At 40.1% G+C, this 71885-nt stretch overlaps 2 protein-coding genes across 15 annotated transcripts; one reads left to right on the top strand and one right to left on the bottom strand.

The window, feature by feature from the left end:
* The first annotated feature begins 12703 nt into the window (after nt 1-12703).
* On the top strand, nt 12704-22168 carry RBM12B (RNA binding motif protein 12B). 6 transcript variants are annotated; one of them, XM_033203603.1, is made up of 4 exons: nt 12704-12866; nt 13051-13118; nt 16359-16407; nt 17274-22168. In XM_033203603.1, the coding sequence occupies exon 4, from the start codon at nt 17302-17304 to the stop codon at nt 20278-20280; it is 2979 nt and encodes a 992-aa protein (XP_033059494.1). In that variant the 5' UTR covers nt 12704-12866; nt 13051-13118; nt 16359-16407; nt 17274-17301; the 3' UTR covers nt 20281-22168. The 6 variants fall into 6 exon arrangements, with proteins under 6 accessions (XP_033059494.1, XP_033059495.1, XP_033059492.1 ...); XM_033203604.1 differs by having other exon boundaries at nt 13051-14896; XM_033203601.1 differs by lacking the exon at nt 13051-13118.
* Nucleotides 22169-24929: 2761 nt separating this feature from the next.
* CIBAR1 (CBY1 interacting BAR domain containing 1) lies at nt 24930-56674 on the bottom strand. 9 transcript variants are annotated; one of them, XR_004435504.1, is made up of 10 exons: nt 55835-56674; nt 55038-55272; nt 52174-52242; nt 50849-50950; nt 47215-47220; nt 44745-44849; nt 35745-35858; nt 29629-29714; nt 27740-27859; nt 24930-25746 (listed from the first exon to the last, which is right to left on the bottom strand). XR_004435504.1 is itself a non-coding variant. In XM_033203609.1 (9 exons), the coding sequence occupies exons 1-9, from the start codon at nt 55858-55860 to the stop codon at nt 25654-25656; spliced, it is 870 nt and encodes a 289-aa protein (XP_033059500.1). In that variant the 5' UTR covers nt 55861-56674; the 3' UTR covers nt 24930-25653. The 9 variants fall into 9 exon arrangements, 4 of the variants coding, with proteins under 4 accessions (XP_033059500.1, XP_033059499.1, XP_033059501.1 ...); XR_004435503.1 differs by lacking the exon at nt 29629-29714 and adding an exon at nt 27016-27128 and having other exon boundaries at nt 55835-55995; XR_004435502.1 differs by lacking the exon at nt 55835-56674 and adding an exon at nt 55391-55814.
* Between the last annotated feature and the right edge of the window lie 15211 nt (nt 56675-71885).

The raw sequence follows: 71885 nt of genomic DNA, 5'->3' as shown, positions 1-71885 counted from the left end.
AGCAAGGATATAGGAGTGCATTCAAATCTGTCTCCCTGATTTGGCGTCTGGGGTAAACTCACGGGCTTGGAAAGCCAAGGGAAAGGATTTACGAATGTGTCCTGGCAGGCTGATTGGAGGACTTAAAATTTGACCATTTAGAAAAAGGTACGTAGAGGCCGATTTTAGGCCCGATCCTCCAGTCAAATGAACCCATCACTTTTGAAAGAGTTCCAAGTTCAGGTTCCAGTCATGTCCTGGTCTTCTTGGTTCCAAGGAAAGGATTCATTGGTTTTGGGTGTTGTTAGAGGTCCAAGCTTTTTCTATTGTACATGCCTGGGCTACATGACTTGCAGTTTTTGGCTCTATTATATCTAAAAGGTAACACGATATTTTGTTATCAACAGAGTAGGCCCAGTTTGGGCTAGTCCCATGGAGACACTTTTAATGTGTCTGGTATTACAATATCTCATTTGATCCTAAATTGGGACTGTTATCATCACCTTTAATTTACATGAAATAACCAAGGCTTGGAAAGTATAAGTGACTCTAAGGTCACACTTAATTCATGATTCTAACCCTGTTAATTTGACACCAGAGCCCATACTTTTCTTCGGTTTGTTGTTGTTGCTGTTGTTTTAAACTTTAATTTAGGTTCAGAGGTACATGTGCAGGTTTGTTATATAGGTAAATTGAGTGTCTCGGGGGCTTGGGGTACAGATTATTTCCTTACCCATGTGATAAGCATAGTACCCAATAGGTAGTTTTTTGATCTGTACTCTCCTTTCACCCTGCACCCTCAAGTAGCACCCAGTATCTATTGTTCCCTTCTTTGTGTCCATCTGTACCCAATGTTTAGCTCCAACTTACAAGTGAGAACACACAGTATTTTATTTTCTTTCCTGTGTTAGTTTGAGATAGGAGGTTGGCAGGACCGATTTCACAGGATAAGGTCATAAAGACCTGGCTGATAAAACAGGATAGGTAAAGAAGAGGACTGAAACCTGCTAAAACCAAGATGGTGACCAAAGCTACCTCTGGTCATCCTCACTGTTCATTATATGCTAATCATAATGGATTAGCATGGTAAAAGACACTCCCACCAGCACCATGACAGTTTGCCCATGCCATGCCCACTTAGAGAAGTTACCCTATATGGTCTAACAAGGGAGGACACTCTGTTCCAGGAACTCCCCACCTTTTTCCTGGAAAACTCATGAATAATCCACCCCTTGTTTAGCATATGATCAAGGAATAACCATAAATATACTCAGTCTAGCAGGCCATGCCATTGCTCTGCCTATGAAATAGCCACTCTTTATTCCTTTACTTTCTTAACAAACTTGCTTTCACTTTATTCTGTCAGATTGCTCTTGAATTCCTTCCTGCATGAAGCTGAGAACCTACATGGCCACTCAGGCTGAACCCTAATTTTGAGGTTTGTTCTGTGACAAGTTCGCTTTGGATAATGCAGAGCCCACACTCTTAAGCCCTGTTTTTTATTGTTGCCTTTGAATCTCTGGATGTGCTTTTCTGGGCAGGAATAAAGAAAAGCTAAAGGCAAGTAAGTTCAAGACAAGATTAATGAATTAAAATATTACAAAGAAGGTGAAAAACAGAAGTGGAGGTTGTGCAGAAAGGGGAATTAGTGAGGTTCAGATCTTACAGCTGGGGTACTTTGTGTGGTGAACCCTGTGCTTATTCCCAATCTCCAGACACTTAGTGCCCTTTTGATTTGTTAACCTTTTGTGTGTAACTTGTTTTTTACTCACTTGAAGTCTTCAGGATGTTCCTCTCTGTGCCCCACCTTCTCATTTTTCTTAATTTTACAGTGATACATCTGGGCATGTTTCATTGTCATCTTTTGTGTGGAACACATGTTGTAACGTTGCAATCCAGCAAAGAAATTCATGACCTTTAACACTGGGAAATGATTTCTTCTATTAACTATTCCTTTGAAGACTTTCTCTCTATTTTTTTTTTTGCCTTCTGGACACCCTGTTTTTCAGATACTAGACCTCATGGACTGTTCCTCTAATTTTCTCAGATTATTTTTCCATTTTTCTTTTTTCTTTTCTTTATTTCGAGACGGAGTCTCGCTCTGTTGCCCAGGCTGGAGTGCAGTGGCATGATCTTGGCTCACTGCAAGCTCTGCCTCCTGGGTTCATACCATTCTTCTGCCTCAGCCTCCCGAGTAGCTGGGACTACAGGCACCTGTCACCACGCCCAGCTAATTTTCTTCTTTTTTTTTTTTTTGTATTTTTAGTAGAGATGGGGTTTCACCGTATTAGCCAGATGGTCTCGATCTCCTGACCTCGTGATCTGCCCGCCTCGGCCTCCCAAAGTGCTGGGATTACAGGCGTGAGCCACTGCACCCAGCCTCTGTGTGTGTGTGTGTGTGTATGTGTGTGTGTGTGTGAGAGAGAGAGAGAGACGGAGTTTTTTTGCACTTGTTGCCCAGGCTGGAGTGCAATGGCACCATCTCGGCTCACCACAACCTCCGCCTCCTGGGTTCAAGTGATTCTCCTGCCTCAGCCTCCCGAGTAGCCGAGATTACAAGCATGTGCCACCATGCCTGGCTAATTTTGTTATTTTTAGTAGACACAGAGTTTCTCCATGTTTGTCAGGCTGGTCTCGAACTCCTGACCTCTGGTGATCCGCCCACTTCGGCCTCCCAAAGTGCAGGGATTACAGGCTTGAGCCACCAACCTCAGGCTTCATTTTTCATTTTATTTTGTTTGATTCTACTTTCTGGAAGATTTTCATGAGCTTATCTGTCAAACATTGCATTGAACTTTTCATTTCTTCTATTATAAATTTAATTTCTAAGCGCTCTCATTTGTTTTCTGGCTATATCTTAATTATGGTATTTTTAAATTCTTCCATGCTGCAATATTTTATTTCCTAGAGTACATTACAAGTAGTGTTTTAAAGTTTTCCTCTGTTGCATAATCTGTTTCTTCGAAGTTATGTTTTGTATAAAAGGCTGTCCTCCTAAATCTGGTGATCTTTTGCCATTTACACACATACAAAAGTGGGTGGCCAGGCGCGGTGGCTCATGCCTGTAATCCAGCACTTTGGGAGGCTGAAGCAGGTGGATCATCTGAGGTCAGGAGTTCGAGACCAGCCTGGCCAAAATGGTGAAACTCCATCTTTACTAAAAATACGAAAATTAGCTGGGCGTGGTGGTGCATGCCTTTAATTCCAGCTACTCAGCTCAGAAGGCTGAGGAAGGAGAATTGCTTGAACCCAGGAGGTGAGGGTCGCAGTGAGCTGAGGCTGTGCCATTGCACTCCAGAACGGGCAACAAGAGCAAAACTTTGTCTCAAAAAAAAAAAAAAAAAAAAAGTAAGTACACTGACAAGCTAATTAGAAGCTCTACAAAGATAGGAAGGGCTTGTTGACCAGGCAACAATCTGTAGAGTGACTTGCCTGGGTTGTTTCTTAGGGCACTCCCTCATTCTTCCTGTCTCCTTTCCCTATCCTATTGAGATTATCAAATTTCTCAGAAAGATTCTTCTCCTTGGAGATTTTAATCCTGGGTGTAATATTTAGAGGGTGTGAGTTTCATCGTTCACATGATGCCTTTCTTTTTACATATATTAAATAGAATCCCTGTTTGCAAATGCACTGAGAATAAACTTTCAATCTTTTGTTGGAGTGGGACAGAGACAGGTTTCTAGGTATTGGAAGGAAAGTGCTTTGAAAGTTGATGTTCAATCACTTCTGTTTTCACTCCCCTCCATAAACAGAAGATATTATTGTCTCCTAAGCCTTTGAGGACTTCTCTGGTGCATATAAGATTGCTTCTTAGCTCTTCCCACTGTTAATTTAGGATTCAGCTCTCTTGGATCCACAGAAGAAATTATCACCTATCCACTTGCTTCCTGCTTGCAAAGTTTTATTGCTGTTCCTCTTACCCTATTCTCTTTATTCTTGTTAGTTTTTGTCTTTTCAAAAGTTTCTTCTCTGTTATTTATTAGAATTTCCAGAAGGAGTGGAGATAAATACCTGTGTTTAAACTGTCACATTAAACTGGAAGCCAAAATAACCTGTTAACCTGTCTTCATGAACATACTCTTACCACTCTCTAATCTATTCTCCATACCTCAGCTGGAGTACTCTTTTGAAATGCAAGTCCTAATATATCAGCTGCCTGCTGTTTTTCCGATGGAAAGATCAAAGTCCTTAACATGAACCCTAACCCTCAGCATGGTCTGACTTCTTCTTGCAGCCCTGCATTGTCCTGTGTGCTCCTGTGCTCTGTACCTGCACTGGCCTTCTTTTCCTTCCCTGGATGCTGCCAAGCCTTTTCGCTTCTCTGCCTGGACCACTCCCTCCCCTTCCCAGCAATTTCCTTTTATTTTTTTAACTCCTCCTTTCCAAGCAGCTCATTCATTACTTCCTCGGGGAACATCTCCCACCCTTCCTGACCAGGCCAGGCTCTCCTGTGAAATTCTTTCAGAGTACCATGGACTTCTCATCCATAGCACTTATCACTGTAGTAAATTCACATTTAGTTGGGTAATTCTTTCATTAGTTTTACTTTTCAGAACTGCAGGCTTTGTGAAAGCAAGGATCGTGTGTGTGTGTGTGTGTGTGTGTGTGTATGTGTGTATGTGTGTGTTTTGGTCACCACTGCCTCCTTAGCATAGCACTGTGCTTGGCATATTGTAAGCATTTATTTCTGTCATTATTTTATTTTTATTTATTTTTGTATTTATTTTGAGAAAGGGTCTCTGTCACTCAGGCTGGAGTGCAGTGGCATGGACACAGTTCACTGTAGCCTCCGCCCCCTGGGCTCAAGCAATCCTCCCACTTTAGTCACTCAGGCTGGAGTGCAGTGTCATGGACACAGCTCACTGTAGCCTCGGCCCCCTGGGCTCAAGAAATCCTCCCACTTCAGTCTCCTGGGTAGCTGAGACCACAGACAGGCAGTAGCATGCCCACCTAATTTGTGTATTGTTTGTAGAGATGAGGTTTTGGCACATTGCCTAGGCCTCAAACTCCTGGACTCAAGTGATCCTCCTACCTCAGCCTCCCAAAGTGCTGGGATTACAAATGTGAGCCACCACCCCTGGCCAATTTTATTTTGTTTTCCTATTTTTTCTTAGAGATTGGGTCTCAGGCTGTCACCCCGGATGGAGTACAGTGGTGCCGTCATAGCCTACTGAAGCCTTGAACATCTGGGCTCAAGCAATCTTCCTGCCCCAGCCTCCCAAGTAGTTGAGACTACATGTGTGTACCACCACACCTGGCTATTTTATTTTTAAAATTTTTTGAGAAGCAGGGTTGGGGGTGTCTCACTATGTTGCCCAGGGCTCACCTGAAACTCTTGGACTCAAACGAACCTCCTGCCTTAGCCTCCTAAGTAGTTGGGATTATTGGTGCGAGCCATCACACCTGTTTTACATTGTAAGCATTTAATACACATTTTTTGTAGTGGAAAAAATAAAACGTGTCTCATTTCTTTCCTTTAGTTTATTGTCGACTTCCAAACTGTGAGGGGAACTTGATGTTTTCTTCTCTCATTTCATCACAAGGAAGAGGATAGAGGGCCAATATGGGTTTGGGTCCAGGACAACAGAGCCTCTGAAACTGCCTTTGCAAAGATCATGACAGTGAGAGAAATCTAACGTGGCTTCACCCCATCTTGCTTCTAGCCTCACAGGCTGGGGGTGCTCATTCCTGGGTGAAGGCCAAGCTAACTATGGGAGGAATTTAGTTTCTAGTTTAACTTGAAAGCAAGGATGATAATAGCCCTTTCCTAAAACTAACCCCTCTTGCTCAGGGCCCAAAAATTGCCCTTGTGAAACTAATGAAAGGGCACAAGATTAAGATTATGGGAGGGCCTGAAATTTGCTAAACTGTAGATGCAGTTTCTATAATCCCTTATTGCTCAGGAGTCATGTGGCCAGAGGTCACAAGATTTGTGACTTCCTCAATTGCTCCCATAGAAAACACCACTATTGTAAAACCTATGATTGGTCTTTTGAGATATTTTTCAGACTGACCCCACCTGGATTCATGACTCATGACTCAATTGGTCCTATGCCTGCCCCCGCAACCCGTCCCCCACATAGAGGTGTACTCAGTGCAAGAGGATTGTTTTCCAGTCCTCTATGATTTCATCCCCAACCAATCAGCTGCACCCATTCCCTAATCCCCTGTCCACCAAACTATCCTTGAAAAACCCTAACCTCCAAACCTTTGGGGTGACTGATTTGAATAATAACTCCATCTCCCACATGGCCAGTCTTGCATAATAAACTCTTTCTGTACTGCAATCCCATGGTGTCAGTGAATTGGTTTCATCTGTGCAGTGGGCAGTAGAAACTTCTCAGGCGACCACATCTCTGACCACTGTCCTAAAGGACAGAAGATTTTTTGTGTCCATATGACATGGTCTTTGTCAGACAGAGTAGGAACAGGGCACAGTTTCAGCTCACTGTCACTTAGAGTACTCTTTCATGCATTCCCACTGATCATAAAATCCATACCACTATCACACTGCTAAGAGTCCTTTTACTTAAAGAATTCTAGGAACTGGCCTTAGGAGGTAAGCAAGGTTGTGGAGTGCCCTACCTTGGGAAGGAATATTAAACAAATTATTTATAGCCTTGTTGCCTCAGGCCAATCCACCAGGTGGCCCATTACTCAAGATAAGCACTGCAACCAGTAATGCTGACCTGCATACGCTAATCCTGATGACAATTCCCATGCTTTGCCTAATAAAAAAGCCCAACTGACTCTTTTCTTTGGAGAGTCAGTCAAGGAATTCTCTCCCTCTTATGCCTTGGCATAAGCTCCAATGAAACCTTGCCTGGGAAAACTTTTTTGGCCTCGTATCAATCTCTATTGCATTGAGAGCCCAAGAACCTATTGCTGTTAACATTTGAGTTTACACTTTTTGGTTTTCTCCTTAAATTCTCTCTCTCTGTAGAGTTTGTTTTTAGAGCTTTAGGTCTTCCTCTTGCTGCTCTCTTCTGTTTCATACACCTGGGATTGGATGGTACCCAGGGGGAAAGGAAGGCTAAGCAGAAGGACATCCTGTTTTACATGGGGTCTTGCCCCATTCACTAAATGGATTCACCTGAGATTTGTGATCCAAAGCTGCAGCAGTAAACCAAGAGATTTTATCCAGTATCCTTTCTACATACCTCCTTTCTGAACCTATAACATTGATAGAGTGTCAGTCAAGACCCCAGAGACAAGACTCCCATTTAACTCAGGCAAAAAATTACCCAAGTTGGAAGTTGGAGGTCCTGTTCAGTTCTATCTACCACAAATCATTTGTTAATTCTGTTGAGTCTCTTGAATCTAACTTCTGTCACACACAACTGACCAGACCAAGCTCCTTTATTTGATCAGCAGTGTCCAAATCATGCTCCAATAATCCCTAGGAGTTTTGTAGTTGCATCTCTGAGGACCACTGCGGGAGACAAGTTGGCAAAGAGCATGAGGGACATCAGAGAAACATGCTATGTGACTTTCTTGGTGCTTTACTACGTGTCTTGCTTAATGTTTATATGTATATGTGTGGGTGTGTGTATATGTGTGTATGTATGTGTATACTAATTTTATCTACACAACAACCCTATTATTATCATCTTCCTTTGATACATGAAGAAATTAAGGCACAGAGAGATTCAGCAACTAAAGTGATATAGGTGACAAGTAGCAGAGTTAGGCTTGGAACTATGATATTCTGATTTCTGAGCCAGCTTTCTTGATTTCTACTTTATACTGGAGTTTACTGTGTGCTGAGGATTGTGCTGAATGTTAATGATTTCATTCATTTTTCATGACTGCCCTATACAGTGGGTACTATTATCTTTACTCTTTCTCTTTTTGCTTTTTTTGTTTTTGTTTTTGAGACAGAGTCTTGCTCTGTCACCCAGGCTGGAGTGCAGTGGCACGATCTCAGCTCACTGCAATCTCTGCCTCCCGGGTTCAAGCGATTCTCCTGCCTCAGCCTCCTGAGTAGCTGGGACTGCAGACATGTGCCACCATGCCCGGCTAATTTTTTGTATTTTTAGTAGAGACTGGGTTTCACCATATTAGCCAGGATGGTCTTCATCTCCTGACCTCATGATTCGCCCGCCTTGGCCTCCCAAAGTGCTGGGATTACAGGCATGAACCACTGAGCCTGGCCTTATCTTTACTCTTTCAATGAAGAAATATAAGGAATTTGTTCACAGTCATGGAGTGGCAGAGCTGTGTTCACACTTGGGTCTGCCTGCCCTGAGAGCCCACTGACTTAATCCCATTACACACACATCTTCCTGTGTGTAATGACTAGTGGATTGTGTGTGCTTTCTCCTCTGCTAGAATGTGAGCTTTTTGAGGAAAGAGGACAATACCTTTTTTATCTTTGTCTTTCAGGAGCCTTAGCAAGGTTCTTCTTCTTCTATCTTTGTCTTTCAGGAGCCTTAGCAAGGTTCTTCTTCTATCTTTGTCTTTCAGGAGCCTTAGCAAGGTGGCGGTTGTTTTTGTTGCTCTTTCTTCTTCTCCTTCTCCTTCTTCCTCTCCTTCTCCCTCTTCCCCTCCCCCTCCTTATTCTCTTCTTTTCCTCCTCCTTCTTCTTCCTCTCCTCCTCCTCCTCCTCCTCTTCCTCCGCTGCTGCTGCTGCTGCCGCCTCTGCTGCTGCTTCTTCTCCTTCTCCTTCTCCTTCTCCTTCTTCTTCTTCTGGAACTGTGGTACAGAGGACTTAGCAAGGTTCTTGACTCATACTCAATGATGCTTAATAAATGCTAGATTTGTTACCTACACAGTGGGTGGATTTGTTAGCTTGGAAGGTGACAGTCCAATGACCACAACCAAGGAGGATTTAACGAGGGGATTTCATTACTTGCAACAAGTAAAGAGGACACTGGGGATAGTTCCTAAAGCAGTGCTTCTCCGAGCAACACTGAAAACAGTGCTTTTATTGGGCTGGTTAGCTCAGTCATTGTATGTACAGGTGGAGTAAAGGCAGCAAAGACACAATTGTCGATCATGCTTCTACATAAGTTGCATGTATAGAAAATGGTGAATAAGCTCTTCCCTGGGCGGGGATTTTAGCAGGGTAGTAAAGGGAGTTCACCAAAGTTCATCTTCAACTCAGGCATTTCTGGATCCGAACGGTTTTTGTTTTTGTTTTTCTGGGGCTGAGCTTCTTCCTAGAACTTTTTTGAAACAACAAGAATGCAAGGTGAAACAGTTATAAGTGGGTACTTTTTCACAGTGCATACTCAAAACCCAGGACCTTGGGTTACAAATTGACTGGAAGTCAAGGAATGGAGGCTCTCAGAGTAGAAATCAAGGAATGAGTTGTGAAGATAAAGGTCCCAGAAGTTGAGAAGATTAAGGAACTCTGAGACCAAGTGATAAAAGGCTCTTCGTATGGATGCTAAAGACCGAGGAAGGGCAGCTGAAAACTCTCTGACACCAAAATTGTCCATGAAGGGTGGGTGGTGGTGCAGTGTGGCGAAACACCCGGAAGGCTAATTATCCAAGCAGAGTCACAGAATGGCCACAGCTCAGTGTGGTCACCAGGTTTAGGGTCTAGTCTGCTGTTTCTCCATTTGAGAAACTTCATTTTCTCTTGATTTCCCAAAATGATTAGGTTTTCATGCTGACACACCAAAGGCATAAGAAACTGTTCAATAACCAGAATATCATGTGATTATGCTCAAATTACCTTGACCAGAATTTTCTTGTTCTGATTATAATGGTATGATCATCTAAGAAAGGCAAGGGGCAGACTAGAAAAGGCATTCAGGCGGGGCGTGGTGGCTCACGCCTATAATCCCAGCATTTTGGGAGACAGAGGCAGGCAGATCACTTGAAGTCAGGAGTTCAAGACCAGCCTGGGCTACATGGCGAAACCTCATCTCTACTGAAAATAGAGAAAAACTTAGCCAGACATGGTGGCACATGCCTGTAATCTCAGATACTAATGAAGCTGAGGCACGAGAATCCTTTGAACCCAGTGTGCCAGGATTGTACCATTGTACTCCAGCCTGGGTGACAGAGTGAGGCTCTGTCTCAAAAACACCCAAAATGGACAGACATTCAATACAGTGTCCTCGCTGGAGAAAGTCTGTGTGAATAGAAGGAGGGTGGTCAGCCCAGAACAATGAAGGAGGACATGGGAGGCTGGCAATGCCTGTCAGAGCTTGCTCAGGGGACAGGGTCTGATCTGAGCACACTTGGTCAGGTGAGTCCTATAGTAAGTGGTCATTAAATGACAGCTGTTATTTTTGTTAAGATGAGTGAGGATGTCTCCAGGGAGCCTTAACTGAGAATCACCTTTTGAGATTAGGTAACTCTTGTTCTATTTCTTAGAGTATTGCTTCTGTATTCTTGTTTGAAGAATCTGCCTCTGAGGACAGAGTCCTCTTTCTGTGCAATACAGAGTAATGGCTTCTGCAGGGAAACAAGTAGGGTTCAATTTTGCCTGGCTTTTTGTGCAATCTATGTAATCCTCCATGCCTCAGTTTCCCTTATCTGTAAAATAGGAATAATAATAGTACCTACCTCCAAAAGTAGTTGTAAAAATAAATTGAGATCATGCATATGTCCTGGCACATAATAAATTCTCAATAAATGTTAACTTTTTTTTCTTTTCTTTTCTTTTTTTTTGAGACAGAGCTTTGCTCTTGTCACCCAGGCTGAAGTGCAGTGGCATGGTCTCGGCTCACTGCAACCTCCTCCTCCTGGGTTCAAGAGATTCTCCTTCCTCAGCCTCCTGAGTAGCTGGGATTACAGGTGCCTGCCACCACACCCAGCTAATTTTTGTAATGTTACTAGAGACAGGGTTTCACCATGTTGGCCAGGCTGGTCTTGAACTCCTGAACTCAGGTGATTCGCCCACCTCTGCCTCCCAAAATGCCGGGATTACAGGCGTGAGTCACCATGCCTGGCCAATAAATGTTAACTTTTAAGGTCATGTTCCTGAGACTGCAAGGCCAGGACCAAACTATGGATTACCAAGGTAAATGATATCTAGTCAATGAGCCTAGCTCTTCAGAATGACATCCTCTGCTTCTCTCTCTCTTTTTTTTTTTTTTTTTTGAGACGGAGTCTCGCTGTGTCGCCCAGGCTGGAGTGCAGTGGCCGGATCTCAGCTCACTGCAAGCTCCGCCTCCCGGGTTCCCGCCATTCTCCCGCCTCAGCCTCTGAGTAGCTGGGACTACAGGCGCCCGCCACCGCGCCCGGCTAGTTTTTTGTATTTTTAGTAGAGACGGGGTTTCACTGTGTTAGCCAGGAGGGTCTTGATCTCCTGACCTCGTGATCCGCCCGCCTCGGCCTCCCAAAGTGCTGGGATTACAGGCTTGAGCCACCGCGCCCGGCCCATCCTCTGCTTCTCTATAGATCATCTTGACATTTCAAACAAGTCACAAATACTTATAATAGTCTCACTTATTTACATATATCTGAGACATACATATTTATTGAACGTTTCCCACAACCCTACTAGTAGTATCCCCATTTTACAGATGAGGAAACTGAGGCACAGAGAGGATAATTTGTCCAGTGAGTAAAAGATGGCTCTCATTTGTGTTAACCATCTTTTTATTTACTTATTAAACTACCTCTTCTTTCTTATAATCTTATCATTCAAGAATGGGTATTTTGCAGTGAGAAAGGGATCCACAACTCACTTTTTGTGTCATCTGTAACAATGTTTTTAAAATGTACTTTCTGCTTAACGAGCTTTGAATCCATCCACAAACGCATCAAGTAGCTATATAACGTGGTGGACAACTTTGTTATTTGCAAATGATAAAACCAAACACAAGGTTGTTCACCAGCTATTATGTAGCAGGCATCACACAGTATACCTGTAATAGTGATTTTTCATTACTTAAATTTCAGTACTGGCTCATCTGTTCTCTTGTTTCAAAAATTCAGAAGATGGGAACAAATTTATAAAGACACTTTACAAGGTTATTAATACCTATAAAACCGACTAAGCATGCATTTATTAAGCCCCCAGGTGTTGGGATTGTACTTGGTGAACATCTAAGGCAGTAAAATTACCTTTTCTGTGGTATTCTATGGTCTACAGGAGCTTTTTTATTTTTATGTTTTGAGATGGAGTCTCACGCTTTTGACCAGGCTGGAGTGCAGCGGTGCGATCTCGGCTCACTGCAGCCTCCATTTCTCGGGTTCAAGCGATTCTCCTGCCTCAGCCTCCCGAGCAGCTGGGATTACAGGCGCCCGCCACCATGCCAGGCTAATTTTTTTTTTTTTTTTTTTTTTGTATTTTTAGTAGAGACAGGGGTTTCGCCCTATTGGCCAGGCTGGTCTCGAACTACGACCGCAAATGATCCGCCCGCTTCGGCCTCCCAAAGTGCTGGGATTACGGACGTGAGCCACCGCGCCCGGCCACAGGAGCTTTTTAGAAGATGCTTTACGCCACACAGTAATGCAACACTGAAAAGACAAGTAGCCTTTTCTCTGCTTCTGCATCTCTTTCCTTAACTTCTGGAAATCTTGAAAGTTTGTGCGCTGTACTTCCACAGTTGTCTACCGAAGAGTCTCAGTACATCTACCATGTGAGCCTTGACTGTGTCTCCGAATTTCTCCTGTTGCAAATCGAGGTCCCTGGACTGGGCACAATCTGGGCATGCGCAGAAGCTCAGCCAACTCGGGGCTCCGCCTCCTCTCCTCTAGCGAGGGGAAGCGGGTGAGCGGCAGCGCGCGTGCGCAAGCGTGGTGGTGGGTTACGCCTGGAGAGCGCATGGGCAGAGAAATCTTACGTCCGTTTGTCCGGACCGGAGGGGCAGTGGGCGCCATCTTCTTCTAGGCTCACTGAGGGCTCTACGTGTTCTGGGGAGGCTGCTGCGACGAGGAGTGCCCTCAGCCTCCGGCCTTGTGTGTCCGACTCGGCAGCAGTGGTGTGTGTTTATTGCCAAGTGCGAAGCAGTTCCCCTCGGGGCGCCGGGGGCGGGGAGGGCTGGGCGACCAAGTCGGAAGAACGGGGAAAGGCGGGACCGGCGGCCGCGCCAGTATCTAGCGTAGCTCCTGCCGTTAGGGCACCCTCTTTTTTTGCTAAAACACCGACTCTCCCTTTCCCGTCAGCTTCCATGTGGTGGTGTATGTGCGCTTCCCAGGGATCTTGAGAGTGAAGATCTCGAAGGATTTCATAGGTATTTTTTTTCTTTGCTATGTCATCGTAGTTTGTAGTGGCAGAAAAGCGCTGCAGGCCTGGCTCGTTAGGCTTGAGAAGGGCAAGTGTTTTCAGTTAGATTTGGGGGCAATTCACCCTCTGGCGAGTTAGGGTGGAATGTTTGCCCTTGAGACGGCGTGACGGAAAGGCACAGAGGTTGGGCGGTCCAGGTTAATTTGAAGGCTGATTTTGGCTGAAAGTCTGGCAACAACGTCGGATCCCACGTAGCAACTTTGGCCTGGCGCGAAAGAAGGAAGCTCTGACCCCTGGGAGTTGTGGACAAAGGCTTTGGGCTGTAGAATCGATGCCTTCGGATGATTCCCGTTTGAGGATGTTGGGAGAAATCCTGTGCCGTGTGGATTCGTCTTCATTTACAGTTCTTCTTAGGGACTGTGGCTCTCATTGGTCATTCCTTTGGTTTTTATTTTAAACATCTACATTATAAAAGGTGGATCATCATAAAGAATAATTGTGGGTTGGTGTAGATTATTTTCTCCAGGGGAAACTCACGTTTAGAGTGTGAATATGCTACATCATGACTTTGGGCTTTACGAATTAGTCGCAAAGAGTTAAAAAAAATTCTCTCTCTCACCATATCTGCAAAGTGACTTTTTCTTCGCTAGTTAAAAATCAAATGGATCTAATGAGATATTACTTATTCAAATTCTGCCTCCCTCCCGTTTCCCTCTCCGTATCCCGTTAAATCTTGATTAGAAGATACACATTACATATTGTTTAGCTATAATGGTGATTAAGTGGGATGAATCGTTGTATAAAAATAGAAGTTATTTAAAATGCGCTTTAATTTCACTGACTTAAGTGACCTTTTAGGGACCCACTTTCTTATTTTCATAGAAATTTTAACAGATTATTGTCTTCAAATGAACACAAAGGCACGATAATACTTTTTGCATTCATAACTAGAAAAATGCAAAATTTTAATTGCAGACTAGGGTAATTTTCGTGTTTTGCTTTTGTGTAATTTCGTGTGTTAAGAGCTGAATTTCTGGAGAATTTGCTTAAGGAAATAGCATGTTGGAACCACAGAAGTGCCCATTTTGAGAGCTGGTCTTTTATAGTTGGTCTCCAACGTGTGTTACTGTGGAGGCATAAATGGTACATTACCCTACTGTCTCAAGGGCAGAGAGGTTTAAGCATTAGTTGTGTTTAACTGTGGCAAATGAGAGTAAGCTTTTTAAATAGTCTGCTTGAATTGGAATTCATGAGATTTGTGCTCATGAAACTACTTAGTTAAAAGATCTTACTAGAGATTTTTTTGAATTTGAAATATAATTATTCCTTGAAATGTCTCTAATTTCTCTTGTAGATGAATTTATGTTCCCAGGGTAAATCCCTTTAAATTTTTAAAAAAAGCTTAGGAGAGACAAGAATATGTATATCTTACGGTGCTTTCTAAAATACCTTAACAGTAAAAGAGTAGCTAAGCCAATTTGCATAGGAAGGAGTCTTGGGACTTTAATATGGATAAGCATTCCAGAAGCCATTTATAGTTTTTGTTGAAGTGTTTGTATGGATACTGGTTTGTTGAAGAAAATAGGCTTTTTTTTGGTTGTCATTGTGCAAATACTTGAATAGCAAACCTCATTAATATTTTTCAGATGTAGAATGTGCGAAGTAATTTGATGTCTTTGCTAGTTTAGCTTCTAGTTAATCTATGGACCCTTTTTAAAGGAAAACAAACAGACCTCAGTGAATATATCTTCAGACCCCCACTTTGGGGAACAGTGGTACTTAAGTGTAAGTACTGGATTCTCGATTAACGTAACATTTATTTGTACATTGAAAACATAAATTACGCCAGGCGCAGTGGAGCATACCTGTAAATCCTATCACTGTGGGAGGCTGAGGCGAGCTAATTGCTTGAGCCCGTGAGTTCCCTACCAGCCTGGGCAACATGGTGAAACCCTGGCTCTACAAAAAATACAAAAATTAGCTCGGTGTGGTGGTGCACACCTGTAGTCCCAGCTACTTGAGAGGCTGAGGTGGGAGGATTGCCTGAGCCTGGGTAAGTCTAGGCTGTAGTGAGCCAAGATCGCACCACTGCACTCCAGCCTGGGTAGCAGAGCGAGAGAGACCCTGTCTCCTCCACCAAAAAAAGTGAGTGTAAATTATAATTATTATTTTGACAAGTCTTCGTGAAATAGTTTGGGTATCCCTGAAAGTATTAAACACAAACTTCTTTAAAAAAAAAAATACATTGAGATTTTCAGTAAACTGGTAATCCCAGTATTCCAGGTTAATTTTTACTTTTACTTTCTACATCATCATTTGGGTTTCCTTAGTAGAGTGCAGAATAGTTGTTTGAAATGGAAATCTGCTATTGGCATTACTAATAAGATAAATAGCATTTTCTGTTTGGCTGAGAAGAATTTTACCAGTTAATATTTTTGCAGTATAAGGAGTGCTATTGAGATTTTTAACTTTAGGGATATTGTAGTATTTGCCTTAATTATACTGGTATTATGAAATTTGGTTCTATGCTCAGACATGTGAGCTGTTTAGGTAGACCTTTAAATTGTATCCAAACAGTAGCCCATAGGTTTGGATTTATTGTTTTAAAAATTGATTTTTGAATTTCAGGCTTTGCTGTTTTATTCATTTATTGTGTAATTTTGAATGGTTGCCTTAATTTGATTTGGTCTTATGTTTTGAAAGGGAGGAGAACAGCACGAGAGTTGGATATAAATATGTACTAGGTTTTTGAATTTTCATGTGGCAAAATGATTGAAGGTCTTTTTTTTTTTTTTAACTTTTGGTATTGAGATTTTACTTGTAGAACAGTTTTTTGAAGTAGATGTAAAACTTGTGTACAGCAAAATGTATAGACCGCAAGGATAGAATTCAGTAAACCTTGATAAATTTATACACCCGTGTAACTACTACTACATTCAAAATATGTAACATTTCAGTCACTCCTTTTTTCATGCTACTTCCAATCAAGGAGCAGTTGTTCAATTTTCAGCAAGTTTTAAATTTTTAAATAATTTTTATATGTCTATTTGGATATTGTATCTCCTTTTTGCAGGAGGATGATTAATTTCCCCTTGGAACAAAATACCATTTTGTAACACCTGTAATTGTGGTTCCTTATACTGCTTCACATTTGATAGGTAATTCTGAAATGGATATCCTAATCTGGCATTGTTTAAGATAAATTACAGGGTTCGAGGATTAATTATATTTCATTTTCTTTCCACAGTTAAGTTGCTTTTACAGAATTAACAGGTCTCCAAGAAATTGTAAAAAAGGTAAGATATCCAGAGTTTAAGGCTTTTTACAGAGGCTTGACAAAAAACATGTGAAATAGAATAGTACATCTAGGTACCCATGGCTTCTGTTCCCTTTTTTTTTTTAAAGACAGGGCCTCACTCTGTCACCCAGGCTGGAGTGCAGTGGCACAGTTGCAACCCATTGTATCCTGAAAATTTCAAATTGGGCTCAGGCAGTCTTCCTGCCTCAGCCTCCTGAGTAGCTGGGACTACAGGTGCATGCCACCCTGCCTGGCTAATTTTTTCTTTTTAGAGACAGGCTCTCGCTCTGTTGCCGAGGCTGGTCTTGAACTCCTGGCCTCAAGCAATCCTCTTGCCTTGGCCTTCCAAAGCCTGGAATTATAGGCGTGAGCTATCATGCTGGCCCTGGCTTTTGTTCTCTGTGTCTGGCCAGTGGTAGGCAATTTATTATCATGAGCAGAAATTACATACTAACCATAGATGACTTTTCTAAATATGTAAAATTCATTGCAGTTGATAAAATAATCTACAAAGCTGTCATGTTTCAGTAGAAGATAAGATTCTAAATGAGTCTGAAAGTAGTTTGGTCTTCTTGTGAAGCAGCATTTGGCAGACCTACAAAGGAAGATTTGATATTTTTGATGTTCCTATTGTATAGAATAGGTGATACGAAATGTTTCTTCAAGGTAGTTGGTTTATTTGTATTTTTAGATGGGAGAAAGTTTTCTTTAATAATTAGATATGATCAGTATTTTTGTGAACTTGTATCTTGTTTTCATTTATAAATGTTGAAGGAAGCAGGAACCAGGTAATTATTAAGCTTAGTTTGGGCTAAGGTACTTCAAAAATAAGACTTGCTATTATGTGTACCTTTTTGTCTGCAGGTCATTATTGCTGTGGTTTGAACTCAGCATGGCTGTAGTCATCCGTTTACTGGGGCTTCCTTTTATTGCGGGGCCTGTGGATATTCGTCACTTCTTCACGGGATTGACTATTCCTGATGGAGGAGTGCATATAATTGGAGGGGAAATTGGGGAGGCTTTTATTATTTTTGCAACAGATGAAGATGCAAGACGTGCCATAAGTCGTTCAGGAGGGTTTATCAAGGATTCATCTGTAGAGCTCTTTCTTAGTAGCAAGGCAGAAATGCAGAAGACTATAGAAATGAAAAGGACTGATCGTGTAGGAAGAGGGCGTCCAGGATCTGGGACTTCAGGGGTTGGCAGCCTGTCTAATTTTATTGAGTCTGTTAAGGAAGAAGCAAGTAATTCCGGATATGGCTCTTCAATTAATCAAGATGCTGGGTTTCATACTAATGGTACAGGACATGGTAATTTAAGGCCAAGAAAGACAAGGCCATTGAAGGCCGAGAATCCTTTCTTGTTTCTACGAGGTTTGCCTTACCTAGTAAATGAAGATGATGTACGTGTCTTTTTCTCTGGTTTGTGCGTGGATGGAGTAATTTTCTTAAAACATCATGATGGCCGAAATAATGGTGATGCCATAGTAAAATTTGCTTCATGTGTTGATGCTTCAGGAGGTCTTAAATGTCATAGAAGTTTTATGGGTTCAAGATTTATAGAAGTAATGCAAGGATCAGAACAACAGTGGATTGAGTTTGGTGGTAATGCAGTTAAGGAGGATGACGTTCTTAGGAGATCTGAAGAACATTCTCCACCAAGAGGAATTAATGATAGACATTTTCGAAAACGGTCTCATTCAAAATCTCCCAGAAGAACACGTTCTCGTTCCCCTCTTGGATTTTATGTTCACCTAAAAAATCTGTCCCTCAGTATTGATGAAAGAGATTTAAGAAATTTCTTTAGAGGTACTGATCTGACTGATGAACAGATTAGGTTTTTATATAAAGATGAAAACAGAACAAGATATGCCTTTGTGATGTTCAAGACCCTGAAAGACTATAATACTGCTCTGAGTTTACATAAAACTGTTTTACAGTATCGTCCAGTTCATATTGATCCAATTTCTAGAAAACAAATGTTGAAGTTCATTGCACGTTATGAAAAGAAGAGATCAGGGTCAGTAGAGAGAGATAGGCCTGGACATGTTTCACAAAAATACTCTCAAGAAGGTAACTCTGGCCAAAAGCTGTGCATCTATATAAGAAATTTTCCATTTGATGTTACAAAAGTTGAAGTGCAGAAGTTCTTTGCAGACTTTCTTCTTGCTGAGGATGACATTTACTTGCTTTATGATGACAAAGGTGTTGGTCTGGGAGAAGCATTAGTGAAATTTAAATCAGAAGAACAGGCCATGAAAGCTGAACGTTTAAACCGACGAAGATTCTTAGGGACAGAGGTATTATTAAGACTTATATCTGAGGCACAAATGCAGGAGTTTGGTGTAAATTTTTCCTTGATGTCCAGTGAAAAAATGCAAGCTCGCTTAGAGTCACATGAGCGAGGTGACCATTCTCATTTATTTGACTCAAAGGACCCACCAGTATACTCAGTTGGTGCTTTTGAAAACTTCAGACATCAGCTAGAAGACTTGAGGCAACTGGATAACTTCAAGCATCCCCAGAGGGATTTCCGGCAGCCTGACAGGCACCCTCCAGAAGACTTCCGACACTCCTCAGAGGACTTTAGGTTCCCCCCAGAGGATTTCAGGCACTCCCCAGAGGACTTCAGGCGACCTCGGGAGGAAGACTTCAGGCGGCCTTCTGAGGAGGACTTCAGGCGTCCTTGGGAGGAAGACTTCAGGCACCCTAGGGAGGAGGACTGGAGGAGGCCCCTTGAGGAGGATTGGAGGCGGCCGCCGGAGGAGGATTTCAGGCGGTCTCCCACGGAGGACTTCAGGCAGCTCCCCGAGGAGGACTTCAGGCAACCCCCTGAGGAGGACTTCAGGTGGCTCCCAGAGGAAGATTTCAGGCAGCCACCTGAGGAGGACTGGAGACGGCCCCCAGAGGAGGACTTTAGGCGGCCTCTTCAGGGAGAATGGAGGCGACCACCCGAGGATGACTTCAGGCGTCCCCCAGAGGAGGATTTCAGGCATTCCCCTGAGGAAGACTTCAGGCAGTCACCCCAGGAGCATTTCCGGAGGCCACCTCAGGAGCATTTCCGTCGGCCACCCCCAGAACATTTCCGGAGACCACCTCCAGAGCATTTTAGGCGGCCTCCCCCAGAGCACTTCCGGCGGCCACCCCCAGAGCATTTCAGGCGCCCACCCCCAGAACATTTCAGGCGCCCACCCCCAGAGCACTTCCGGAGACCGCCCCAGGAGCATTTCAGGCGGCCGCCTCAGGAGCATTTCAGGCGCTCCCGAGAGGAAGATTTCAGGCACCCACCAGATGAAGACTTCAGGGGCCCTCCTGATGAAGACTTTAGGCACCTTCCTGATGAGGACTTCAGGAGCCCCCAGGAGGAAGATTTTAGATGCCCTTCTGATGAGGACTTCAGGCAGCTCCCAGAGGAAGACCTTAGGGAAGCTCCGGAGGAGGACCCGAGACTTCCTGACAATTTTAGACCTGGTGAGGATTTTAGGAGCCCGCCTGATGATTTTAGAAGTCACCGCCCTTTTGTGAATTTTGGTCGTCCAGAAGGTGGCAAGTTTGATTTTGGAAAGCATAATATGGGAAGTTTTCCTGAGGGGAGATTTATGCCTGATCCAAAGATAAATTGTGGTTCAGGTAGAGTAACTCCTATTAAGATAATGAATCTTCCATTTAAAGCTAATGTTAATGAAATTTTAGACTTTTTCCATGGTTACAGAATCATACCTGATTCAGTTTCAATACAGTATAATGAGCAAGGCTTACCTACAGGGGAAGCCATTGTTGCTATGATAAACTATAACGAAGCTATGGCTGCTATTAAAGATCTAAACGATAGGCCAGTTGGGCCCCGAAAAGTTAAGTTAACTTTGCTGTAGAGAGAGAGCATTTCTAAATTCAGTTATCTTCCTTGCAGTATTGATGGAGTAAAATACATTTGTTTTAAAAAGTGTGTTTTTTTTAAAATTATCTAATGAAATACTTTATTTTTGACCTGTGAATAGAACAAATGTAAATAGTAGAATGTGAATCTGGTTTTCTTTTGCTTGCAAATTGCCATTAATTTTTTTTCTAATTTAAAATTACATATGCTGTTTTTTTCTTTGATGGGGAGAAAGAACTAATTCCCTGAGTTCATTCATTTTTGTTGATGTCATGGGTAAGCTTCAAGACTTATTGAAGTTGAGTTGTATTTTGGGAAGATACATTTTATATTCACTTTTTTTTTTTTCATTCTGTAGTCTACATCGTTTACTCAAACTGTATAAGGAAATAGTGACTGTTCAGGTTTGGCATTTTCATTGCTACTTGCCTGCAGAATTAATGCCCTCTTCCTTGTCTGAGATATTACTGTGTTAAGTGTCCTGTTAATTATAAATAGTTCAAAATGGACAGACTGTCAACTTGAAATTTACTTATGTAAAAAGCTTAGGTGATTCTTAGGGTTTCCATGTTCATAACTTTACAAAGTTTTATAACAATAAAATTGCAACTTAATAGAACTAATTAACTTGTATTTGTATAAAAAGAAAAAAGAATTGCAGCTTGATACTGTGAAGTTTTTCAGTAACTTCATTAAACTATATTTATGATGGGAGGGACCAGACATTCTATAGTAATAATGTATAGTGCTGTGTATAATTCCATGGTTTCTTCAACATCTTATCAACCAAATAAGATTAATACAACATACGCAAAAGACAGTAAAATAAGAATCTAATTATAGGTGCAAGAGGACTCAGGCTTATGCTGGAAAGAATCTGACAAATGGTATAGTTTTCCTAGGAAGAATTTACTGATGAGTCACATAACTTGCATGTAATATTAGGTTCTCAGTTTTTAGCTTCAAAACTTTGTGTCCATGCAAAGACTCCATAACTGTTAAGACTTGTGTGGTTGAATTTTGACTTCTTTGATATTCAGCATTTAGTGCGTACATTTTTGCAAATAGGGAATTTGATTTTCTGTACCCATATTTATGGCTAACATTTATTAGGCACTTACTATGTGCTAGGCACTGTAAGCACTTTACATGCATAATCTCAGTATTCCCTATGAGTACAGGGTTAATTATTTACCTCTGTTTCACAAATGAGATAATGAAGTGGGAGGTTAAGCAACTTGTTTGAAGTCACAGGTAATAAATCATGGGGCCAGTTTTAACCCAGACAGACCACTGACTCCAGTTCATGCTTTTGCTGCCTCACTTTTTTAAGTAGTATTTTTAATTAGGAAGACCATGCTAAAGATACTTTCAAGGATAAGTGATATATTTTCTCACTTCGGTTGTTGGTTTAAAATTAGCATAAAAAGGTAAAACCAGCATGCTTAAACATTAAGCTCAAACATTAACATTATTAATTTAAAAACTCCGAGTGACTTTAAAAGTTTCTTTCTATCCAGGATTTCTCTTGGGATACTCACATTGTATATTACTGGCTTATATTTCACAGTTGTTCATTTTATTCAACATGATTGACTCTGGTTGGCCTTTTATAATTTTCATAAAACATAATTTTCCTCAGTTCTGTAATCCAGATTTTCCCCATTGAGTAAATAAGAATACAATTGAATTTGCATAGGGTAATTTAGACATTTAATAGGATATTGCATAGGTAGAATACTTTGTCAGTACTTAGTTACTACCTATATGTATTTTTGTGTTACTTTTCAGTGATTTAAAGAAATCTAACAAATCTGCTTAAATTTGTTTTAAATAGTGAATATCCTGCTCACTATGAAATGAATAAACAGGTAAATTTGATACAAAAAAGCACCGCAGTATGATTCTTTAAGCTTGTAAGTAGCTAGGATAATGTTACATTGTTTGGAATATCCAAACCAAGCACAATAAAGAAAGAAAGAAATATTTTTAATTGAGCAGAGATTGTATAGATGGTTCATTTGGTCACCCATCTTGAATATATGGAAAGTTAAAAAATACTTCTCAAATACAAAGGAATAAAGCTAAGATGAAGCTTAACATGAGGGATTACTTACTGTGGAATTGCTTTTCAAACTAGGCTGAGGTGGGATGGTGGTGGTAGATAAGAGGCCAGCTATAGTAAACATAAGCTTTGTAGTTTTATTATTTTAAGAGCCAGAGTCTTGTTCTGTTGGCCAGGCTGGAGTGCAGTGGTCTGATAATGGTTCACTGCAGCTTCCAACTCCTGGGCTCAAGCTGTCTTCCTGCCTCAGCCTCCTGAGAGCTGGGACTACAGGTGTGTGCCATCTTGTCTGGCTAACTTTTTTATTATTTGTAGAGACAGGGTCTCACTGTGTTGCCCAGGCTGTTCTCAAATTTGTGGTCTCCTGGCCTCAAGTAATCCATCCTCCTTGGGCTCCCAGAATGTGTTGGGATTACAGGTGTGAGCCACTGTGCCCAGCCTTGTAATTTGATTTTTAAATTATGTGAATATTTCATTTTACTCCATAATATATCAGGGCTTAATATTTTTAAACTTCATTGTAAAACGTTTATTACAGAAGTGATGTCTTCTAGTTGGGAGCCATCTTTGCACATCTCTCTCCAACTCTGCCTTTAGTGATATGTCAATAACAAATTGGCCATGACAGGAATATTTTACACCATGGAAATTGATAAATGCAGCAAATCAAGGAATTCCCCTTCCGTTGTCCCCTCAGAGAGCCAGCTTCCCAGCACCTCATCAATTTCAATTATAAAAAAAAGAATAGTAAATTTTCATGTACACATCACTCAGCTTCAGTAATTGTCATCTCATAGCCAGTTTTTCCTCTTCTATCCTCAAGCTATACCAGGTACACTGGAGGTGTATTCTCTAGTCTGATATCCAGTGGTATTTGTCTTAAACATTTTTGTCTAGAAAGTATCTAAAAAAATGTAGATCATGTCTAGAAAGTCAATCCCACAACCAAGAGATAGGTAAAAATCATATTAGGAATGCATTTCTATTAATTTACTGACATCACTGTTAAGAGCAGTGGTTCTTGATCCATATATCACCTGTTAAGTAGTGACCTTGCTGCCTGTTTTTGCAGTAAATAATAGCTGTTGTTTATTGAGGTGTATCAGATACTATATGATGTATAATTATGTATGAATTAACTATCATTTAATTCTGATAATCCTAATAAATGTACTACAGGTCGAGTATTCCTGATCTGGAAATTTGAAATTTCAAATGCTCCGAAAATTGCAAACTTTTTGAGTGCCAACATGATGCTCAAAGAGAATGCTCATTGCAGCATTTAAGATTTCAGATTTTTGGGTTAGGAATGTTGAACTGGTATAATGCAAATACTCCAAAATCTGAAGAAATCCAAAGTCTTAAATACTTCTGGTCCCAAGCATTTCAGATAAAGGATACTCAATTTGTATTGCTATTTTGGAGATAAGAGATGGAGACTTACAGGCTGGGTTGGTTGCCTGTTTTTTGTTGTTGTTGCAGTGGGAAGCTAGGAATGGTTTTTTACATTTTTAAGTGTACTTAAGTCTTAAATGGTTACATAAGTACCCGTATAATAGTCTTGAATTTGCCTCAACCCACAAAGAGGAAAAATGTTTACTATCTGGCCCTTTAAAAAGTTCGCCAACCTAGGTCTGGTCTAAATAATGAAAATTTTACATTAATGAAAGTATTTTCATGGATTCCTTTTGTTCTTAGAATATTTCTTTGAGGTAGGCAGAATGTATGTTTTATTCTAGAATTATTGTTTTATGCAGTTTTAACTTTACAAATAAGGCAAATAATGCTCAAGAGAAGTTGCTGTTTAGTAAACAGCAAAATAAATATAGTAACTGTTTTCCCCCGAACTACAACCAAATTTAAATAGTGAGGGAGCAGTAAATATCCAATGATAATCTTGAGTTTCTTAATATCAATTTATTTAGGGTTTTAAAATGTTTTAAATATTTTACAAAGTACTGAAATAACTTTGTCACTTAGGACTATTCTCAGGAAGGAGTGCTTTGTTAAGAGCCATGAATGACAAAGTCAAAAGCTTTCTAGAAATCTTTATTTTTCTGTTATGATAACTGCATTTTCTAATTATCCCAAATGATTTTATAAATTCCCTAACTTTTATATGCCTTCCTGGGATCCATGAAATAAAAGTATAATTCCTTACCAAAAGAGAAGCATCAGAGACACTGAAAGTCTCCAACTGTTTTATATTTTCAGAAATAAAAGTGATTGTATACCTTTTATTAACTGCATGGTAGCTTGGCAAAATTTTTATAGAATTTTTTTTTTTTTTTTTTTTTTTTGAGGCGGAGTCTCGCTCTGTCGCCCGGACTGGAGTGCAGTGGCCGGATCTCAGCTCACTGCAAGCTCCGCCTCCCGGGTTCACGCCATTCTCCTGCCTCAGCCTCCGAGTAGCTGGGACTACAGGCGCCCGCCACTTCGCCCGGCTAGTTTTTGTATTTTTAGTAGAGATGGGGTTTCACCGTGTTAGCCAGTATGGTCTCGATCTCCTGACCTCGTGATCCGCCCGTCTCGGCCTCCCAAAGTGCTGGGATTACAGGCTTGAGCCACCGCGCCCGGCCAATTTTTATAGAATTTTTTAATGATTTATGGTGTTCTGTGATGAGCCAACATTCCACTAAATTAGCCTTCCAAAAGTTGCAGTATCATGTATAAGTATGACAGCAGTTTTGTTTTAAAACCAGAGTCAGATTGAATGTGGCTTTTCTTTACAGCTGAAATTTATGCCTTATGTGTATTCATAAAACACTGATATCTTAGTGTCACATTATCTTTACTCTTTGATTATACTCTTGAAAAGTAAATTTACTTATCAAATGATAAAGTTTTAAGGGAAAGTAAAATATTTTTTCTTAAGGCTTCATGGAATAGAATTACATGTAATCAGAATGACTACATAGGACCCTTTTCTGGTAATGAAAGCATGGAGTCTTAACCCAAAAAGCTAAGCAGAATTGTTAGATCTTTTGGTTTCTGTCATAATGTACTATTGGAACTTCAAGTAGATATAGTACATTCATATGAAATACTTTGAAATACAGCATCTTTGAAAAAAAGAGGTACTTACACAAAAATCAACCTAACACTAGGTAGGATGTTGAAATGACTGGTATGTAATTATTTTTTAAAGCCTTCATTTTTGGTCAGCATAAGTTTCCTTTAATTGTTTTTCTGTTTCCAGTTGGACTTCACTTTGAGGCTTAACATATCAAAGTGAGTATAAAGTTCTATAGTTTAGTCATTGTGGATTCCATGTCATTTATGATGAAAATGGAAATGTGTAGTTTACTTAAGAAAATTTTCTTCTTCTGTGACATCTAACTCTTCATCCTCATCATCATCTGCTTGTTGATCCTTTCTTAGTCGACAAGTGGATACCTGTTAAAAGTCAACACACTTTTTAAAATAAAAATACTAACTTAAAAAAATTTTACATGCTTGGTATCTTTTTATGCTATTAAAGAAAAGGGCACACAACAAATATTTCAAAAAAATGTCCATGTCATAATTTTTAGTAGTGACAATTCCCTATGAATTTTAATGTCAGAGGCCAGTTTTTTCATTCATGATATTTTTTGAATAAAAATGTGTAATTAGCCGTTTGATTTTAGTTGGATAGCCATCAATACTTCAGAAACACTGCTTTAAAAGTATAGACTTAGTATATTATGAATGTTAAAAATAAATTTTGGGTCACAAAAACAGCATTTGAGAATCATAAAATGGATGGCAAAAATAGAAGGATATTTCAGGTAGGCAGTGGGACAGAAATACTGATGTAAAAGTAGTGTGATTTAAATGGAATGAGTTGAGAATCTGAACTCACCAGTTTAAGTTGCCTGACTGCTGCCACATAGGGCATGTTGCTTAAAACTTCTCTGAGAGTGATTATATCTAACCCAGAGGACATTTGGGAATGTCTAGAGACACTGTTGTTTGTCACTATTGGGGCTGTGTGTTTATGTGTGCTGCTGGCATGTTGTGGGTACAGGCTGGGATGCTAATATCTGCCTAATATTGTCACAATATACAGGACAGTATTCCATCCCCTTCTTCCTTCCTGGTGGGCCCAATTATTTGTCCCAAAGTCAGCAGTGTTGAGGTTGAGAAACCTGGGATAATACATTCTAAAGTGCTATGCAAGTGTTAGCTAAGGTAACATTATTAGTTGTAGTCAAAACTTTTTTTTTTTTTTTTTGAGATGGAGTCTCGCTCTGTTGCTCAGGCTAGAGTGCAGTGGCCCGATCTCTGCTCACTGCAGCCTCCGCCTCCTGGGTTCACGCCCTTCTCCTGCCTCAGCCTCCCGAGTAGCTGGGACTACAGGCGCCTGCCACCATGCCCGGCTAATTTTTTTTTTTGCATTTTTAATAGAGATGGGGTTTCACCGTGTTAGCCAGGATTGTCTCGATCTCCTGACCTCGTGATCTGCCCACCTCGGCCTCCCAAAGTGCTGGGATTGCAAGTGTGAGCCACTGTGCCCGGCAAAACTTTATATGGACTATAAAAGTAAATTTATAGAATTTATGTTCAAAGCACTTAATGTTGGAATAATAAAAATATAATTGGGTTGGGGGAGAGATACATACATATAAAACAAAATAAATGCTTAGAGGAGAATCAAATGAAAATAGAAGGTATGCAATTTACCTAAAAGTTGTATTTTGAAAATAGTTTGTTGAGTTTCATATTCTGAAGGCTAGATATGAAAAGGGCACAGCTCTCTAGATCAGGGTTTGGCAAGTTGTGGCCCAGCCAGCCTCCTGCTTTTGTAAATAGAATTTTATTAGAACACAGTCATACTGCTTTATGTGTTACTTCTAGTTGTTATTTATAGTTGTTGGGGTAGAAACCATATGACCCACAAAGCCTAAAACACTTAGTCTCCACATCTTACAGAAAAAGTTTGTCAGCCCCTGCTCTAGATACTGGGAAACTCAGGCTTTCTGGATGTAGACAAAAATGATTTCTGTGTTCAGTAAAAGCCCTTTTTTGGTATAACTTGGTATTTAACTTTATAATTTAATCAGATCCACTAAGTCTTGATAGTGAGATTTAAACCTAAGTTTGACTTCAGAATCTATGCTCTTCATATTATAGCAAATAACACATCTGCATGAGCATTCTTCTGTCTTTTCCACTTCTGCTCTGAAGTGTTATGCTTTAGAGAGTAATATGTAATTACAGTATAAAAGATACTTAAGAAATAAAAGAGTTGCAACTTAGTGCAATCTTCTGTCATTATAGAAGAGGAAATAGGTCCAGGGGAAGGTAAATTACCTGAGGTGGTATGACTGAGGGGAAACATTTTTAGAACTCAACAATTCCAAAGGCAGCAGCTCAAATTCCTTTAAGAGTATGGTTTCTTGCTCACCTGTCCTGTTCCAGATACACACTTAGCTGACAGTGATCTCTGAAGAGGTGACTTTGAATTTGCTCGTACAATATCTAAACGAGATGAATAATCTGGTGCATACAGAGAATTTCGGAAAACCTATTATAATGATAAAATAGCATTATAAACTAGATGCTAAACAAAAGACAGTCAAATTAAGTTCCTTAGTTTTTTTTTTTTTTATTTAAAAACAACTGCCCCCAAATGGACAAAATTCCAATTATTGTAAATGTAAAAGAAAAAACAAAAATAAGCTAGAAAGATGAAAGCTAAAAATTCTATTTGAACTATGCAAGATGATGACAGATATTAAACTAATTAGTCATGAAACAACCATTTAAATGCTTTTGCCAGAAGAACTGCGAAAGTTGAGACCTTCCAAGAGCGTGCAAGCTAGTAGGGAGGCTGCGACTCATGCCTTTGAATCTTTCTGTTCTGCATATTCTCAACTCCTACCAATTTAACTCTGCAGTACTGCTATGAAAATTACATAAGACTAAATTGGAACCACTATAATGTATGGATTCCAACCTTACTAGGATCTGGAATGCCAAGACTTGTCAGTTCTCTTTCCTTAAGGCACTATTTCCAAATGTTACCATTCTCAAGCCTTTCTAGCTCCATCTTTTCTACCCTATCCCCACCACTTCTCTAATAGACTAATTAGGTAAGGTTATCAGATATGAATCTCTTCAGCTTTCCTCCTTTCCCTTCTCTCTTTTTAAAAATACCATTCTCATTTATTTCCAATGTGCATTTTTTCCTTTAACCAAAACTTCAAACCCAACCAGCAAACAAAAGCTTCTGTTGTCCACAGTTTCCCTCTCCTAGAAAACAAGCTCAAGATCAGTCTCTCTCTCTTTTTTTTTAGTTATCTCAAGGTATAACTTCTTAAACTTTCTAGAATATTCGACTTCCATCTCCATTTTTTTCTTTTTAAAAAAATTTCTATTTATTTATCAACAAACTACAGTTGAGCTTTTCACCTTCCACTAAAATTGCTCTTGCTCACATCACCAGGTCTTTTTTTCCTCTTCATCCTCACTGACCCCCTTCCTGAAACTTAAATGCTACCAAGCTCTTTCATTGTCCTAGCTTCTCTATTTCTTTACATGTCCTTTTCTACTACTTATACCTAAAATATTTTTAAAGGGTTTCCGTTAGGCCACTTTTTATATATAAAAACAATGCTGCTGTGCACAGTGGCTCATGCCTATAATCCCAGCGCTTTGGGAGGCCAAGGCAGGAGGATCACTTGAGCCTAGTAGGAGTTTGAGACCAGCCTGGGCAACATGGCGAAACTCCATCTCTCCAAACAATTAAAAAAGCAATCAGCCAGGGGTGGTGGTGCATGCCTGTAGTCCCAGCTACTTGGGAGGCTGAGGCAGGAGAATCACTTGAGCCTGGGAGGCAGAGGTTGCAGTGAGCCAAGATCCCACCACTGCACTCCATCCTGGCAACAGAGGGAGACCCTGTCTCAGAATTTCTCTGCAAGATCTTATCTACACTGTTAATGACTACCCTTCAACTAATCCCCTGACAAGCATACCCTGTGATAGCTGTATTCATGCTCCCAATTATCTCCTGCTCTAGACCAGCACTGTCCAGTAGAACTTTCTGAGATGATGGAAATGCTTGCTGTTCTGTACTGTACAAAAACGTAGCCACTGGCCATGTGTGGCTACTAAGTACTTGAAATGTGGTTCATGTGGCTGAGGAGCTGAATTTTTAAATTGAACTTTAAATAGTTATATATGCCTAATGGCTACTGAACAGTGTAGCTCTAGATTAGCTATTACAATAAAAGACATTATCTTTTACCTAGAAGACCAAGGTATAAGCCTGGGCATTCTCTCTAAATTTCTCACCTGACACTTTGGGAGGCTGACGCAGGTGGATCGCTTGAGCCCTAGGAGTTCAAGACCAGCCTGGGCAACATGGTGAAACTCCATCTCTACAAAAAATATGAAAATTAGCCAGGCATAGTGGGACGTGCCTATAATTCCAGCTACTTGGGAAGCCAGGGTGGGAGGATCACCTAAGCTCAGAGGTCAAGGCTGCAGTGAGCCGTGATTGTGCCACTGCACGCCAGCATGGGCAATAGGATGAGACCCTGTCTCAAAAAAAAAAAAAAATTCATATATATATAAAACTTATAAATTTTCTCACCTGAGGCACTTCTCTTTTATTGACTCTACATACTATGCCTTTATAGCTTGCTTTTAATTTAAGGCCAAAATATGTTATTGCTGTCTTTTTTTAGACAGAGACCCCTCTGTCACTCAGGCTTAAATGCAGTAGTGCAGTCATAGCTCGCTGTAGCCTCGAACTCCTGGGCTCAAGTGATTCTTCTGCTTCAGCTTCCTGAGTAGCTGGGGCCACAGGTGTACTCTGGCTAATTTTTACATTTTTTGTGCAGACAGTGTCTTGCTATGTTGCCCAGGCAGTCTCAAACTCCTGGCCACAAACCTCCTGCTTCAGCCTCCTATAATGCTGAGATTACAAGTGTGAGCCACCATGCTTGGCCTCTTTCTCTATTCTAAAACTTTTTGTGATTCTTGATTGTAAATGCAGAACCTAAGTTATACTATGCCTTTGCAGTGCTGGTTCCTTAGCCTAGAATTACAGCAAACTGTCCTTCAAGAATTACTTGTCCTTCAAGAACAATGTAAAACGCCATCTTTCTTCTACATTCCCCTATTGTCTGAGTAGCTCCTACTGTTCATACTCTCAAGTATGGCTTTTAACTCAGTGTTTTGTAATTGATTACATATCTGTCTCAAGTTCTCTCTTAAGCAAGGGAGCCCTGTTTTACCTATGCATCTCCCCCCGGCAAATAGAAGATGTTAATTAAATTAACTTTTGCCAAATGAATGATGTTAACCGTTAACTTGCAAACATAGTTAACATCATTCATTTGGCAAAAGTGAATTTAATTAACATCTTCTATAGGGGGGAAAAGGAGACCTAAATTAGGGGATGGCTATACATTCCTTTAAATCTCAGAGAACTGCAGGACACGGAAGGAATCAAGGATAAAACATAGGAGGTGAGACTTGTGTTTTAAAGTAATTCAGGGGTGCTAATTAGGTTAACAGGTTACCAAGGACCAAATTCAATTTTGGTGCCAGACATGGACCACTGACATCCTGGTATGATATAAAAATGCAATGACGGGCCGGGCGCGGTGGCTCACGCCTGCAGTCCCAGCACTTTGGGAGGCTGAGGCGGGCGGATCACGAGGTCAGGAGATCGAGACCATCTTGGCTAACACGGTGAAACCCCGTCTCTACTAAAAATACAAAAAATTAGCTGGGCGAGGTGGTGGGTGCCTGTAGTCCCAGCTACGTGGGAGGCTGAAGCAGGAGAATGGCGTGAACCCGGGAGGCGGAGGTTGCAGTGAGCCGAGATCGTGCCACTGCACTCCAGCCTGGGCAACAGAGTGAGACTCCATCTCAAAAAAAAAAAAAAAAAAAAAATGCAATGACTCATTAAACAACTGGTATTTGGAGGAGAAACATTTTTCTTAAAAACATTCCTTTAACTTTTCTAGCAAAGATGGAATTTAAAGTGGGAAATGGAAAACAGTATGTAACCCTTGGGATACAAGTCTATACCAGTTAAATATTTATTAAAATTAACATTTTACTCCAATTTATTGGCAATAATGCATTTTTCAACATGGTCCAATATTTCTTCTAAGAGCAGTTCTCAAGATCTGAATGTGCTCTGAAGTTAATACAGAGATGACCTGACAATACTTTTTTTTTTTTTTTCCGTGAGATGGAGTCTCACCCTTTCACCCAGGCTGGAGTGCAATGTCACGATCTTGGCTCACTGCAACCTCTGCCTCCCAGGGTCAAGTGATTCTTCTGTCTCAGTCTCCCAAGTAGTTGGGATCACAGGCACGCGCCACCACGCCTGGCTAATTTTTTATATTTTTAGTAGAGACAGAGTTTCACCATGTTGGCCAGGATGGTCTCGAACTCCTGACCTCATGATCCGCCTGCCTCAGCCTCCCAAAGTGCTGAGATTACAGGCCTGAGCCACCGCGCCTGGCTGACAATACTTTCTATGTGAAAAACAATTAAGATGGTTTGTGATACAACTAGAGGAGCCTAAGTACAAAACACTGGCTGCAGCTGGAATAAATCTCAGCGGTTCTTACAAAGCATGGACTATCTGGAAGAATAGCAAGTTATTTCTCAGTCTTTTTCTGCATGTTTTCTTTGCTTCTTTCCAAGAAACCTTGTATTTACAGGATCCTTCCTCTTGGTAGGTACCTGTTTGATATTGTATCAGTTACATGAATTAGTTACTTCCCCTGGTCCCACAATTCTCTCCAGACTGTTCTTTCCACAATTGCTATATGGCATAATAATAAATAGTTTATGCCCGTGGTTCATTGAACATGTGCTCGTGCCCTATACTGTGCTGTTTTGCTTTTGTTTTTTTCCATGACATGCTATGATTCTCAACTGTATTGTTTTAAATACACTGTTCTTTCTTCACAACAGTCCTGCCGCAGGACCTTTGTATGTATATCTATGCACTCTCCCTGAAAGTTTTTGCCAGGCACCCTCCCATGCATCTCTCAAGATTCTAAGAAATCACTCTGATTCTCCAGACTATTTGTAACCCTCCATCACACACAGCACACTTTTTTTTTTCCCTTTATAGGACTGGTCATATTATTAAAAAATGGTTAGTTATTTTTTAAATGTCTGAATTCCCTGGTAGATTTAAAGTTACTGCTTTGACAACTTGGACTGTTTCTAACTTAGAATGCTAAATCCTTCACACTTAGAATGGTGCTTGGTGCATATGAGGTGCTCAATAAATAGTTGTTGAACAAACACGACATGAGGTAAGTACTACAGTATCTCCATTTTAGAAAGGAGGAAGCTGAAGAGCGAGTAAGTTAACTTGCTCAGTATTACTTCACTAGAAAGTAGGGGAGTTGATATTAAAAAAAAAAAATCTACCACATATTCCCGAGACCTTTAGTTTTACATAGAGCTCTTTTCCCACAAACTACTTAGATGGCTGATTAAGAGTAGTGGTAAGTTATAAAGGAAGTGGTGTAACAAAAAAATACCTAGGACCTCTGGGATAAGAAGGAAAACCTTGGGGACTGAAGGGCTTGAAGGAACTTTAAGGTCAGTTAACAAATGGCATGTCAAATGTATTATACAAAGAAGAATGAAAATACTTACAAAGTGGACTACAGTCTTGAAGAAGAATTGGGGGATCACTTTTGAACCTGCCACTAAATGCAGTGTTATTTCTTGCAGGAAATGATTAATGTCACTCAGCAAGAACCATACTTCTGGAAGTCTAATGTAGAGAGGATTAAAGCATAATGGGCCTTGTAGTCAGACTTCCGGATCAGACTTTCAGCTCTGCTACTTGGTAGCTATGAGATCTCTGGGAAGTTTCTTAACCTCACTATGCTTCTGTTTTCTCATCCACAGAAATCAGAATAAGTACTTTCATCAAAGTTGTTGAGAGGATTAAAATAATATAATTAAAATGCAAAGATCAATAGCTGACTCACTGTAATATGTAAACATTTGCTATTATTTTATAAATGACAGATGAAAGCTTGATAATCAATTTTTTTTTTGGGATGGAGTTTCTGTTGCCAGGCTGGAGTGCAATGGCATGATCTTGGCTCACTGCAACCTCCGACTCCCGGATTCAAGCGATTCTGCTGCCTCAGCCTCCCAAGTAGCTGGGATTACAGGCGCATGCCACCAAGCCTGGCTAATTTTTGAGACGGGGTTTCACCATGTTGACCAGGATGGTCTCAATATCCTGACCACATGATCCGCCTGCCTCGGCCTCCCAAAGTATTGGGATTACAGGCATGAGCCACCGTGCCTGCCCTTTTTATTTTTGGAGATGGAGTCTCACTCTGTCACCCAGGCTGGAGTGCAGTGGCACAATATGAGCTAACTGCAACCTCCGCGTCCCGGGTTCAAGTGATTCTCCTGCCTCAGCCTCCCAAGTAGCTGGGATTACAGGTGCCCGCCACAATGCCCAGCTAATTTTTGTATTTTTAGTAGAGATGGGGTTTCACCATGGTGGCCAGACTGGTCTTGAACTCCTGACCTCAGATGATCCACCCGCCTTGGGCTCCCCAAGTGCTGAGATTGCAGGCGTGAGCCACTGCGCCTGGCCTTTATAATCAGTTTTTAAAAGCAGGACATGAAAAGGAGTGAAAGTTAAGAAACCTTAGCTGTAGTGTTTGGAAGTAACACTTGGGAAGTCATTACTGACAAATAGAGAAATATGTATATATAACTGATATAAAACAAATTAGATTTTGACATTAGAAACATATATACACATACTGTAATATGTACTTTCTTCATTTTCTTTAACCTATATTCTGGTTTTAAGTTTCCTGAAGCCCATGGAGTAATGGCACAGGAAGGCTCAGAGGATCTCTTTATTGATAGTTAAGATACAAAAAAAAATTAGGCCAGGCGCAGTGACTCACGCTGGTGATCCCAGCACTTTGGGAGGCCAAGGCGGGCCGATTACGAGGTCAGGTGTTCGAGAGCAGCCTGGCCAACATGGTGAAACCCCATCTCTACTAAAAATAGAAAAATTAGCCGGGTGTGGTGGCAGGCACCTGTAATCCCGGCTACTAGGGAGGCTGAGGCAGGAGAATCACTTGAACCTGGGAGGTGGAGGTTGCAGTGAGCCGAGATCGCACCATTGCACTCCAGACTTGGTGACAGAACAAGACTCTGTCTTGGAGGCAGAGGGAAGATACAAAAAAAAAAAACTGGGGGGAATCTTCAAATTTGTTAAGTGGTAGACACTTCCATATTTTATTAATACAGAATTCTTGTTATATGTTGGGATTACATGGCTTTTTTTCACTTCTGTATTAGAGATGAGATGGGGAAAGTATGTCTTGAACAGTTTACTTCAGCATAAATACTTTTGTACCTTTATTTTTTCCTTTTGGAAGGTAAGAGGGTTGGATATTTACAGAATTGCTCATTGAGGACCAGGCTTTGATATTTACTTGCTCTAATGTTAGTTGGCCAATCAGAATTATCTGCTTTTAACTAAAACCATCAGCATGAAGCAAGCTTACATAACCTACATTTATTTCATAGCTTAGTGATTACATTACATAGTCAGTCAGAATCCTGATTCTGCTATTTACTAGCTAAGTGGCCACAAATAAGTTATTTAAATCCTCTCGGCCTGTTTCTGTAGTTGTAAAATGAGTTACAGCAGCACCTACCACCTAAGATTTTGAGGTTTGAATGAGAAAATGCATGTAAAGCTTTGGGTATTGTGCATAATGTAAACACTCAAATGTTACTGAAGTCACTAAATGTTAGTTTTTTTTTTAGCACACTTCAGTGGGCTTATATTACCAGTAAAAATGATACACAGTATTTTATTTAATGGCTGTATGTAAATTGTATTTTACTAGCTATTAATAAATTAACTCCTGGAACTTTTGCCATGGTTAATTTGAAAAGTTGAAAATAAATGGAAAATCATAAAAATTCATCTGTTTTGGATTATACATAATAACCACTGTAGTGTTCAAATTTAAGATATTAATCATGGCTGGGCATGGTGGTTCATGCCTGTAATCCCAGCACTTTGGAAGGCCGAGGTGGGCACATCACTTGAGATCAGGAGTTCAAGACCAGCCTGGCCAACATGGTGAAACCCCGTCTCTACTAAAAATACAAAAATTAGCTGGGCATGGTGGTGGGCACCTATAATCCAAGCTAGTTGGGAGGCTGAGGCAGGAGAATTGCTTAAACCCACAAGGCGGAAGTTGCAGTGAGCTGAGATCACACTACTGCACTCCTACCTGGGCAACAGAGTGAGACTCTGTCTCAAAAAAAAAAAAAAAAAGATACTAATCACATACAAACTAATGTTCTCTTTTAAATATTTCCACATTAACAGAAGAACTGAGCTTAGATAGACATAGTCCTACCTCTAAATCTTCATCTTCATCAATGTTTTGTATATTCTGGTAGGCGGCAGTGTAGACCTCTAAAGCTTTGCCGTGAAATAACATTTCGATTGTGATAAATTCAGAAAATATAGTCTAAAAAAAACCAAAGAATTGAATTTAAACAAGGATTTAAATTTCTTTATGAATATAGTAACTTTATTCCTCACTATAGTCTTGGTATTTTATAAAATACAGAAGTATCTGTTTTTCTACAGGGCAAATAAAGTGCAAAAGATAACTGAAAGAGAAACAGTTGTGAAGACCTTTTGCTGCCAAACCTTCAAATTATACAAAGTGTTTCCTTTATCACCATTCACTTCCATCCTATTTTTTATTTTAGTTAGTTCTCTTTATACTTAGTAACTGACATTTATAATAACAGAAGATCTGACTAAAATGTATGCTACTGTATACTTTTAATACCATATACTTACTATTAGAGCAGTTCAGTTATGAAGCTGGTGTTTTAGCAATTCCAACTGATGTTTAAACAGTAGAACATTTTTTTCAACAGGAATTAGGTTCCACACTATATGCTACTTGTATTCTCTAAACATAAAGGAGTTACTTGGTAGTAATGACACTCCTGCCACTGATGATAATACCATATATTTGCATAGAGCGTTCCAGTTTACAGATACTGACTTGCCCAGTGTTGCTGACAGATAAAACTCTTTAGACACAGATCTGATTCTAAGACTATAAGGTTATAGCTCATTTAAGGTTTTTTTGCTATTGCCCACTGAACTGTGCTGTTCTTGCCAGAATCAATAATTTCCTTCACAGATAAACTGTGCAGGTAACCTCTATATAAGCATGATGGAAACTTATGACAAGGAAGATCATGAACAAAAAGTATGAGTGAAGATGTGCATGTTGATCTAAGCAGGGGATGAGGTAATCAGTAGATAGGGAAAAGATGGGAACCAGGCAAGTTTTTAATAAACATGATCGTATCATCTTAATTATAACAAAATAAGCAATGTAGAGAGAACTGGGCTGAATAAGAACAAGGCAGAAAATACTGAAGCATGGATTATATTAGAAGGCTAGTCAAATACACATTTCGCTTCATCCCTGCTCTCCTAAGATAACCCAGAAAAGAGTGGTCATATACTTTGGAGGACAGCCATATAGATAATTATCAGTGGCCTGTGGTTCTTCCCTCCAGCCCCATTCTTTCCTAGATGATTAGAAAAACACTTAAGGGAGCATTAAGAGGCTTTGATTGCTACTCAGTGATTTATGTCATTCTAACTGAGAGGACAGGGCCTAGGTTAAAAGAGACTTGTAACTATGATTCACAATCACCCTTATTGTCACTTCATGTAAGTTAGAGAGGGCTCAGGTATACCAGACTGGCAACTGACTGATAAACGGCCTTATGCTAAAATACAATTTTGGATTTTATATTAAAGTATCTCTAGATACCCAGGAATACTTTAGAGGAGGAATGGCTTCTGACCAGGGCTGGGACCTACTCTTAGTTGTTAGTGTCCTTATGATAGTTGCAAACCAGAAAGGAGTCAGGTTTTCTTGAATGTGGAAACTCCTAGAGGGAAAACTGAACTAAGAGTTGATGACAAGCCAAAACACCCATTTTTAATGCTCAAGAAGTAAACTAGTCAGGCACAATGGCATGTGCCTATAATCCCAGCTACTTAGCAGGCTGAGGAAGGAGGTTCCCTTGGGTCCAGGTGCCCCAGACCAGCTTGGCAACATTTGGAGACTTCTGTCTCAACAACAACAAAGTCAACTAGCTAAATTGGACGTAGTGACTAACAGTAAAGCCTCTATCTTGTTTGATTAACAAAAGAGATCTTTAATGAAAAGGTTTTAAGAACATTTTGGCAAAGAGGAAATGACAGCTCTCCAGAGTATAGGATATTCAATAAAGGATGTCAGGAGAACTGTCTACCCATCTGAAAATTAAAGTTATATATCCATGTCATAACACTGCAAAACACAGCTGCCAGCTCAATATTTAATGTTTAAAATATTTTAAAAATCAAGAAAATATAAGCAATACTTATATAACCTAGGGGATGAAAACCTTTCTAAGCATGACACCAAGGAAGAAACGAAAAAGAAGACAGATAAATCTGGCAATAAAAAAACTTAAGAGGTGGCAAAAACTCTGTAAGCAGTAAAATGAGAAAATACATTTGCAACATACTTTCTCTTTCATTTGAAGGGCTAATTGTCTCCATATAAGTAATTTTTAGAAATTAGTAAGAAATTCCAACATCCAACAGAAATATAGGTTAAGGAAAAATATAATTTACTAAAGAAATGTATTGCTAAATACATTTAAAAAGCTCAGCAGTAATAATGCAAATGATACTGATTTTTTACCTATCGTCTTATTAAAAATACTGCAACTTACGGTGTCAATAAACAAAAAACACACCAGGTGCAGTGGCTTATGCCTGTAATCCCAGCACTTTGGGAGGCCGAGGCAGGTGGATCACCTGAGGTCAGCAGTTCTAGACTACCCTGGCCAACATGGTGAAACCCCATCTACTAAAAATACGAAAATTAGCTGGGCATGGTGGTGCACGCCTGTAATCCCAGCTACTTGGGAGGCTGAGGCAGAAGAATCACTTGAATCCAGGCGGCAGAGGTTGCAGTAAGCCAAGATCATGCCACCATACTACAGCCTGTGTGACAGAGCGAGACTCCATCTCAAAACAACAACAACAAAAAAACCAAACAAACTCATCATTGTACCTGTGCTTATGCAAGGTTTAGTAGGAATGTAAACTGGTTTAACCTTTGTGGACAGAAGTTTTAAAAATATATATTAACATTAAAAGTGTATGCTCTGAAGGAGGAACTCCACATCTGGTAATTTGTCTCAAGAAAATAACTGGGCTAGCAGTTAAGGCTGCTATTTAACGATGTGTAATGATGCAGTGACAGCTACAATTGCAAAAATAACCTAGACATTCACCAATGAGGACTGGTTAAATGAACCAATATAACCATACTGCAAAATATCATAAAGATAACAAAAAATGATATGGATCTGTTTCTTGGCATAAATACATCCATAAGTTTTAAGAAGAGATGCTATATATACGGTGGTCCCATTAATAATGGTATAATTGTCAGGGCTAAAAATAGTACCTTCCTCATAATGATGTTTTGAGGAATTAATGAGTTTATTCATGCAAAATGCTTAGAATGGTACCTGGCACACAGTCAATGTTTAAGAAATGTTTGTTATTGTTATTACCATGTCTCTGTATATATACATAGAAAAAATCTGGAAGGGTAAAATAAAAAATGGTGAATATTTTTGGGTGGTAAGACTAAATTTTTCTCTTATAATTTTAATTTTATGGATAAGTTTTATGATTTATATTTATAATAAAAATAAAGCTATAAAAATTAATTATGATGTTTCTTGCTTATGTCAGCGATTTCACTACATACTGAGTTCCTATCCCCGTTTGTGACAGGAGTAACTCCTGGTTAAGTACCTTTTTTGTAATTGTGAAATTCCCTTGACATTCATCATATACTGATGACTTTTCCTAATACATGGAAACAAATGGGATTGTGATTTTTCTCTCATTTTGTACACTAAGTTCTGTAACAGCCTATTTCAGAGAGATACTCTGCAAAGTTCCTATGAAAAGTCTGTCAAAAATGTATTACTTTGCTGTTTAATTCCAATACCAAAACTCAAATGGACTTATCAATTAAACTCACCTCAAACACAGTAATGCACACACAGTTATGAGCAGTGCTCACTACTACCAATCATTTCTGCTTCCAGAGTGGTTCAAGGAGCCACAAACTCTGCCCTTATCAGAAGCAGTAGCCTGATAATAGGTAGGAATAGGAATGTTTTGTCTGTTTCTCCCCAAATTAAGAGTGGTATCAATAATCTGACTTTTCCAAGTATTCTCACAGAAATGTTTATGAGACATGCTAAGATCAACATGGCAATATGTGAATATTGTTATTAGAAATAAGGGGGCCAGCCAGGCATGGTAGCTCACGCCTGTAATCCCAGCACCTGGGGAGGTCGAGGTGGGAGGATTGCTTGAGCCCAGGAGTTTGAGACCAGCCTGGGCAACACAGGGAGACACCAGCTCTTAAAAAAAAAAAAAAAAGCTGTAATGTAACCCTTTTGACTGATCTTTGAGGCAACCTTGTGAGATTTCTACATCCCTCTTTATCATAAAAGATCCCAAATATGGCCTTACTTGGAAAGGAAGCAATTTGACAGTAATGAGGAATGATGTGCAGAATGGAGATTGAGAACCCTAACAGACTCTAGTATTGATAATCTGGTGCTCATGTTTCTGGGAGTTTGCTAAGGTTATGGGAGTTTGCATTTAAATTGTAGGTTGTTGCAGAAAACAAAATTAATATGTGGAAAATCTAATTTATCTCAATTTATTAAATTTATCTCAATGTAACCAATCTACTAAAAAACTATTAGAACTAATAATCAAGTTTGGCAAGGTTGTAAGACGTAAGTCAGTATGCAAAAATCAACTGTCTTTCTATACATTTGTGACAAGCAATCTGAAAATGAAATTAGGAAAACAAACCCATTTACGATAGCAACAGGAAGTATAAAATAGGAAGAAGTTTAACAAAAGATGCACAATTTATATTCTGAAAACTATAAATAGTGCTTAAAGAAAGTAAAGAATATTAAAATAAATGGAAAAACATCCCATGTTCATGGACAGGAAGAATTACTCTTAAGATGTCAATACTCCTGAAATTAATCTACATATGTGATACAATCCTTGTAAGAACCCGAACTGACTTCTTTGTAGAAACTGACAAACTGATTCTAAGATTCATACAGGATTGCAATAGATCCAGAATAGCCATATCAATTTTAAAAAATCTGAAGAAAGTACGAAGACTCACATTACCTGATTTAAAAGCATACCATAAAGCAATGTTAGGACAGTGTGGGTACTGGCATAAGGATAGACACATAGATTAATGAAAAGGAACGGGAGCCCAGAAGTAAAACCACGTCAACTGATTTTCAATAAAGATGCCAAGACCATTCAATTGAGGAAAGAATAGTCTCTTCAACAAATGGCGCTGCAACAACTAGACAGTCACATGCAAAATAATGAAATTTAACCTTTACAAAATTTAACCATATATAAAAATTAATTCAAATGGATCAAAGACATATAAGAGCTGAAACTATAAAACTGTTAGAGAACATAGGAATAAATATTCATGACCTTGGATTTGGCAGTGGATTCTTAGTTATAACATCAAAGCACAAGTAAGAGAGAGAGAAATTGGATTTCATCAAAATTAAAAACTTGTGCTTCAAAGACACTATCAAGAAAGTGACAAGGCAACCCACAGAATGGGAAAAACTGCAGATTATCTGATAAGGGACTTCTATCTAGAATATATAAAAATCTCTCACGACTCAGAAATAAGACAATCCAGTTAAAATAAGGGTAAAGGAGCCGGGCATGGTGGCTCACGCCTGTAATCCCAGAGCTTTGGGAGGTGGAGGTGCACAGATCACCTGGGATCAGGAGTTCACGACCAGCCTGGCCAACGTGGCGAAACCCCATCTCTACTAAAAATACAAAAATTAGCCAGGCGTGGCGGTGCATGCCTGTAATCCCAGCTACTTGGGAGGCTGAGGCAGGAGAATCACTTGAATCTGGGAGGTGGAGGTTGCAGTGGGCCGAGATCGCGCCACTGCACTCCAGCCTGGGCGACAGAGTGAGAATCCGTCTCAAAAAAAAAAAAAACCGAAAAGGAGAAAAAAAGGGTAAAGGATCTCAATAGCCATTTGTTCAAGGCAGATGACACAGATGGCCAAAAAGCATCAGGCAAGGCACAGTGACTCACACCCGTAAATGCCAGCACTTTGGGAGGCTGAAGTGGGAGGATCACTTGAGACCAGCCTGGGCAACAGGAGTTCAAAACCAGCCTGGGCAACATAGTGAGACCTTGTCTCTATTTAAAAAAAAGAAAAAAAATGCATCATCATGGAATGCAAATCAAAACTATAATGAGATGACTACTACAATGAAACTATTACTTCAAACCCACTAGGAAGGCTACAATCAAGAAGTCTGATGAATAGCAAGTACTGAGGATGCAGAGAAGTTGTAACCCTCATATACTGCTGGTGGGCAAACACAATGGTGCATTCACTTTAGAAAATAGTCTGGCACTTCCTCAAATTCTTAAGCATAAAGTTACCAATAATCTAGCAATTCCACTCCTGGGTATATATCCAAAAGAAATGAAAATATATGTCCATAAACACTTGTACATAAATGTTTATATTAGTATTCACAATAGCCAAAAGGTGGAAACAACTGAAATGTCCTTGAAATGAGTAAACAAAATGTGGTATATCCATACAATGGAATATTAGTTGGTCAAAAAAAGGAATGAAGTACTGACATATCCTACAACATGGATATGCCTTGAAAGCAGGCTAAGTGAAAGAAGCCAGTCATAGAAGTCAATGTATTTGATGATTCCATTCTATGAAATGTGTAGAATAGCTCGATCCACAGAGATGAAGATTAGTGGTGGTTGCTTAGGGTTGGGAAGCAGACAGGGGCAAAAGCTAAACTGTACAAGGTTGAAGTGACAACAATGTTCTAACATGGAGTGGAGAGACATATATATATATATATATATATATATATGTCTGTGTATACACTCAAAACCAGAGTTGCACAGTGAATTACAGCTCAATGTTTTTAAAGTGTAGGTTTCTTGCTGTCTTTTTAAAATTTTCTTCTGTGACCAAGAGACTTCCTGAAATCAAGAGACTTCCCTCTTTTGGGGGCATAATAGAGAAAAGCTTAGAAGCTCTTTTCTTCTCTGTGCACCCTCCACCGTACAGCACCTTACTCCCATCTCCTGTTGCTTCAGGAAATCCCAGGTAGCAGGAATTGTAGCTGGGAATGCTGCACTCACTTTCTCTGCGGGGTTTGGTACTCTAATGCTCAGGGAATTAAAACCAGCATCCAGGCAGAACACAGAAGCGAGCCCAAAGATCAGAGTAGAGACAAATTTCCATGTGTAAATGAAAAATTTGCAGGTCTGAGGAACAGCGATGGAGCAAGGAATCAGTTTCCCATCACTAAAGAAGCCTTTACCCAACAGTGGAATCAGGCATAGCTCACAAGTCTCCATTCCCATTTTTCAGGTTAAGGTTAATTAATTATCTTAATAATTCTCCTTCCTCCCTCAGTTTAAGAGGGGATGTCAACAATTATAAAACTTTATACCCTGACCATACTCTCCTAGCTTGGTAAAGGAATTTGTCTCGGGACAGCCTCCTGAGATGTTCTTCTGTGGGTAGCAATCTACTATTACACAGAAGAGTACAGAGCCTGTGACTAAATTGAGAAGCTCAGAAATCCTTTGAAACTATGACAGGAAATTAAAGAAAATAAAAGATGTAAATGAATACTGTTTCATGGATTTCAGAGATAAATAATATAATTAAGTGGCAGATAATGCTTATTTTATTGAAAGAATATAGCTTATGAAGGAAGATTTGTCAATAGAAGTAAAACAAATATTTAAAGCTTGTTACAGGAAAATCTTCAGTGAGCCAAAAAGAGCCTTAGATGAGTTTTAAAGTCTGTAAGATGGTCATAAGAGGTCCTTCAAGTGTTTCCACGATGGTTATCAAAAAGACCTGCTGAATTTCATGATCCCCAAGAAAGTTTCAAATCTACAAATGTGTTAGAATAAGGCAATTCTTGTGATTTTGTTGACTAAGATACTATATCATAGTAGATGCAAATTTATGTGGTTGGCTACTATTACCCTGTTTACTTATTTGATAATATGTAGTTACTACACAGTATTAAGCTATAAAAAAATTAATGACTGTATTATAACAGAAATCACACATTAAAAAATTGGTTTATAGCTCCTATTTCTGGCTATTGTACTTTGGGTAAAATATTTATGTCTCTGCTTAATTTCTTTTTTTTTTTTTGAGTCAGAGTCTCGCTATGTCACCCACGCTGGAATGCAGTGGCATGCTCTTCTTGGCTCACTGCAACCTCCACCTCCTAGGTTCAAGTGATTCTCCTGCCTCAGCCCCCCACCGGTAGCTGGGACTACAGGTGCATGTCATCATGCCTAATTTTTTTATTTTTAGTAGAGATGGAGTTTCGCCATGTTGGCCAGGCTGGTCTCAAACTCCTGACCTCAAGTGATCTGTCCGCTTTAGCTTCCCAAAGTGCTGGGATTACAGGTGTGAGCCACTGCGCCTGGCTGCTTAATTTCTTAATAACACCACCTCATCCTCATGGAGGTGCTGTGAAGACTGCAAGAATTTATATAAAGTGCCTGTTGTAGCGCCTGGTATATAAAAACACAATAAATGTTAGTTCCCCTTGATTAAATAGTATTTGTTATAAAAAGCTGAATATCTGGCTACTGTTTGGAAATGTTGGTCTTTTATATACCACTGTTTCCATTTAAAAAAAAACAAAAACCCATGATATATTTTATTTATAATATTTTTTGCTTTTTCTGTTTTCTTTTTGTTGTTGTTGGGGGGTGGGGTGGGCAGGGTCTGGCTCTGTTGCCCAGGCTGGAACGCAGGGAGTGCAGTGGTGCAGTCATGGTTCACTGCTGCTTTAACCTACCCAGGCTCAGGTGATCCTCCTGCCTCAGCTCCCTAAGAAGCTGGGTCTACAAGCATGTGCCACCACACCTGGCTAGTTTTTTGTAGAGATGCGGTTTTTCCATGTTGCCCAGGCTCGTCCCAAACTCCTGGCCTCAACTGATCCACCTGCCTAGGCCTCCCAAAGTGCTAGGATTACAGGCATAAGCCACTGTGCCCGGCCCCTTATTTATCATATTTTCTTTATAAGCAGTATTTATGGGCTAAAAAATATAGAGTAATTTAAATTTTTCATGAGTTTAAAGTAAAAAATAAGGTTAAAAACACATTTTGAACCCTAACAGTTACTTTATTACCTTTATATCCTTAATTTTCTGCCTTTCAAAGTTGTTAATAGTTTCCTCCAGATGACGACTTGTTCGGCTAGCATCCATTGCAGCTCTCTGTAATTCCGTTTCTGCCTACAAAAGTATTCCCCAACCAAAGATATAAAAAAAAAATGAAAATTCATTCAGTTGAGCTTACTGGTAAATTCTACCATTGTGCAGTACTGGCTTTTTGGCATAACAGTGTAAATTGTTAATATTATATTTTACCATATATAATAAAATGATCTATGTAAGCACATGCAGAATAAAAAACTTTATTTACTGACTTGATTCACGATCTAGAAAAAAAAACCCCAAGGACAAAAACTACCCCCAAATCCTTCCTTTTCTGTCTAAAAAATCATTTTTTTTTTTCCAGACACCCTTGGATAACCTACTGTAAAACCATGTCCCATATTTTCTACTGCTTCCCTCTATTTCACTATCTGTGCCATTTATCAAAAATTATTTTTCTTTTGTCTCTCTCTCTCTCCGTTAGCCATTTCTCCCCTGAAAAGGACTTATGACTTAGTAAAGATTATTTCAATTCTCTCAATTACAGATTATCTTTTTTTTTTTTTTTTTGAGGCGGAGTCTCGCTCTGTCGCCCGGACTGGAGTGCAGTGGCCAGATCTCAGCTCACTGCAAGCTCCGCCTCCCGGGTTTACGCCATTCTCCTGCCTCAGCCTCCCGAGGAGCTGGGACTACAGGCGCCCGCCACCTCGCCCGGCTAGTTTTTTTTTGTATTTTCAGTAGAGACGGGGTTTCACCGTGTTAGCCAGGATGGTCTCGATCTCCTGACCTCGTGATCCGCCCGTCTCGGCCTCCCAAAGTGCTGGGATTACAGGCTTGAGCCACCGCGCCTGGCCTTATTTTATTTTATTTTTTTGATAGAGTTTTGCTCTTGTTGCCCAGGCTAGAGTGCAGTGGCGCAATCTCGGCTCACCGCAACCTCCACCTCCTGGATTCAAGCGATTCTTCTTACTCAGCCTCCTGAGTAGCTAGGATTATAGGCGCATGCCACCATGCCCAGCTAATTTTGTGTATTTTTAGAAGAGATGGGGCACCCGCCTCAGCCTCCCAAAGTGCAGGGATTACAAGTGTAAGCCACCGCGCCCGGCCTATTATCTCCTACTCTTTATGCTTATCTCATAGGACTATTGTATGGATTACATGAAATCATCTTTGGAAAGGACTAAGGAGAGTGGCACACAGTAGAGAGACCTACAGCTATGACAAGTTCTACCACTGAGAGTTTGATCTTTAAAATGTACAACATTGAGGTATTTTGGGTTAGCAGGTATATAACCAAGACTCTTTCTACCTTGCTTGCTTCTACTTGTTCTCCAAATGCATTAAATATTCCTAACTCTGTAATATCCTCATCAGGTGGAATATAATATACACTACAAAATATTTCAGCATGGGATTTCTACTTGTAGATTCTTCTTTACAAGACAACCATGTTACACTGCTTCTATTTAGTTAATGCTTATTACAAAAAAATAAATACACTAGTAACTAATGAATTAGATGGCAAGTCTAACACATTTGGACATGTACTCATATTATCTGATCTGTACTGTCCAATCAGTATGGTGGCCACTAGCCATATGGGGCTATTTTCATTAAAACTAATTAAAATTAAATAAAAAATTAAAAACTAGCTCCAAAATTACTCTAGTTGTATTTCAAGAACTCAATAGCCATATACAGCCAGTGGCTATAGTACTGTCAAGCGCAGAATATTTCTAATCTAATTGTGTATCTCTCTTTAAGCATCTCCTCTGCTAGAACAAAAGTTGCCCAAAAATATTTAAGATTTTTTCTTAAACGGTAACACAGAAATTTAAAAAGGCACGGCCCAATTTTCGGATTGAATTCTTCCTAATAAAGTTTTGTTTCTTGTGCTAATATTACATTTACTCAAAAGTCACATATATCATCATTTAATAATTTTTTTTTTTTTTTTTTTTTTTTTTTTTTTTTTTTTTTTTTTTTTTTGAGACGGAGTCTTGCTCTGCCACCCAGGCTGGAGTACAGTGGCCGGATCTCAGCTCACTGCAAGCTCCGCCTCCCGGGTTTACGCCATTCTCCTGCCTCAGCCTCCCGAGTAGCTGGGACTACAGGCGCCCGCCTCGTCGCCCGGCTAGTTTTTTGTATTTTTTTAAGTAGAGACAGGGTTTCACCGTATTAGCCAGGATGGTCTCGATCTCCTGACCTCGTGATCCGCCCGTCTCGGCCTCCCAAAGTGCTGGGATTACAGGCTTGAGCCACCGCGCCCGGCCCATTTAATAATTAATCATAGAAAAAGTTTGCATTTGTTGTCAAAGTTCTGTGATAAGTAATACCGTGACATTTAGCTTTTGCTTTCTTTTTCAAGAAAATGTATAAATTGAAACAAGTAAAAGGGTTTACTATAAGGATCCATTTCTTGACACACCACTTTATTACCCACCTGTGACTGAAATTTTTCATAAAGGAAAAAATATATTTCAAAGAGAGTATAACAATTCTTTCAATAAATTTATATACCCACAGAATTATACACACTTACAATTAGGTTATATATTAATTGTAACCATGTATCAATTATGGTTACTTTTGTAATTAGGTTCATTCAACTACACATTTTCAAGATATTAAGTACTTAAAATTATATTCATTTATACCTCTCTGTATTTGTATATACATTTACCATATGGGCTGCAGAGTTTTTAAAAATCATACAAACTTTCAACTTATTCATAACCAGGAATCAAAAACATTTCTCTATATTTCTGTGTTTGAGATTCTTTAAACTACAACTTCATTACAGGAAATTCAAAGATAAAATAGAGCTCCTCTGAAGACTTACTACTATGAAAAAATCTCTAACAGTTACTTGATACACGTTAACCTTGTGCTAGTGAGAATATTCAAGCAGACTAATTCCTAATACTGTTTATTACACATGACTGATGCAGCTCTTTACTTGTGACTACTTCCTTTTGACTCATGTCTTTACCCTCCTCATTTACTGATATTTTCATTTTAAAATTTAGAAGGGTAAGTAGAGTTGGCTAAATCAGGAAAGCATGGGGAAACAGAAGCCATAGCTGGGATATGTGTAGCTTCACCTTCTATCACCCTCCAGCAACTACTATTTATTTCTGAAAGTCTCAAATCCCTTTACTTGAGCATAGCAACTCACCCAAAGTAACACATCCATTTTTAGCAAAGAGAATATAGATTTCTAATATTTCTTCTTTTCACTGAAAATTCTTCAAAATTCTATAATATACCAACTTGAATAGGAAATGCTTTGTATTAAAATACTAAGATACAACTCCATGAATAAAGATATTTGTGTATTAAATGGAATTAGTTAAGAGTTTAAAATGATTTTTAAAAGGGTAAGCCAGATTGGTATTTGTGACACTGCATTACAGGAAGCTTGTTTAGAAGCCACCCGGAGTCCTACTTTGGGGGGTGAGCAGGCAGGGCCCTGGAATTGTTCTTTTCCCTATCCTCTCTATCAGAGTGACTCTATCTTATCTTACATATCAAACTTAAACATACTTCTACATATATGAATTTTAAGAGTTTATCCTGGGCCGGGCGCGGTGGCTCAAGCCTGTAATCCCAGCACTTTGGGAGGCCGAGATGGGTGGATCGCGAGGTCAGGAGATCGAGACCAACCTAGCTAACACGGCGAAACCCCGTCTCTACTAAAAAATACAAAAAACTAGCCGGGCGAGTTGGCGGGCGCCTGTAGTCCCAGCTACTTGGGAGGCTGAGGCAGGAGAATGGCGTAAACCCGGGAGGCGGAGCTTGCAGTGAGCTGAGATCCGGCCACTGCACTCCAGCCTGGGCTACAGAGCGAGACTCCGTCTCAAAAAAAAAAAAAAAAAAAAAGAGTTTATCCTGGGAAATATTCCATGATACTATGATTGAATATTTGTATATTTATATTGACTACATTTGTATGTAGATTGTCCTTCATGTTTTGGTCTCAGGTTGTTAAAATACACAAGTTGCAGATCTTACCCAGTAAGCACATTGATTCACCTGTGGCAATAACCTCTTAGGTTGTATTTATCTCCCCACCATGTGAACCCACAGACCTGCTTCATCTGTGCTCTAAGATTGTCTCCCTTCCACAGCAGTTTACAGCACAGTATTCAAGTCAGAAAAAGGTTTGTCTTAGGAATAGATTAGTTTCTGTGTTTAGTGTAGACACCAGTACTCCTGATTCAATCTTGCCAACTACTCAGGATTCCAGATGTCTTCATGTATCACCACCTCCCCAACAAAGAACACAACAAAACAAAAAATTTTGATCCCTAGCTTAATTCTTAAACACTGGTGAACCCCCCCCCGGCACCCCAACCCACAGCCTCTGCCTTGATCTCTAGTTATCAGTCATAAATTTTCCAGCATTCTCTGGTTTGTCTGACTTGCTTAAAACACAGATTCTATCATCTCCATTTGCAGATCTTATGCCACTATGACCATCTAGATGTTTCTGTCCCAGTCTCCAGTGGGCACTCCACTCCCAGCCCTATGGCTGCCCATTTTTGTTTAGTACGAAGTTGGACTTCTGTACCTTTGGTCCAAAGGAAGAAGGACCAAGCAATTGGTGCAGCCCCAAATCGCTGCTCAAGGGACTCCCCTCAGGAATGGAGGTGTTCTGGAACCTCAAATGCTCTCAAAGAGCCACTCCTCATGTGGTTTCTGGCTGAGCTGGGCAGTAACAACCTTAAGGAAGTAGGAAGGAGACACATAGAAGGAATGGAAAAAAGAGGCGGTAGGGATGTTAGTGCTTTTTCTTTTTTTTTTGAGACAGAGTTTCACTTTGTTTTCCAGGCTGTAGTGCAGTGGTGTGATCTCAGCTCACCACAACCTCCATCTCCCAGTTCAAGTGATTCTCTTGCCTCAGCCTCCCAAGTAGCTGAGACTACAGGCACGTGCTACCATGCCTGGCTAATTTTTGTATTTTTAGTAGAGACGGCATTTCACTATGTTGGCCAGGATGGTCTCAAACTCCTGACCTCATGATCTGCCCGCCTTGGCCTCCCAAAGTGCTGGGATTACAAGCGTAAGCCAATGCACCCGGCCAGATGTTAGTGCTTTCTACACAGTCCTACCTATCTTAGTTGCTGGCAGTTAGGCACTATTTTGTATGCTTTTGTTTAGTAATGAACAAGGCACATTGTAGTTTAAGAAATAGTCATGTTTAACAGAACCTTGTTACAGTAGACAGTCGTGTCTAGGTTTGTGTCCAACTTGGATCTTAATTATACTCTTAAGTCTCCCTCCTGAGGTTAACTGGCTGGAAGTCATGATTTCACATAGTTGTTTTCTTTCTTTCTTTCTTTTTTTTTTGAGACGAGTCTGGCTCTGTCGCCCAGACTGGAGTGCAGTGGCGCAATCTCGGCTCACTGCAAGCTCCGCCTCCCAGGTTCACGCCATTCTCCTGCCTCAGCCTCCAGAGTAGTTACGACTACAGGCGCCCGCCACCACGCCCGGCTAATTTTTTGTATTTTTAGCAGAGACGGGGTTTCACTGTGTTAGCCAGGATGGTCTCGATCTCCTGACCTTGTGATCCGCCTGCCTCAGCCTCCCAAAGTGCTGGGATTACAGGGGTGAGCTACCACGCCTGGCCCACATAATTGCTGTATTTCTAAAAGATGAAGGAAATTAAATGGGAAAATTTTCTTTCCTTTTCTCAAAACAGGGCATAGAGGACACTGATATATTAGGATTAACGATAGATCTTTAAGTTAATTGTAGAATTAATATTTAGTCATCACCATGTGAAAATAAAATTCAGAAATCTGAATTTCCTCTTTATAAAAACATCTGAATTTTTTGTTTGTTCATTTGCAAAGTCTACTGTGTAAAACAATATAAGGGGATTTGAATTAGGTGGTGTAACCTCTTTAAAATTAGACAATTTCTATACTGAGAATTTCTAAATGCATTTCTTTTCAATCTTTATATTCAAATTCTCTACTCATTTAAAAGTAAAAATGCACAATTTCTATATACATTTACTTTTGTACTCCATACCTTAAACATTTTTTTAAAGACCCAAATTCAAAGGATACAATAACATGTCGATCAGATGGGTTTCGCTGACGTGTTCTTTCTAACTGAGTTAACTGCTTAGCTTCTCGATTCCTTGCTGTGAATGTTGCCTTGAGGTCATCCTGCAAATTGGCATTTTTTTGTTAGTAAAAATGTCTGACTTAAGAAAATTCACACACTCTGTTTTAAGAATGGAAGAATATTTCTTGTGTGATCCTGGTACCATTACCACAGGAATTACAAGTATTACATAATTAGTGTCTATGTATGTGAGAATGTGTTAATATTCTCTCAAAATAATGACACAATTTCAGTGCAAAACTATGAACCATAATAGATATATGTATATAAATGTGTAATTTTGATGGTGGGAGTGGTTACATGGGTATAAACATTTGTCAAAACTCAATGATCACTTAAAATGGAAGAATTGTATTGCACATAAATCTGGGGCTCCCAACTCCCAGGTCTATCAGGAACTGGGCCAGCACAGCAGGTGAGCAGGGGGCAAGCTAGTATTAAGGCCTGAGCTCTGCCTCTTGTTAGATCAGAGGCAGCATTAGATGCTCATAGGAGTGCAAACCCTATTGTGAACTAAATAAAAATTGTCTTCCACAAAACCGGTCCCTGGTGCCAAAAAGGTTGGGGACTGCTGATGTAAATTAAAATTACACTTCAATAAAGTTAGTTTTAAAAATAGAACTCTCTCACACATTTTAAAAGTCTAAATGCTATCACCTGCTTTAAACAAAAACTTATATTCATATAGTAAAGCAATTTCTGTCCATGTATTTTTCATGATTATAATTATTTTAAAGTTTCCATAATAATGTCTATGTTGTCTATGTTGCTACAGTATACTTAATAAGCTCATTAAAAATATTTCATTATTCTTAAAGAGCTAAGGGACCTTTCAGAGTAAAAAGAATGACTATATACTAGTTTGTATTTCTTTCTTTTTTTTTTTTTTTGAGACAGAGTCTCGCACTGTCGCCCAGGCTGGAGTGCAGTGGCACTATCTTAGCTCACTGCAACCTCTGCCTCCCGGGTTCAAGCGATTTTCTTGCCTCAGCCTCCTGAGTAGCTGGGATTACAGGTGCACATCACCACGCCCAGCTAATTTTTTTGTATTTTTAGTAGAGACAGGGTTCCACTATGTTGGCCAGGATGGTCTCAAACTCCTGACCTCGTGATCTGCCCTCCTCAGCCTCTCCGAGTGCTGAGATTACACGCATGAGCCACCACTCCTGGCCACTACTTTGTATTTCTTATTAAAAAAACAATTGGAAACCTCATACTCTTTGCCAGAGTAACTCATAGTAAGTGAGAAAATGGATTTACTTACCCATTTCATTTTCACAATGGTCCCATAAGCTTTCAAGGGTTCAACTACTTTGGCTTCAAGTCTTTCAACCTATTGAAAATTATTAAAATTTTAAATTAGAATGCTTAACCTTTTAGCCTATAAATAAAAGGCTAATCACTAGAAATTAGTAAGACTCAGAATCTAAACTCAAACACATTAAAAACTGTTAAGCTGCACAGTAATAGTAAAAGTAGAAAAGCATCTGGTAAGCAAAATGACAAGAAAATGTCTCAGGAGCTCATCCTGGCCACATCATCATCTTAGGATTACTTTGTTACCTTAAAGTAGTAGTTTAAGGGTGTTAAGAGGGCTCAAATTTTAATACAGCCAACATTTTCAGTGTGTTCAGCACAGTACTGGATACTTTAGGTATATTATCTCTGAACTGTAATAGCTCAACTTTTCAGAAAAGAAAATCAAAGCTGAAAAACAGAGCATCTTGGAAACATTTAAAGCAACATAACCTTCAAAAGCAAAAAAGCTTAGAGATCACTGTATTTGCTGCATTTTTTTTTCTGAGAAGCCATTTGTGAATTATCAAAGCCTACAGAACAAGATAAATGGTCTGAGTTGCTGAGCTGTCAAACTGTATGTCTCATCTCTGTTTCATTTAGAATTAAATAGTTTTTCTTCAACGTTATAGGTTTTTAAATCACATTTTGAGTAATTGCTTCTTTTACAAGTAGCACTAGTGGAAGGCACTGAAGAGACAGATTTTTTTTTTAAGGCAAGTATTTAAATACAGCATAGGAAAAATAACTCTCTTGGACATTAAAATTTTTTCTCTCAAGATAGGTGACATGTATTCAATTGCTTAAAATGAACATGTCATATTTTAATAGCAGGAAAAGGGCTTTTTAATGATACATATTTATATAATTGACAAATACACAATTTCATATTGATTTTTCTTTAGTTTCTGTAAACAAATGTATATGACTGTTTTGTTTTAAAATATTAGGAAAATAAAAATCAACTTCCCATTAAGTATTCAAATATTAGAAATCCTAAAATCATGGATATTCAGGACAGTTTGGTTTACACCATTTCTTATAATCCATACTGATTATTCAGCTTAAGGATTATCTAAGTCTTTTTTCTGTTCTCCTTTTTGTTGCCTACCTTTTTGTCATTGTTCATTAGGACCTCCACCATTTGGTAAGCAAGGGAAATAAAAGGAGAACAAATGCAAATCAATTCACTTTGCTATTTGATAAATAGCATAAAGGTTTTCTACAAAGGGGCACTGAAATTATTGGCTAAAATAAGATTTTAGGATTACCTGTGAATATAAATTATCTTTGAAACATTAAGTTTCCAGTTAGATGTAACTGAGAGTTACTTGTTTATTACAGAAGAAGTTTCATGACAAGAACTCAACATTTTTCTAAAAGTACCTCCAAACATGATTACTCTTCAAATTTGCATGGATAGCAATGATGAGTTCAATTTTTTTTATACTTACTCTATTTTTTGAAAATTGAAATTTCCATTTTAGGTTCTTTTTTTTTTTTTTTTTTTTTTGAGACGGAGTCTCGCGCTGTCACCCAGGCTGGAGTGCTGTGGCCGGATCTCAGCTCACTGCAAGCTCCGCCTCCCGGGTTCACGCCATTCTCCTGCCTCAGCCTCCCGAGTAGCTGGGACTACAGGCGCCGCCACCTCGCCCGGCTAGTTTTTTGTAGTTTTTAGTAGAGACGGGGTTTCATCGTGTTAGTCAGGATGGTCTCGATCTCCTGACCTCGTGATCCGCCCGTCTCGGCCTCCCAAAGTGCTAGGATTACAGGCTTGAGCCACCGCGCCCGGCCCCATTTTAGGTTCTGATGAGAAAAGTACAAAACAGCAACGCATTTCTAAATGGGCAACTTCTGATAAGTTCACCTATGTTGTGAAACTGAAAATAAATACAAGTAAAAGTGCTCATTAAGTATTTAAAGGAAAAAAATGGGCTTTTAGAAAGAAAACAATCACAAGGATACCTCTCCTGCTACCCAGAGCAAAAAGTCCACATGGTGTCTCAGTATTGGTTTGCTTTCATGATATAATTCATAGCATTTTGTTGTTGTTGTTGTTGTTAGTAAACCATTGGTCAATTTTCCAATTGGATGCAGCAATGATCTCTTGCCCATTTATTAATAATTTATCCATCCACATTACCATTCCCAACATTTCCATCTCTAGTCATTCTTTAAAATGTACTTACGTGCTACACAAGACATTAAGTTATGCTTATTTTCTTCCCCCTGTGTACTATTCCCACTACCCCCCAGTAAACAGCCACCCCTTGGCCAAAAGTTGGCCAATAAAGTGGGGAAATTCAAGACTTCAGGATTCCCTAAAATTTAGCTTGAAAACGGTAAAATAAAACACAGAAAGCTTCTCTTTTTTTTGAGACAGAGTCTCGCTCTGTCGCCCAGGCTGGAGTGCAGTGGCGTGATCTCGGCTCACTGCGAGCTCTGCCTCCCGGGTTCACGCCATTCTCCTGCTTCAGCCTCCCAAGTAGCTGGGACTACAGGAGCCCCGCCACCTCGCCCGGCTAATTTTTTTATAGTTTTAGTAGAGACAGGGTTTCATCGTGTTAGCCAGGATGGTCTCGATCTCCTGACCTCGTGATCTGCCCGCCTCGGCCTCCCAAAGTGCTGGGATTACAGGCGTGAGCCACCGCGCCCGGCCGAAAGCTTCTCTTTAATAGATTCACGCAGTGTTATAGACATGAAAATGTAGGTTTCATCAAGTTTGTATCCACCTCTGCAGTTAGGTAGATTACAAGTGAAAGTTTCCACGGTTCCTTCATCCACTACTTCATGGCTCATTCATAACAATGACACTGTGATCTCACTCCATACCTCTGCTTGTCGATAATCCTGAAGTTTGGCAAACTCATCAGCAAAGTTCATCAGGCCCAGCTTTAAATGTGGGGTCTCTGTAGCAGCATACGCGTTGATTTCATTCACCAGGAGGTCGGCTTTGTCTCTCAGCCTGGCAGTTTTCCGCACATAGGCAGCGAAGATTTGGCATAGTTCTCCAAAATGCTTCTCCACATTTGAGACAGCTGTTTGTAGTTGTTTCGTTTGAGCGTTCCTAGAGAAAAAGGTGACACAAAAGGCAAAATACTCTCGTTAGAGATGAGAAGGCTTCACGTTAATGTAACATGCGAACATTCCCCGGGCATTCTGCAGCTTTGAAGACACAAACCCACCAACGATCCACCGTCTCCCGGCGCGGACTGCTCTCCATGGGGTCCTGACCTCACTATCCCGGCAGTGTAGGCACAGGAAGAGGCACAGGAAGAGGCCCAGGCCGGGTGGGCCTGGCCTTAACTGGGGAGGTGGCTGGTCTGGCTGCTCCGCGCAGCGCGGCCTGGGAGCCCGGCTGCCTCCTAGGCTTCTGCACTGCCCGCGGCAGTGTGGGGACCCAAGACCCGGAGGCGTGGGTGGGTGGCAGCCGGCCGGGCCCCGGGCTCCCCTTCGCCGCCGGCGCTGGCTGCAGCCCAGGGAATTAGGCCCCAGGCCACAGCTGGGACCGTGCAGCCTGCCGCCCAGGGTCGGAATACGGCGCAGAGGCCCCACGGACAGAGGCTCCACTTCCCTCACCCCAGCCCTCCAGTGTGGGCGGCCCTGGGCAGCTGGGCTCGGGCTGTTACCGGTTTTCCAGGGTGCGCCTCATCATGCTGCCTCGCGCACGGCAGGGGACCTTGCGGGGGCCCAAGGACGGGGATTCCAAGGCGCCTGGGCGCGCGCCGGGGCGCAAGCAGCCGCCGGGAGCCGGAGAGCCCGCCCCTCGCGCCGCCGCGCCAGCCCGAGCGTTTCTATGGAAACGGGGCGCGCGCCCCCGCGGTCAATGCCCGAGGCAGCCTGAGCGCGGCTGGGGCTCGGAAAGCGCAAAGCAGCGAGGGACCAAGACGGTGATGGGGCGCCCACCCCTGCAGAGCCGCCTGCGCGGTCGTCCCGCGCGTCCCTGCCGGCGAAGCGTGTGGGAAGCACCGCGGGGCTGCGGCTCCTTCATCCTCCCTAACAGCCGCGCTTACCAGACACTCAGCCTCCAGGGCTGCTCGGCTACACCGAGCAGAGAAAAGACGCCGGCCCGCCGGGAACTAGGAGGGAGATGTGAAACCAGAGGCCTGGGGGCCGCGTCTCCGCCTGTACTACTTGTAGTCTCGTACCAGACGCGTCCACTTCGTTGCTTAATCTGAAAACGTGGGCTCTTGAGAGCTGCCCTTGGAAGGAGCGGTGCTTACTGCCTAACTTTCCATTTGTTCAGCAAATACGTATCAAGTTCCGACTTCGCGGAAGAGATTGTGTTAGACACTGGGAATAACAGACACATAATTAAGAAGCAGGGATCCCGGACCTGAAGGGCCTGAGCGTTGGATGAGGAGGCAACGCTTACACGGAACCTGTGCTGAGATAAAAAACGAACAGTTCTGGCTCTCGGGGTTGGCCTGGGGCAACAAAAATTCAAAAAGACTAAAACCCCAAACAAACAGGAGGCTCTCCTTTGTCCTTTGAACGCCTCTGTCCCTTTGACCCTACTGTCCTTCGCGTGTGCTGCTTTTCCCAGTAAACACTGCAAGGACTCCATTCAGACTTTATTTATTTATATGTATTTTTGAGATGGAGTCTTGCTTTGTTGCCCAGACTGGAGTGTAGTGACACAATCTTGGCTCACTGCAACCTCCACCTCCTGGGTTCAAGCGATTCTGCTGCCTCAGCCTCCCAAATAGCTGGGATTACAGGCGTGCACCACTATGCTGGCCTAATTTTTTGTATTTTTAGTAGATATGGGGTTGCGCCATGTTGGCCAGGCTGGTCTTGAACTCTTGGCTTCAAGTGACCTGCCCCCCTTCAGCCTCCCAAAGTGCTGGGATTACACGCATGATCCTCAATTCAGACTTTATCTGCTTCGAGAAACCTCTCTGGGATCCTCCCACACTTCGCTTTTTCAGGCAACGTTAGGGCCTGGTCCTAACGCTTTGGGACAGGGCCCTAATACTGTCTGAAGGAGCGAAGTGCAAAGTGTTGGAATGCTAAAACGGTACACTTTGTTGATTTTGTACTGTCTCCTATACTCTAGACTTTGAGCCCTTTGAGACAGAGGAAATGTGATTTTGGTCTCGTATTCCTCGCTGCCGTGTGCTGCTGATTAAGTTTTTATTTTGGACAAATAGATGTCTGCCGTCCTTTGTTTTCAACTTCCCCTATTCGCTTGAGTTACAATGTGTGCCTCTCTTTGCTCCTTGCGTTCACTCAGCATGTTATTGGTTGGATGCCTGGTGTGTTCCAGGTATTATGCTCGGCTTTGAGGTTGGCACAGTAACCTAAGATCGGAATAGTCTATGCTTTTAGAGAGCTCACAGTCATGTGGCAGGGATAGAAGCTAATCAAACAAAGATGTGTAAAATTGCCACTGAGGTATGTGCTACTGTATCCACTTCTGCGGTGTAACAAATCACCACAAAACTTAGTGACTTTTTACAATTGTTTGGCTAGCTTGGGATTCTGAGTGGGCTGGGTGGTTCTTTTACCTTGGTTCTGCTCAGGTGGGCTCTTACTCACCTTTCTGGTCAGCTGGCGGGTGGATGATCTAGGGGGCCTGACTCCTGTGTCATGGCATTGGCAGGTCGTTAGCAGGGGCCACATGTTTCTCATTGTCTAGCGCGTCAGTCAAGCTTCTTTCCATGCTTTCAGAGTTCCAAAATAGTGGAGCAGGACAAGTCAACTGCCCAAGTGCCTTTCAAGTCTCTGCCTGTGTTATGTTTGCTGATACCCTATTGGCAGATGCAAGCCACGTGGCCTAGACTGGAGGGATCAGAGTGAGAGGGAAGTGGAAATGCTATGGATGGTGTGGTTGCTAGAGGAATTGGTGGCTACTTTTCCAGGCTACTATTAGGGGAAACTACATGGCAGCAATTGAGCGTATACTTAATATAGAGCTTTAGTTTGAACTTGTCAGGGGAGGACTTCATTGAGAAAGTGACATTTGAGCTAAGATCCAAAGAATAGGAAGGAGTCAACTAGGTGAAGAGGGAGTGAAAAACAGTCCCAAGAGAAGGACAGTGTGGGCAGTTTGCCCGCTTGCCTCTTCAAGCCCCATTCCCATCCCTACCCAGAATTTCGTATCTCAGAAAATGGTACTATTGGCCAGCTGATTGTTAAGTCAAAAACCTAGGAGTTACCCTTTCTTTTTTCCAGCCACATGGGCAGTTCCTATCTGTTCCATCTCCAAAATATATCCTGAATCATTCCTTCTTCATTTTTTTCTACATCCCCATAATCCAAGATACGACCACCAGTCATCCTTACTGTAATCCTCCCTCACTAGTCTCCCCATGTCCACTGTTAAACATTGCAGTGTGAAATCAAACGTGTAAATCAGATGATGTCAACCCTCCAAAGCCTCTCAGTGTGCTTCAAATAAAAATTTAAATCCTATTCTGGCTGTTAAGGCTTTATCTCATTTCTGTTTACCCATCTACCTTCTCTTGCTGCCCCACTGTCCTATAGACACGTCATATATATGTATATATATATCTATACATGCACACATATATATACACACACACACATATATATATATAAGCTTCTCTCTCTGTGTCTATCTATAGATAAACTTATCTCAGAGTTAGTTCTGTGTTTGTATTTCTCTCTGCCTGGAATGCTCCTTCTTCAAGTCTTCACAGGGATGGCCCCTTCGTATAAAATGGTGCTTAAAGAGCACCTATGAGTGGGGTTTTCTCTGATCATCAAATGATTCTATCACCCTGTTTTGTTTCCTTTGAAGCACGTCACGTCCTGAAATTAACCTATTTATTTATATGCTATTTCTGTCTTCTCCCATCCATGTACTAACCAGGTTGGACCCCACTTAGCTTCCAAGATCAGGCATGTTCAGGTATGGCCGTAGATCTATTTCTGTCTTCTGTGACTAGAATATATTCTCCATGAAACTAGCCATGTTGTTACCTGTTCACTTTATATTCCCATTACCACCTCAGTGCTTGACTCATAGTAGAAATTCAATAATTAGTTGAGTTTATCAAAGAATAAATACATAAATGAGTGAAAACCCCATGACAGGGGAACACAGTATGTGTGAGGACATGGAAGAAAGCTGATGAGGGTGGAGTGGAGGAGGTGACATCATGTTCTGTCTGGGATTTAGTTGGAGGGGTAGTTGGGGACCAGGTCGTATAAGGCGTTTTGGCCATTCTAAGGAGTTTAGAGATTTGTTCTTGTATTAGTCAAGGTTCTTTAGAGAAACAGAACCAATAGTCTGTGTTTGTAAATATGATATAATATAATATAATAATATATAATATATTGTATAATTTTATTATACAATAAAATTACATTGTATAATATAATACACAAATATATATTATATATAATTATATATATATAATTACTCCATAATTACTTGAGTAATTATGGAGGCTGAGAAGTCCCCAAATAATTGTGGAGGCTGAGAAGTCCCCAAATCTGCAGTTCACAAGCTGGAGACCCAGGGGAGCCAATATGTCATTTCAGTTCAAGTCCAAAGGCTGGAGAACCAGAGGAGCTGATGGTTTAGTTCCCATCTGAAAGCAAGCAGGGTGCAGACCCAGGGAGAACAGATGACTGAGTCCTAGAGGGAAGGCTGGAAAATATGACGTCCCAAGTCAAGCAGTCTGGTGGCAGCAGTTTCCTCCTACTGAGACTTTTTCCTATTCAGGCCTTCGAGTGACTGGATGAGGCCTGCCCACATTAGGAAGGGCACTCTCCTTTATGCAAATGTTAGTCTCATCCATAAACACCCTCACAGACACATGCAGAATTATGTTTGTTGGAATGCCTGGGCACCTGTGGCTCAATCATAATCACACATAAAATTAACCATCACAGTCATTGTCTGTGTATCAATGTGAATTTATTGATGTGTTAAAGCAAGTTATTTATTGGGTAGCTCTTTTTTTTTTTTTTTTTTGAGATGGACTTTTGCTCTTGTTGCCCAGGTTGGAGTACAATGATGCAATCTCAGCTCACTGCAATCTCCTCCTCCCGGGTTCAAGCAATTCTCCTGCCTCAGCCTCCTGAGTAGCTGGGATTACAGGCATGCGCCACCACTCCCAGCTAATTTTGTATTTTTAGTGGAGATGGGTTTCTCCATGTTGGTCAGGCTGGTGAGAAGCTCCTGACCTCAGGTGGGAGGTCTATTGTGTAACTCTTAAAGCTGTTAGCAAATGCTTGGTAAATGGTGTCATAATTGTTGAACAGATGCATATTGAATTATCCCTCTTCAATCTGCACTCAATATATGGAAATGAAAGTGCTCAAGGAAACTTCCTCCTGAGATATGGGCTCTTGATCTTACCCTTCTGTCAGCAGATACATAAAAATCATGCATTAACACAATAGTTCTCAAGTCTTTTTACTACTTGCAGGCATGCTCTTTCTTACAGGCTACACTTTTTCCAGGGACACATTATCTCATCAAAGAGGAGCTGGGGGCCTGGGAGGACAAGTGCCTTGGCCAGGGTTGTGAGATTAGATAGCAGAAGAGCTGGAACTAAATCTTTGTCTTCTTTCTTCAGTGTTCTTTCCAGAGTACCAGGATCTCTTTCTCTCTTAAAAGTGATTTATTTTTATTTTTTTGCAAATCAAAGCCACAATGCAATCAAAGCCACCTTACTCCTGCAAGAATGGCCATAATCAAAAAAATCGAAAAATAATAGATATTGGCGTGGATGTGGTGAAGAGAGAACACTTTTACACTGCTGATGGGAATGTAAACTAGTACAACCACTGTGGAAAACAGTGTGGAGGTTCCTTAAAGAACTAGAGGTAGATCTACCACTTGATCCAGCAATCCCACTCCTGGTTATCTACCCAGAGGAAAAGAAGTCATTATACAAAAAGGATACTTGTACATGCATGTTTATAGCAGCACAATTCACAATTGCAAAAATATGGAACCAGCCCAAATGTCCATCAGTCAATGAGTGGATAAAGAAAATATGTATATATACTATGGAATATGAGTGAATTATACTCAGCCATAGAAAGGAACAAAATAATGGCATTTGCAGCAACCTGAATGGAATTGGAGACTATTACTCTAAGTGAAGTAACTCAGCAATAGAAATCCAAACATCTGATGTTCTCACTCACATGTAGGAGCTAAGCTATGAGGTCACAAAAGCATAATAATGATACAATGGACTTTGGGGACTCGGGGGAAAAATTGGGAGGGGGAGGCGAGGAATAAAAGACTGCACATTGGGCACAGTGTACATTGCTCAGGTGATGGGTGCACCAAAATCTCAGAAATCACCACTAAAGAACTTATTCATGTAAACAAACACTGCCTGTTCCCCAAACACCTATTGAAATAGAAAATTAAATAAAATAACAAAAAAGTGATTTTTTTTGCAAAGATCGTAAACACATTGAAACATTTGAATGTCATTCCATATTTGGAAGAAGGAGGGTGTGTGTCATAGGATCCATCTATCCCTGAGTAAGGCATTTCAAAATCTCTGGAAATTGTTGTTCCAGGTTAGAAGCATTATAAGGTCTGACTTTTCTGAACTACTTTGTGATATTTATATATTTATTGTGAAAACAACACAGTATTATTTTGTATAACATTGAATGAACTCCAATTTATTTAGCATGTTTTAAGGGGGGTCTAGTGGAGGCAGAGAGTTGCATTAGCTTTATTTACATATTTATTCAGCATTACTTGCTGAGAACTTGCCACGTACTAGGTGCTGAATTTAACATTCCTGAACTCATTTCTCAGAGCAAGGTGGAAGGAGATACTATAGAGGCAACTGGCTAATTTTGTTGAATTCTTTTCCAGTCTTATTTCATCAGGAATTTAGAGATGATGATGTAGTTTAAACTAGATTATTTTTATTTAAAGTATATTGTTATTTTGCTAATTGGAGTTTCCTCCTTCCCTTCTCCAGTTCTGTTTTAGAAATAAGAAAGATGTTAAGTGACCAATCATGGTATATTGTATTTATTTGTTAAAAGTAGATTTGTGCCTAACAATATAACTCCAGATGCAGCTGTTCCATGTTAAGTAGCTTAAACAAATTGTTTTAACGATGATACATGTAAATCAAATTTTTTTTTCCAGCAAAAAATTGAGTGTGTGTTTATTTACATGCTCTTAAAAGGTTCAGCATTTGAGGAATGTCGGGACTCCCTCTAGTGGTAAATTTAATACTTAAAGTTACTTGGTCAAGCACTGGAAGACAAAGGGAATAGAATGAAATTGCCCTGGATTACTATCTCTTTTATGACCGGTTTTTAAGTAGAAATCACCTATTACTGGTTTTCTTCTTAGTATAATAGGGAGGGAGTACAATTAAGTAATTAAGCACAAGGGCTTTGATGGGCTCTGATGTCTAATATCTGGATTTAAAGTCTGGCTCCACCGCTCTCTCAAGCATTAGCAAGAATTACTTGCAGAACATGTTAAAACACAGTATTCTAGGCTCCAGCCCCGGAGTTTCTCATTCAGGCGGTCTGAGGTGAGGATCAAGAATATGCCTTTATAACAAATTCTCAGTTGATACTGAACCTGCTGGTCCCTACCACACCTTGGGAACCACTGACCTAGACTCCTAGAGTGCCTCACATTCCTCAGGGGTTAGCTCTGGGGTTGTGAAGATTAAGTGGAGTGTTAGATGTTAAGTGCTTAGTATGGTACCTGGAATGGTAAGTGGTCCACAAAGGTCAGCACCTACTAATACCATAGATTTGTCAGTGTTTCTCTAACTTGGAGAATTCAAAAAGGGAGAACTTTGTGATAATATTGTTGTTGAGCTAATATTGTTAGCTAAGTTATAGCAGCAGTCTTATCATTAAGGTCTTTGTGCCTAACACTACACAAGCACTGTTAATATACCTGTTGCATCAGTCTAATTATTAATATATTCATCTTTTTGTGAATTGATTTGAAAAATTGATACAAAACAAAAGAAAAAACACACATGGGAGGGTATGTTAAGGAGACATAGGAGTCAATTAAAAGAGCTCTGGATGGCCAAAGCTCCAATTTGAGCAAGAAAATAAAGTAGTAATGGATGGTAACCCAAAGTAAAAAATTAAATATTCTTGAGTCCATGCTGAGATTAAATTAATGAATGAATGGAGAAGAAGAGACAAATCTCCCACAGAATAATTCCAAATAATTTATGTAGCTTCTTCATCCTCAAGGAGGTAGAGTAAAAGTCCTGTCTCCTTAAGTGTGGGCTGCACGTAGTGACCTCTTTCCAAAGAGCACAGTATGGAAGGAGGAAAAAAAAAAGAGTAATTTTCCAGTAGAGAAACATGACAAACACTACCTCAGTCAGGTGATCAAGGTCAGTATCAATAGCTATGGGTTATGTTCCTAGTATGTACCTTTTTTATGACATGATGGAAATGGTGTCTTACACCTGTGGTTTTCTACCTCCAAATTCATGACCCCAGTGTAATTTTGAGAAAAATGTCAGATAAATTCCAATAGGGGGAGATTTTACAAAATACTTGACTAGTACACCTCAAAACTGTCAAGGTCATCAAAAACAAGGATAATTTGAGAGACCATTATAGTTAAGAGGAACCTAAGGAGACATAAACTTCTACTAAGTGTAATGTGGCATTCCAGAACAGAAAATGAGCATCAGGTAAAAACTAAAGAAATCCGAATAAAATATGGAGAAAAATAAAGCAAACCTTTTTTCTTTTAATTAATTAGTTAATTGATTTCGAGATAGGGTCTCATTCTGTCACCCAGGCTGGTGTGTAGTGGCATGGTCATGGCTCATTGCAGCCTCTACCTCCTGGTCCCAAGTGATCCTCCTACCTCAACCCTCCAAGTACTAGGACCACAGGCAAGTACCACCACACCTGGCTAATTTTTTGTTTAATTTTTTAATTTTTTTGAGACAGAGTCTTATTCTGTTGCCCAGGCTGGAGTGAAGTGGCACAATCTCAGCTCACTGTGACCTCTGCCTCCTGGGTTCAAGCAATTCTTGTGCCTCAGCCTCCTGAGTAGCTGAGACTACAGGTGCACACCACCATGCCTGGCTCATTTTTGTATTTTTAGTAGAGACAGGGTTTCACCATGTTGGCCGGGCTGGTCTTGAACTCCTGACCTCAGGAGATCTGCCAGCCTTGGCCTCCCAAAGTGTTGGGATTTCAGATGGGAGCTACCATGCCCAGTAATTTTTAAAAATTTTTATAGAAGTGGTATCTCCCTATGTTGCCCAGGCTGGTCTCAAACTCTGCAGCTCAAGTGATCCTCCTGTTTCGGCCCCCCAGAGTGCTGGGATTATAGGTGTGAGCTACAGCACCTAGCCTTTTTGTCTTTTAGAAAAAATATTGATACATGATCATTATTAGAAGTTTCATTAATACTGAGAAGTATAGTATAGGAAAAAATACCAATATTTTTATTATAAAATGTCAATATTAAGTGAACATTTTTCTAGATCTATCTATTTATCTGGAAGGTCTTTACCTTATAAGGTAGAACTTATATATACGTAAGTTATGCATATGTTATATACGTGTATTTATAATGAGAGGAATATATAAATAAATAAAAAGACAAAAAGCTTTGCTTTTTCGTTTCTCCATATTTTATTCAAATTTCCATATATTATATATGGAAATCTGAATACAATTCAGATAAAATTCTGATAAGATATATCCTCCCATGAAGATCACTTGAGCCCAGGAATTTGAGACCAGCCTAGACAACATAGGGAGATCTCATCTCTACAAAATTAAAAAATTAGCCAGGTGTGGTGGCACTTGCGTGTTTTCCTAGCTACTTGGAGGGCTGAGGTGGGAGGCTCACTTGGGCCCAGGAGGTCAAGGCTGCAATGAGCCATGATTGTGCAGTAAGTTAGATATACGTAAGTTACACACACATATGTATACATACATAACACATATAGATATGTTATATATAATATGTTACACACATATTTCTTCCCATCTACTTTACATATATATAACTTATATCTATATAAGTTATATAGTTATATATAGGTTATACAGGTTATGTAGTTATATTTAGAGTAGACAGGAAGATCTTATAAAAATAGGATTATAAAAATAGAATTTTTGTGTTTGATTTCTAAATTTACTTTGGGGTTTTAAAATGTTTTCACATTATGAAATATATGAAACATACAGAAAATAACAGACACCTATGCATTCACTGGGGAGATTTTACTGTATTTGTTTCAGAATTTTAATAATCAAAAGTTCTCATGATAAAAAGTACTCTTCGGACCAGTAGATTTTTCTCATGATAATTACTATCTTCAAGATGGTGTGTATTCTTTCCATGTCTACTTTTATACTTCTTCTTTATATATATGTATGCATTCATGATATCTACATATATATATTTGTTTTTAAACTTTATATAATTGGTATAATATTTCATATATCTTTTTGAAATTTACTTTCTTAACACAACATTATATCTTAGAGATTGATCCATGTTGTTACATTTAGTGTTGTATAGATTTCTGTCCTATGAATAATTCACAATTTCTTCTGATGGGTATCAGTTGTTTCCAATATTTTCTATTGTCACATATGCTGCAATGCATATGTACTTGATTTTCTCTTTTTTTTTTTTTTTTTGTTGAGACGGAGTCTTGCTCTGTCGCCCAGGCTGGAGTGCAGTGGCCGGATCTCAGCTCACTGCAAGCTCCGCCTCCCGGGTTTACGCCATTCTCCTGCCTCAGCCTCCCGAGTAGCTGGGACTACAGGCGCCCGCCATCTCGCCCGGCTAGTTTTTTGTATTTTTAGTAGAGACGGGGTTTCACTGTGTTCGCCAGGATGGTCTCGATCTCCTGACCTCGTGATCCGCCCGTCTCGGCCTCCCAAAGTGCTGGGATTACAGGCTTGAGCCACCGCGCCCGGCCGTACTTGATTTTCTCTAGAGAATCTATATAGAAATGGCTGGTCTTTTCATGTTGTTTGTAATAAGTTTTGCAGAACAGGAGTTTTCTTTTTTCTTTTTTGAGATGGAGTTTCACTCTTTTTGCCCAGGCTGGAGTGCAATGGCACCATCTCAGCTCACTGCAACCTCTGCCTCCCAATTTCAAGTGATTCTTCTGCCTCAGCCTCCCGAGCAGCTGGGATTACAGGTGCATGACACCATGCCCAGCTAATTTTGTATTTTTTTTTTTTTCAGTAGCACAACAGGGTTTTGCTATGTTGGCCAGGCTGGTCTCGAACTCCTGATCTCAGGTGATCCACCTGCCTCAGCCTCCCAAAGCGCTGGGATTACAGGCATGAGTCACCACGACTGGCCTAGGAGTTTTCAATTTTGGATTTTTAATCTAGCTGGAAATTTATTTTCGTATATACTGCGAGGTAAGGGTCTAACTTTATCTTTTTCCATATGGGTAGTCATTTGTGCCAAATTTGTTTATTGAATTATTTATTCCCATACCAACTAATTTTTATTACTACTATTGTGATATACCAAATTTCTAGACATAGGTTGACCTTTTTCTAGGCATTCTTTTACTGGCCTATTTGTCTATTGCCATGCCAATAACGACCCATTTTAATTAGGGATGTTCTGAATAGATAAGTTACTTGAAACCATGAGAAACTTGTTTATAGATTTGTTAGATAAATCACTTTGGCTTTAACTTGAATAAATCTTTTAATGGATGCAAACATAATTTATTTTCCTAATCTACTTTTTTGTATAGCTTTATTGAGACATAATTACCTACTATATATTTCACATTTAAAATGTACAGTTTAATCATTTTTTGTATATTCACAGAATTGTGCAACCATCACCACAATCAATTTTTGAATGTTTTCAACACCCCAAAAAGAAACTGCGCACGTTAGCAGTCACTTCCTATTTCCCTCCAGACCTTCCAGTTCTAGGCAATCAGTAATCTCCTTTCTGTCTTTGTAGATTTGCCTCTTCCTCATGTCATACAAGTGGAATCACAAAATATGTGGTCACTTGTGATTGATATCTTTTTCTGAGCATAATGTTTTGAAGGTTCATTCATGTTGTAATGTGTTTTAATACTTCATTCTTATCACCGAATAATATTCTGTTGTATGAATATTCTGGATTTGATTTATCCATTCATCAGTTGATAGATATTTGGCTTGTTTATATTTTTTAGCTATTATGAATAATGCTGCTATGAGTATTTGTGTGTCACACGTTTTCGTATGGACATATGTTTGCATTTCTCTTGGATATACACTTAAGAGTGAAATTACTTTGGTTGGTTATTTACTATTAGGGGAGAAAAACCAAAAAAAAATAAAAAAGTAAAATTGCTGTATCTTATGGTAATACTATGTTTAATCTTTTGAGGAACTTCTAGACTGTGAAGTGGTGCAGCCACTTCACTTTTCTTTTTCTTTCTTTTCTTTTTTTTTTTTTGAGACGGAGTCTCCCACTGTCTCCCAGGCTGGAGTGCAGTGGCGTGACCTTGGCTCACTGCAACCTCCGCCTCCCAGGTTCAAATGATTCTCCTTCCTCAGCCTCCTGAGTAGCTGGGATTACAGGTGCCCACCACCACACCCGGCTAATTTTTTAATTTTTATTAGAGACGGGGTTTCGCCATGTTGGTCAGGCTGGTCTTGAACTCCTGACCTCAGGGGATCTGCCCGCCTCAGCCTCCCAAAGTGCTGGTATTACAGGCGTGAGTCACTGCACCTGGCTGCCACTTCACTTTTCAAAATGGCTGCACCATTTTACATTACAGTGCTCTAATAGCAGCAATATATCAGTGTTCCAATTTCCTTTTTTCCTGTTACTTTTATCTAATTTTTTATATAGAAACTATATAGTTATGTATTGTTTTATATACAAAAATACAGTTATGTATTGTTTCTGTATCCAGTTTGATAATCTTTGCCTTTAATTGGTGTGTTTAGGCCATTTACCTTTTTTTTGTTTGTTTGTTTTTTGAGACAGGGTCTTGTTATGTTGCTCAGGCTGGTCTCAAAACTCCTGGTCTCAAGTGATCCTCCTGCCTCAGCCTCCCAAAGTGTTGGGATTACAAGCATTAGCCACCACACCCAGCCTAGACCATTTATATTTAATGTAATAATGGATCTAGTAATATTAAAATCTACTGTCTTTCTAGTTGTTTTAAAAATTATATTCCATGTATTATTTGTTGAAAGACCTAGGTCTTACTGCCTCTTGATGTTTTTGTTAATGTCCTGCATCAGGCTTACTCCGTGTAATTGGAATTTATTCTATGCCTATAATGGGAGATATCTTCTGGCTCCAATTCAGCATGTGGCCATGCGAAATGATTACCACAAGGGATTGCTCTATCCTAGTGATCAACTCTGCATATTCATTACCTGAAGGGCTTTTTAAAAATGCCAATGCCTGTATCCTACCAATAAAAATTATACTTTATCTGGATTGTATCCTAGCAATTGATAATTTTAAAAGCTTCCCATATGATTCTAGTGTGCAACTAGATTGTAGCCTCCAGGCAGATCATGAGTGAGAAGCAGAAAATTCTACTGTCATGGGTTTTCCTTGCTGTTTCTCTGAGCTACCTACTTACTACTTTTTCTCACTTCTCTCAAAGTTTGGGGGAATTCCTGGGATTTAGTTGAATTTAACATTTTCTCCATAACCATTCCTTGGAAGAAGGTATGGGGATTATGATCCTGTCTTGGCTGAAACTTTTCCATCTATAACATAATTTGGTATCTCTTACTGTGTTGATTTTTTATTGTGTTTTTTGGTTAGTTTTTTACAACCTTTATTTATTTTGTTAGATGTTGGAAGGAAAGGATTCTGTGATCTAACTTTATTCTATCGTCTTTATCTGAAATTCTTTAAACTTTTTATTGTGTTATACTCCTTTCTCTAATCCTCACAATAACCTTATGAAGTTGCTGCTACAACTACTCTTATTATTGTTATTACTTTTTTGAGACGGAGTCTCGCTCTGTCGCCCAGGCTGGAGTGCAGTGGTACAATCTCGGCTCATTGCAAGCTCTGCCTCCCGGGTTCACGCCATTCTCTTGCCTCAGCCTCCTGAGTAGCTGGGACTATGTGCCTGTCACCATGCCCGGCTCATTTTTTTTTTTTTTTTTTTTTTGTATTTTTAGTAGAGATGAGGTTTCACCATGTTAGCCAGGATGGTCTCGATCTCCTGACCTCGTGATCCGCCCACCTGGGCCTCCCAAAGTGCTGGGATTACAGGCGTGAGCCACCGCGCCTGGCCACAGCTACTACTATTAATAGTAGTTATCGATTACTAGTAGTTACGGATTTTTCATTGTACAGATTCCTGTTTTCTCATTTGCAAAAAGGAGACTGTAATGGTGCCTGTCTCAAGTGTGGATGTGAAGATGAAATGAAATAATGTGTGTAAGACATTTTTCATAATGTCTAGAACATAACCAGTGCTCAGTGAATGTTAACTAAGTAATTCTTCCACGTAAGGGCAGAGTATCTGTGTTCTACACATGGCCCATTAGTTTTATGTACTGGTCACACTAATTTTAAAAAAGGATAAAATTAGATATAAAAATTATTTTTTTCTGAGAAAAATGTAAAAATAAGCTACTCTATTTTGGTTCATTTTATAAGTTTTTTTTCCTCTGTCCTTTGGACTAGAAGATTATTTTTCTCAACTGGAAAAACGTGTATTAGCAATCAACTGTATTTTACATTTTAGCTTCATCGTTCTACCCACATTCGTTTTTTCTTTATTTTCAATGTTGGTATGAGTTTTCTCTTTTTCTGAGTTTTCAGAGATATTTTAAGTGAGCAGTTGAATTTTTACTTAATCAGTGTATAACAACCAATTGCAATGATTATTCTTTCTGATGCTCCAATTATCCAAGAGTTGGCTGGTGGGAGCCCATCCAGCTGGCACTGGTGTTGATACATTTCTAGTTTTCTTAAATTTGTCCTGTGTTCTGGTACAAGATGTGTCAGGCTCAACTTGTAACTTTTTCTGCTCTAGAATTGAAATCAGCCAGTTCTCTAAGGAACAACTAGACATCATTTTAAACTGAAAACTCCAAATTCCTTATTGATCTATTCTCTCAAGATTATTTTGGGAATAGCTAGCTTGCTGAGTAGAGTTGAAAGCATCCATTTTAACTGCTAGCTGCACTGGTCACTGAAACAATATGTGTATCTTTTTCACAATAGAATATCACAGTAAGAAAAAACTGAGATAAATCTATAGCTCATTGGGCCGTTATACTTTTGACCTAAGGTAGCGAAATTCTGAAATTGTTTTTGTGCAATAATACATTTTTCTTCTGCTGGAGGCATTTTCATGCACTTTAACATGTAGAATTAGCCTAATGGGAAGAAAGTAATGTTTCTTCATATCACCAGTTTTTACAAATACTTCTCATTCTGGTAGTTGGAGAATCTAATAAATACAGTGTTTACAAATACCGTGAAGTAAGAAGTTTAGTAATTTATCAGAATATGTCTAGATCTACTAACTGAAGCATTTACATAATTTTCAGAAATATTTACTTTTTAATCCAGATGATGTTATATAAAAATATATTTTTTCATTTTTAAAAATGACAGTGTACTTCAAACTTTTATTTTCTTAAAAAATTTTCCCACATATCTGTTGCTTTGTAATTACTATAAAAGTTATAATACTTAGACTGGGTGCAGTGGCTCACACCTGTAATCCCAGCAGTTTGGGAGGCCAAGGTGGATGGATCACCTGAGGTCAGAAGTTCGAGACCAGCCTGGCCAACATGGTGAAACCCCGTCTCAACGGAAAATACAAAAATTAGCTAGGCGTGATGGCAGGTGCCCGTAATCCCAGCTACTCCGGGGGTCGAGGCAGGAGAATCTCCTGAACCTAGGAGATGGAGATTGCAGTGAGCTGAGATTGCGCCACTTCACTCCAGTCTGAGGGACGAGAGTGAGACTTCATCTCAAAAAAAAAAAAAAAAAAGTTATAATATTAAAAAAAAAAACCCGAGAGGTGTAGAACCAGTGTTCTACATAATTCTCCTCTGTAGCACTGATCACAATTCTAAGTAAATACTTGATTGGTAATGAGCACTGCTTGTGCCTGTCACTCTCTAAGATTGTAGATTGCATCTCTGCATATGTGACTGCACTGTTCACCACCAGATGCCCAGAAACTAGGACACTTTTTCCCCCCCTTTTCAACTTTTAGTTAGATTCTGGAGGTACATGTGCAGGTTTGTTACAATGTTATATCGCATGATGCTGAGGTTTGGAGTATGACTGAACCCCTTACCCAGGTAGCTAGCATAGTACCCAATAAGTAGTTTTTCAACCCTTTCTTCTCCTCCCTCCTTCCTTCTTCCTTCTTGTAGTCTCCAGTGTCTTTTTTTTTTTTTTTTTTTTTGAGACAAGGTCTTGCTCTTTTGTCCAGGGTGGAGTGCAGTGGTGTGATTATAGCTCATTGCAGTCTTGAACTCCTGGGCTCAAGCAATCCTACCGCCTCAACCTCCCCAGTAGCTGGGACTGTAGGCTGGTGCTACCAAACCTAGCTAATTTTTGTATTCTTTGTGGAGATGGGGTCGCACTATGTTGCTCAGGCTGGTCTCAAACTCCTGACCTCAAGTAATCCTTCTGTCTCAGCTTTGCAAAGTGTTGGGATTACAGGCATGAGCCACTGTGCCCAGGACTGGGCAGTTCTTATATGTAATAGATGGTCA

This window comes from Trachypithecus francoisi, unplaced genomic scaffold, assembly GCF_009764315.1.
Source record: "Trachypithecus francoisi isolate TF-2019V2 unplaced genomic scaffold, Tfra_2.0 Lachesis_group7, whole genome shotgun sequence".
Lineage (NCBI taxonomy): Eukaryota > Metazoa > Chordata > Mammalia > Primates > Cercopithecidae > Trachypithecus > Trachypithecus francoisi.
This window is presented reverse-complemented; position numbering and strand designations above follow the sequence as displayed.

Excerpts from the sequence above, each read along its gene's own strand:
- RBM12B (XM_033203601.1), top strand. The coding sequence starts at position 17,302 with ATGGCTGTAGTCATCCGTTTACTGGGGCTTCCTTTTATTGCGGGGCCT.
- CIBAR1 (XM_033203608.1), bottom strand. The coding sequence starts at position 55,428 with ATGGAGAGCAGTCCGCGCCGGGAGACGGTGGATCGTTG. Across the intron at positions 55,273-55,390 it reads CGGGAGACGGTGGATCGTTG|GAACGCTCAAACGAAACAAC; the intron begins GTGGGTTTGTGT and ends CTTTTTCTCTAG. Across the intron at positions 52,243-55,037 it reads AGGATTATCGACAAGCAGAG|GTTGAAAGACTTGAAGCCAA; the intron begins GTATGGAGTGAG and ends AATTTTCAATAG.